Source organism: Pinus tabuliformis, chromosome 2_2, assembly GCF_031772625.1.
Source record: "Pinus tabuliformis cultivar Carrire ecotype Pingquan chromosome 2_2, CPIR1, whole genome shotgun sequence".
Lineage (NCBI taxonomy): Eukaryota > Viridiplantae > Streptophyta > Pinopsida > Pinales > Pinaceae > Pinus > Pinus tabuliformis.
The window spans coordinates 1,171,388,884-1,171,460,972 of record NC_142300.1 but is presented as its reverse complement, the minus strand read 5'-3'; the positions used below and the strand labels follow the sequence as shown (position 1 = coordinate 1,171,460,972).

The window sequence follows — 72,089 nt, the reverse complement described above, 5'->3', positions numbered from 1 at the left end:
AAGTTCAGAGTGTGAGTTGTATAATTCCTTAAACTTATTTAGGGCTTTAAAGGCATTTGAAATGGGAAAATATGATGAACCGTTGTTGGGAATGAGTTCCTTGGGGTAAATTCTTGGGTTAAAAGCCTAAGTTTTGCGACTAAAGATCCAACTTTCGTGTAAATAATGTGAAGTTTCCGCATTTTGTGGCTGCAAAGCGCGAAGATGTAAACAGTTACTAAGGATTTTACGCCCTTCTTTTGTATAAGTCATGCCAGCTTTATCGATCTACCCATGGTCCGCGGACAAAGGGATTGTATAAAAAGGGAGTCTTAGAAGAGTCTAAGGCAGTTTTTTTAGTGGAGTAGTTTTGGTGCTATGTTTTATGTATGGGTCTGTAATAGGTAAGAGTGAAGAGTCTTAGCATAGGAAGAGGTTCTGCAGCTGAGTGCGCAAAGACCTAGGGTAGAATTTTGTAGCTAAGTGCGTAGACCCCTGTAGTTGTGTGCACAGGGTAGTCTGATTCTGTACTGGAAATCTGGATTATTAATAAAGAGGAATATTCTTCAATTATTCGTGTATGCATTATTTTAATTCTCTTATGAATGTTGCGATTATGTTATGTTGAATACTAGAGTATGAGGTAATGTTATATTGATGCGTGAATCTATGTATTTTACTTTGTCATATGAACGCAAGTAGGAATATTTTGTTTACGTGAAGATAATGGTAATGCATGTTAAAGTAACCAATACTTAAGTGAATCTGGGTAGACACACAAGTAAGAGCAATTACAGGGGCACGTAAGTGACTAATCTATCTTTTTAAGGCCTGCGAAGGACGACCAAAGACTTCCGTGGAGGTCTCAAGGACAAATAAGAGAAGCAATTTGATAATCCCTAAAGGGCTTATCAATCTACACGAAGGAAGGTTAGGGAAAATAACCAACATCACAACCATCGCAAGGTGTAGAAACTTGGTTCCTGCATCCCCCCATACTGCTTCGGGTGAGACTTCAGTTCATGCTCCATGGGTTGATGCCAAAAGGGCCAGTAGTGTAGGGATTTGTTGGCTTGATGGGCCCTGACCCAGGTTCAACATTAAGCAGCCAAGGATATTTTATGGCGTTCAGTTTTGAGGATGGATTTGAATCTATCGACAAAGCGTTGGAGGTGGTTAAGACGACAATTTTCAAGATACTACAGGATCATCTAGATTTGATTAAACTTGATTGGACCACCGAGATGAGCCACGCACTCGAGTGCTACAATGTCACATCAGAAGAAGAAGATGAAGACCCAAGGAAGATTAATATTCCATAGACTGAAGGACACCTCGAATTCGAAGAACCACAACTAGAGAACCCAAACATAATTGAGCCGCTCAAAACCAGGCAAGTGAACATTGGAACGAAGGCAGAGCGGAAGCTTGCAAAGATTGGGGACTATTGGGATGACATTACAGTAGATAAGGTCATCGAACTACTCCGCGAATATCAGGATCTGTTTTCCACAAAGTTTTCAGATCTGAAAGGGAAAATAGCGGATCTGGGTGTCATGAAGATCACCCTAAATCCGGATGTGAAACTTGTGAAACAAAGACCTTATTGCCTCAATCTTAAGTATAAAGAAAGGGTCTGCTTAGAGTTAGACAAAATTCTCACGACAGATATTATTGAACCGGTGGAAGAATCTAATTGCGTAAGCCCAATAGTGGTTCAGGAAAAGAAGCAGAAGGACGAAATAAGGATATGCATAGATCTTAGGAAGTTGAATGATGCCTGCATGCAGGATACCTTACCAACTGCCTTCACTGATGAGGTCTTGGATAATGTTGTTGGCCAGGAAGCATATTCGTTCATGGATTAGTTCTCTGGGTACCATCAAATCAAGATCTTGTCAAAGGATAGAAGTAAGATGACCTTCGCGACAGAATGGGGATGCTCCTAGTATATGGTGATGCCTTTTCGGTTGAAGAACGCACCAAAGATATTTTCACGCGTAGTCATATGAGTGTTCAAGGATTTCATTGATAAATTTCTGGAAGTATACTTTGACGATTGGATAGTGTTTGGACTGGTGAAGCACCATGTGGCAAGTCTACGCTTGATGCTAGATACATGCCGGAGGTACTAGATCATGTACAATCTGAAGAAATATTTGTTTTGTGTCCCTTTTGGGATCTTGCTGGGCCATGTGGTATGCAAACAAGCCTTGATAGTAGACCTTGTGAAGATCATTGTCATAATCAATTTGGATCCACCAAGGAGTGTGAAACAGTTGCGTGCAAGGTCAGGGCATACGTGATACTATAGGAAATTAATCAAGAGATTTTCCTAGATCACCGTGCCGATGGAAAAATTGTTAAAGAAGAATGTTATGTTTTGTTAAAATGAGGAATTCCAGAAGAGCTTGGATGTGCTAAAGGAGAAAATGGTCACTGCGCCAATCCTAGTCTTTCTAGATTGAAAGAATAAATTTCATGTGCATGTGGATGCATCATGTATTGCATTGGGAGCAATACCGAAACAAGCCAGTGAAGGGGACTTGGATCACCCTATAGAATTCGTAAGTAGGAATCTTTCCAAAGCTGAGAAACATTATTCCATGACAGAGCATGAAGGACTAGCTATGGTGTACGCACTCCAGAAGTTCATGAATTATTTGTTGGGAAGACATTTTAAGATGTATACAGACCATTCGGCACTAAAATACCTGGTCAACAAGCCTGTGTTGGGGGGGAAGATATGCAGGTGGTTGTTGTTGTTCAAGGAGTATGATTTTGAAGTTATTTTGAAACTAGAATGCTTGAATGTTGGACCGAATCATTTGTCGCGCATTGAAACAAGAGAGGAACCTACGAATTTGGAGGAAGGACTACCCGACGCGCAACTATTTCTAGTACGGGTCACAGACAACCACTTTGAAGATATTATACACTTCCTGACAATAGGTACGACTCCAGAAGGATATAAAATCCAACAGAAGGAGGAATTGGTGGTGCACATGGCAAACTTTTCTGTCATTGTAGGGCAATTGTACAAAATGGGATCAGATGAAATATTGCGACATTATGTGCTAGAGTTTGAATGGAAGGACATCCTCGTTGAGGCTCATGACAGAGCCACAGGAGCTCATTATGCAGGAAGACAAACAGGGCAGAGGATTCTACGCGTTGGGTTATGGTGGCCGACCTTGCATAATGATTCAAAAGTGTATTGTAGGGATTGTGATGCATGCCAAAGGACAAGAAGACCCTCACACAGGGGTGAGATGCCGCTAAATCCGCAGATATCACTGAAACCCTTTGAGAAGTGGGCGATTGACTTTGTAGGACCAATTCAGCCTCCAGGGAAGAAGAGAGGTGTGCGGTACATTATCACTGCGACTGAGTACTTAACCAGATGGGCAGGGGCACAACCTGTAAAAGATTGTACAAGCATGACAATATTCAAATTCATCTTTGAGTACATGCTAACAAGGTTTGGTTGTCCAAAATTTTTAATGAGCAACTGCAGTACACACTTTCTTAATGAGACGATTAGCGCGATGACAGAGGAATTTCAGGTCTACCATAAGAAGAGCACACCATATCACCGTCAGGCTAATGGGATGGTGGAAGCGTTTAATAAAATATTGGAGAGCACGCTTACAAAGGTTTGTAATGCTCAAAGAAATGATTGGGATGTTTGCGTGCCCATGGTGCTATGGGCTTACATAACGACTTGCAAAAAGTTGACTTGATAAACATCATTCAGGTTGGTTTATGGCATGGAAGCTGTGATGTCGATGGAGTATGTTGTACTTAATCTTTGCATAGAAGCATTCACACGAATGGTAGATCGAAAAGCCCTGGAGGAGAGGCTCGTGCAGCTAACAGAGCTTGAGGAAGATAGATTTCTAGCTGGATTCCATCAACAAATTCAAAAGGAGCGTGAAAAGGCATAGCACAATCAACACATCAAATTGTGCACCTTCAAGGCAAGTGATTTAGTTTATTATATGACAGCAGGTTTGATAAATTTCTAGGAAAATTTTGGATGCATTGGTTGGGGCCATATGCCATTAAGGAGATTACTTATGGTGGAGTAGTTTAGTTGGTAAAGTTGAATGGAGAACCATTCCCGGGGGGAGTGAATGGTAGCCAATTACAGCCATACACTAGCGATTCGGCTAGATGACTACATGGTGGAAGCATAGTCTTAGCACTCCAAGCAACTGAAAGGAGGCACGGGACTATAAACCACATTTCCCAGGTTGGGGAGTTGCATGATTGCGGAATTGTGCGGAATGGAGGAGTGTCACAGTGTCAGAAGAAACACGCGGGAAGCTGCGCTATTCAAGAATGGACCACGCATAGCAGCCGGAAAGTGACTGTTATAGTCACTGTTCATGACTTGATAGTGGGAAAACGAATAAATGGAGTGGGGGCGCGGAATTTAAGTCAGAATTTAAGGGCAAGATTTGTGAAAATATGCTGCCAATCAAGAATTTATGAACAAATTTTGTGGGGAACGATCGTATTTGAATTTGAAAATGCCTATAAATTACAGGTGACTGCCCAGTGAAAAAAATTGGCATTTTGAGAATTGAGATGTTGAGCTCTCAGGCGTGTATGAACCGTGATTACTTTGAAGCTTTGATAGCGAGTTCAGCATTTGAGAAGTTACCAAATGAGATGTAGGAGTTGTTGTCTAGTATCATGTCGACGCCCATAGAAACTGTGATCATTGGAGAAGCAATGGAAGCTCGGGGAACTGCCCTAGAAGTAGCAGTGGCAGTTGAGGGAGCTTCCCCAGAGGTTGCAAGCGTCGAAGTACCGACATAAGTTCCTAAATCACTAAGGTCGCCTAGGCCGAGGCCTATGCCGACCAAAGAGGGTCCAAAAACAAATAAGGACAAGCAGAAAGCACCACATCCGATGCGTGCATCACCTAGAAAACACCCACATAAGGAAAAAACCAACGTGCAGGAGAAGGGCAAACTAATTGACCTGGAGCCTAAATAGGATGTTGAAGAAATCCCTATGGATGAGGAAGACATTGACATTGGGGTAGAGGATGTTGAAATTGAGGGGCCCGACCCTATCTCTAAACTGCCCGAGTACATTCCTCCGCATAGAGGTAAGACAAAGGTTCCGAAGGACATCGATGAAAGAAAGGTCATGTAGCATAAACCCTTGCTTCCAGACAAAATCACCTTTGAGGGACCGTGCCTGGGGGTGCGTCCCCCATTTAAAAAGGAGGATTGGGATTTCGCTGATATGGGGGGAATTCCTCACTTAGCAACAGATCAAATCATGAACTGTGTATACTATAAAGACTCTGGTGTGACCATGTTGGAGCCAATAAAGTGGGAAAAAGGGGTGGATAAGGCTAGTCAGTTAAACATGCTGTGGGTACCACATTACAACTGCATGCCCATAACCATGATAGTAATCAAGCAGCTACTATGCTTGGTGCACGATGGGTGCCTGTGGCTATAGGAGCCAATACCGATCATTGACATGCTGATCCATAGGATCACTTGGAAGCCACACGAAGAAGAAAATTTGGCCATGGCATTTGGCAAAAAGACAAGTGAGTGCGACCTCGCTGAAGTAATGAAGGATAAATTTAAGCTTGCTAAGAAGCCGCGCGACTACTCCATCACTAGCATAACCAACCCCGTGGTCAAAGGTAGCCACCCAAATCCTGGCAGGAAAGATTATGAGGAAGTGTCACATAGATGAAGCGATAACACCAGTAGTGTCACTAGCGACCTAGTGCATGGAGGGCATACAACTCAACTGGGCATGCTACCTCTGTAGTGAGTTCCTCGCAAACTACAAAGAGCCGTAGGATCAAAGTAAAATGTTTCACTATGCATGGTTTCTGCTGTCCATAATGTTGGTCACGTGGCAGTTACCAGAGGATAGTTAGTTTCCTCCGATCACGCAGGACCTACTAGAAGAAGTGAACTTCACTTAGCTTTGGGCTATGAAGGACCCCTAAAGGGTCAAGGACAACAAGGTATTTTGGATCTTAATGGAGATGAGTATTCACATGGCCATCAACCACAGGCCGTGATTGTCACTGACAGTTTATAATCAACTGACAGGGTATGTGGAGTTCAAGGTGGACTTCCACCATGTCTCCATGCGCCCACGGAAGGATCCCGAACAAAAGTGGTATGACCTTCCATACCTGGCCACAGACGACACGATCGCAATGGTCCTCGACTCCTGGGAAACATATTGGCGCATCGCATCGGACTTGAAAGATGGGTCTAGCAAGTCTGCAGCGCAGTGAAAAAAGGAAGTGGCCAAGCTGAAGATGGAACAATTGGCCGAGAAAAGGAAGAAGGAGGCTGAGGATAAAACCAAGGTGGAGCGCGATGTTGTGAAGAAAACAGGAGGACAAGAAGAAAAGGAGGAGGACAGCTCTGACAGGAGCTAGACGTCGCCTTCCCTGGACATAGAGGAGGATGAACAACAATCAAAGCAAGGAGGGGTGGACCTGAGACTACTCCATTCTGGGTTAAGTGCACCACGACCACAGATGAATTCCAAGGCCAACAAAACTTCTCTCAACCGAAGGTGATTTGAACAATATTAGTGATGCAGTGAGGGATGCGACTACGAAACTGCTACAATAGTTCTAGCAACAGTAGAATCAGGCCTTGGGTGCCATTTAGACAAGTTTACATGAGCTGTAGATCCAGGCGTCGCAGTAACAGAACAGTGTGGGATGGAGCAGTGCGGTGTGAACTAGTTTGGTGCCTAGCACCTTAGAAGCAGCAGGGATGGTGTGCACACTAGATACCTGGGAAATAACGTTGCCAAATGGAGCGTTGACTATGGAAGTCGAAGTTGACAAGGCCACTGTTAGTGTGCTCAAGGGGGTTGGACTTAATTTGGTCACACTTCCAAGTGAAGCCCTTCACACTTTGCACGATGGTGTGATTGTGGAACTTTAGGCCCGTGAACAGCATGCACTACACGTTATCAGTGAGCAGAGGGTGAATAACGCTTAGATCGATGCACAGAAGAACTCAAATATTGATATCTTTAAGGCCATCACGGATAAGAATGAACGCATGGCCAAGGTAGTGGCTGAGGCATGCAAGTCTGTCCCGAAGCTGGACATTCCTGAAGATGAGCCAGCGGATGTGCGAATTTGGAAGCTCATTGTCGGAGTAAGCGAAGCGAGGACACAACTGGAAAGGGTTTAGTTTGAAATGAACCTTAAGATTGTTGAACATGCATTAAAGGCCCAGCCTTCAACTCTGCATAAGGTCAGGGAGAAGCACAAGGCAGCTGTTAGGGACGTCATTGCAGCAATATATAGTGTAGTAAAGGATTCCGCTATGCTCTTTGAGAAATCATTCAAAGTAGTCACCAGCTTATAGGATGATCCCAATATGTAGAGACTGGAAATACAGGTGCGAGAGTTGTAGCGAAAGATATGATGAGGTTAAAGTGACGGCATGCACCATCACTGTTAGGCCCCTATACTACTAGTGTAACCCCTTATTGTTATTAGTACAACCCCCTTATTATATTGTTGTACCCATGTAGTCCTCATATTGTTACTATTGTGCCCCATAGAAGCCCACTATTGTTATTATTGTGCCCTTACATATTATGACCCCTTAGACTCCTATATATAGAGAGGAGGTCTTTTAATTTGTATCATCGAAGAATTGTTCATTTGTGTAATTTAAAGGAGGTTGCCCCCTCGAAGAGGCTGAATTCTAAGGTGTTGATCTATCTTTTCTATCTTTTTGTGATTTGATTTCATAACATTTGGTATTAGAGGTTTGGATTCTAGGGTTTTTCTACTCCAAACATGTCATCATGGCATTTGTGCTATAACTATTTTTCTATGATGTTTCAGACACTAAAAAAAAAAGACCCATTTGGACCGAAATCGTGATGAACCTCAGGTCTGAATTTCAAAGCTTTTCATGCTATATTTGCGGAGACATGATCTGAGGAAGTTCACCTTTTTGCAAACTCCCGAATTTCATTCCAAACAGGTGACCTGGTGAAAATCATCATAACTGTTTGTTTGAGCATCAGATTGAAATTTTGTAGGAGGTTACAAAAAGAGGACAGACTGTAGTTTCCTGTGTATATTTTTTAGATCCGAAGGTAAAAATAGTGACATGTGGCACTTGAGACAATTCGACCTTCTGGAATGGTCTATAATTAGGTCATCTTGGGAGATTGTGCATAACTCTTTCTTGAGAATCTAAATTCGATCAAATTGGTGGCATTGGAAAGAGGACATAGAGGGCTACTGCAGGTTGCAATTTCAGAACTTAAAGATCTGAAAGTACAGAGTTACGATCATTTCAAGATCAAGCTCCTAAAATCAAATGAAACAACAGGTAGATCAGCATCGTAGTGAAAAATGTTTTGATGTAGGTGATTGGGTATTTTTACTGCTACATCTCAAGAAAATTATTTATGAGAAGGAAATGATGGCAATACTACATGCACTTAAGAAATGGCAACCTTACCGAATGGGAATACACTTCAAGGTAAAAATGGATCATGATAGTCTTAAATACCTTTTAGAACAATTATTATCTTTAGAAGAACAGAAAAAATGGGTCACAAATATGTTGGGTTATGACTTTGACATCATCTATAGAAAAAGGGAAGCAAAATTTTGTTGCAGATGCACTCTCAAGAAAGGATGAGGATTTGGAAGCATTGTTTTGTGTTATTACTATTATCTAACCAGATTGGATAAATGAAGCAAGGGATGAATGGAACAATGATGAAGAAGTATGGCCACTCATTCAAAAGTTGCACAAGGTCCCAATTCAAACAATATTGCTAGAACTTGAAGAGGAAGGAAAAATCATATTCGAACCTGGAGTAGTCACAGAAACAAGAACCCAACAGCTACGAAATCGATCAATTTTAGAGTATCTCATCAAGTGGAAGAATTACTCGCTGAAGATTCCACATGGGAGGACAAGAATTTTATACAGAAGGATAAATAACTACTCAAGTGTTGAGGACAACACTTTTTGAACGAGAAGGGCATGTTAGGCCCCTATACTACTAGTGTAACCCCTTATTGTTATTAGTACAACCCCCCTATTATATTGTGGTACCCAGTAGTCCCCATATTGTTACTATTGTGCCCCATAGAAGGCCACTATTGTTATTATTGTGCCCTTACATTATTATTGTTATGTCGGCTTTGATTATATTGTGACCCCTTAGACCCCTATATATAGAAGGGAGCTATTTTCATTTGTATCATTGAAGAATTGTTCATTTGTGTAATGTAAAGGAGGTTTCCCCCTCGAAGAGGCTGAATTCTAAGGCATTGATTTATCTTTTCTATCATTTTGTGAGTTGGTTTCATAACAATCGCCATAACCGAAAGTCTAGCAAAGACGCAGGAAGAAAAGGCACTGAAAGAGTAGGTGGACGCAGTACAGCACAGGGAAGCATTATTGAAGGCTCAATTGAAGCCTTGGCTAGACAAAGCATTGTGCTCATGGCCACCATTGAAGGAAAATTGGCTAGTCTACACGAAACGTAGAAAAAGGTATAGGTAGATGGCGTAGGGTCCGCGACGGAGCAACTGGTCGAGCAGATGAAGTAGGCGACAACACAGTGCACCACTGAAGTCGCAGTGGTACAAGTGGCGTTCAGAGGTCTTCACGACAGGATATTCATGCCAACAAAGTGACTTGAGGGAGAGTCACCAGTTTTTTGTTGGGGGCCTGTTGGGAACGGGTCCCCTGCGGTCAATTTTGGGGTTAAAAGCCCAAGTTTTGGGGCTAAAGGCCCAAGTTTTGTGTAAATAATTTGAAGTCTCCACATTTTTTGGTCGCAGAGCATGAAGATGTAAAGACTTACTACGGGTTTTCTGCCCTTATTTTGTATAAGTCATGTCATCTTTAGAGACCTACCCATGGTTCATGCACCATGGGATTGTATTAAAAGGGAGTCTTAGAAGAGTCTGAGGCAGTTTTTTAGTGGAGTAGTTTTGGTGCTATGTTTTATGTATTGGTCTGTGAGAGCTAAGGTCAAAGATTTTTAGTGTAGGAAGAGGCTCTACAGCTGAGTTCACAGAGGCCTAGGGTAGAAGTCCACAACTCAGTGCTTGGACCCCTGCAACTGTGTGCACGGGGCAGTCAGAGTCTGTATTGGAAATGTGGATTATTAATAAAGAGGAATATTCTACGATTATCTATGTATGTGTTATTTTACTTCTATTATGAATGTTGCGATTATGTTATGTTGAATACCAGAGTATGAAGTAATGATATATTGATATGCGAATCTATGTATTTTACTTTGTCATATGAATGTAAGTAGGAATATCTGTTTACACGAAGATAACCATAATGCATGTTAAAGTAACCAATATTTAAGTGAATCTGGCTAGATATAGAATTAAGAGTAATTACAAGGGCACGCAAGTGACTAATCTATCTATTTAGGGCTCATGAAGGACAATAGGATACTTCTGCGAAGGCTTCAAGGACGAATATGAGAAGTACTTCGATAAGCCCTAAAGGGCTTATCGATCTGTGCAAAGTAAGGTTAGGGAAAATAACCAACATCACAACCATCTCAGGGTGCGAAACTTGGTTCCTGCATCCCCCCATACTACCTCGGGTGAGACTTCAGTCCGCGCTCTGTGGATTGATGTTGAAAGGGACAAGAGTGTAGGGATTTGCCTGGCTACTTAACGCTGAACCTGGGTCAGGGCCCATCAAGCCAACAACCGACTTTTCATTTACTAACGCTGCAATCAATGCATAGGAATTACTACTCTTGCTTTCCTAGGTGGCAAGCTCCTTGTCTGAAGTGGGTTTTTCAGATGCATTGTCTCATTCTCCATAAAAATCTCCTTTCCAAATTTCATTGAAAATAAGGTTGTGTTTTATATTTCGAGACCACTCATGATAGTTCTCTTTGCTAGTGAGAACTACTCTCACTATGAAGATAAGGGAATGAATAATAAAAATTGATCTAGGCCCAAAATAATCACAATAATTGCAACAAAAATTGATTTTCTTCCAACAAAGCTAATTATTTATGTCTTCAAAAACAAAATTCAATTAAGAATGTAGGCTCTCGTATTGACCACTTTATATGAACCATATCTATGAATCAACACGTATTAAATCTTAAATCATGTATGACTCAATTCATATATGCCTTCAAAATAATACCATATATCATGCTTTATTTCATATCATATAACATATGGTCTTCAAAAATACCAATGTACTCTCTTTACTTCATACCATATATGTATCATTTATATATTATATAGCATACACTTTAATGCCTTCATAAAAATTTAACACACAAATGGAAACTTTAATGCATATGGTTATGGGTCCACTAATATTTATCCACAACTATCACCCAATGATTTCTTTAATGCAACAAATTTTTTTCAATGTTCAACACTTTTTTTGTTTAATTTTTTTAACACTTCATACCATTAACCAATGATAATATTTCAACAACCGGTGAATGAGCCAACTTTCTAAGTCAATTTCGCAACTAAAACACTAAGTTTCCTTAATGATTAAGCGACATATATTAGTGTTTGCAATGGCTATTTAGTGCAAGCGAGACAGAGAACCTCTGGTTGCAAGAGGGAACATCCAGTTGAAAATATCGAACCCCAAATTGTTCTTTATACTTCTCCTTTAATGTGACTCGACGTTCTTAATGGAACTCAGGACATTAATGTCTGCATGAACTCTTGACATTGATTATTAATGGCGCCCATTCTAGGACCTGATGCATGTGTAAATTCCTCCATTACATTTCCATCTAGCTCCAGAGCATGAACTATCCTCTTCTTGACGCGATAGAGGCACTGCAATGATGCAGACTTCACAACTACAAAAGTGTTGATGAGATTTCAGGTCGCTCCTTAAATCTCAAGCTACACAAATGGACAAACTCTTGAAAGGCCTACAATAATAGTATCACCATGATGCCAATGTGTTTCCTTGATATTTGAATCCCAATAATATTCTGTTTGATTTTGATTTCCAAACTCAATACACCATGAATAGAAAAAAAACTGGATACTCAGGTCGACCCTTCAAATTGGAGAAAGGGACATAGGATAATGGCAGGAAAAAATGAGGATAATGGAAGGAATTACAACGAGAAAGCTAATTTTGGGATCTGACTCTGATACCATGTTAGACTAGGAGTAACTCCATGAATGAATTCTTATTTTGGATTAAGATAGGACATGGATATATACACGGAGAGGGAGACTATTAGGTTTCATCTCCCAATGTCTCTTCGTCTTCCAATTCCCTTTATTTTTCTATTTAAAATATTTACATGGATTTACTTAATCCAAATATTAGGTGTCAAGAAAATCAAACATGACATCCAAAGAAAGGGAACAATTAATAAAAAAGGTCTCCCAGATAAAAGAAAAAGTTGATGGAAACAATAATATTATGTGTAAACAAGTGGATTATTCGCATTCTTAAGTTATTCACAGTCTAGAGAAATTAGTAAAAATGAAATGGAAAATAAAATGGATGAAAAGGAAAAGGAGATGAATGAAATGGAAAAGAAGATGAATAAGGAGACAAACGAAATTAAGGAAAAAATTAAAAAATCCATGAATTCCTAGAAAAACTTCTATAAGTGGCTCCCTAAAACAAATATATAAATCAAGGGAAGTATTATAAGAAGAAAAACGGCGTTGGCAGTCAATCACATATAGGGAGCTTTAATCACAATTGAATATCACAAATATTGAATCATATGTTAATTTTTGAAACTATGGTATAATTCCACCTCGGACATCTCAAACGACAGCGATAATTGCATTATATTACTCTTTCTGAGAGGACCAAAATCGACCTAAATATCACCCAATTTGTTTAAGCGGAAGTTGAATTATGAATTGTTTTATTCATACATGTATTATGGAATGGGTCAGCTCTAACCACATGAGTAACTGCTTGGGTCAGTGTTAACCCTAAGCGAATCCTCAGGAAAACCTATAAATAGAAGAGACCTCAAGATCATTTGGACACATATTCTCTTCTCTTCTGTCTTGGTTCACACACCTGCAACAGAGGGATTTCACTCAAGGGTCCGAAATCATAGGGGAAAGGTTCGCTCTAGGTTAGAGTCTTCTGGATCGCGGTCATTGACATAGGAACTGGGCATTCTGGTCCCTGGACATTCACACATAAACCTGTCAGAGTGAATATAGATTCTTGGACACTAGCATAGAGGCTTATGGGAGCGACTATGGCTTCAGAGGAAGATCTGAAGATTCAGGTCCCAAGTCACTCGCACAATGTTTTCCTTAGGGTGACTAGAACATCTCAGTTGCTCGCACAACAAATGTAATAGAGGAACTCTAGGATTTAGGTGTATTACGCCACAGTCGCACGCATAAAGACTTTGTCAGAGTGATCGTGAAGTCACAGTTTCCCACATACAATGGTTGAGAGAGAAACTAGAGGATTTCAGTCACACATAGATAGTTGTGATAAGAGCGACTCGAGTTAAGATCTATGGTTTGACATCTTGAATTTAGTTGATTTTAGTGATCTGGTAGGTCTAGCTTTCTCTCTACATATATATATCTATAGATCTGATTTGTTAGTATGTGTTGCAAACATATGTATTGGGTTCATTGATAGTGACAACAATACTCAATAGTGTTGGGCACAATGACAACAATATATAACAGTTGACATCCATTTGTGATAGCACATTATAACCATCAGTATGAGGATTCTAATTCCTAGTGTTATCAGCAAAAAAATGATCATTTAGCCTAATTTAATAGATGGACCGAAGTACACCATGTAAGGCGAATTTTGCCATAGTAAAATTTCTTTCACTATGACAAATTACTTAATAAACCAAATTTCTTAAGTAATTTATAATTACACCCTTGAAGAATAATTAAATAAATCACTACTTATTTAATTTTATTCTAGGAATAATTAATTAAACCATTGATTAATTAATAGTACTTGTCATATTTGACCCAGTTATGAAAAATAAACAAATAAATTATTAATTATCTTATTTAATCTAGGAATAATTAAATAAATCATTATTTTCTTATTATTCCTTAACCATATTTCTTGAGATGATAAATAAATCATTTATTTATTTATTTATTATTTCTAAATAAAATTTTAAATACTTTTTCCCTCCTAATCAAAATATAATAAAATATTCCAAGTGGATATTCCTAGAATGGGGTTAATAATATTTTATTATTGCTCATTATTTGAGGATAACTCAATATTTTGTTATAAATAGAAGGCTTTTTCCATTCATTATTCATTTTTGATTATTTTCATTGTTACACTCACTACTATAACTCTGATCATTATCATTGTCACATGCCATTTTTCTTTCTATTTGAGTTCCCATTGAGCTCAAACATTTTATTTGTTGGGTTTACACATTATAGAGGAGAAAGAATCTACAAAATTTGAAGACGTTTGAGGATAGCCAAGAACCCATCCCATAAAGAGGGATTGGTAACATTTATTTGTTCCCTTCACAGGGTTTATTTAATAAAACATATTCTTTGTATTTCTGGCTTCCATTGGATTATTGGAGCTACCCACATTTAGTACTATTTCCTTTTGTTGTTTAACTATGATTGTGCCATAGATCAGGACTTTTGCAAGTTTTGTTTCTATCATTTGTTGCAGATATACAATGTTTAGCAGCCATCTATATTGTTGAGACTATTTTTCATCCACAGTCTTAGGTGATTTCTTTCCGTACACCTTTAAGAAGAAAACAATATAACACTTACCATGATTAGATATGTTTCATGAATATCATTATTGTTTTGTTGCATAGATAAAGTTATAGATCATTGTACTCTCTTTTTTCTATATCATTTGATGACGATATAAGAAGAAGAATATTTGCAAGGGTTTTCCCCACAGTGGGTTTTTCCGTAGTCTCAGACCAATTGTGGTGTCTCTATATGTTTACATGCTTTCTTATATTGTTCCCTTTATGTTCCGTTGCATTGATGATGATGGTGATGTTGTTTATTTCTATCTTTCTGCACGTGTTGATGTATAATGGTGTAGATCTGAATAATGTAATGATGATATGGGGTGAAATTAATGTATTAACACTAGTAGAAAATGGCTAATTAGTTACTAAAAGAGGGACTAAAATTCGTATATAAACGACTATTTTTCAGTCGTTGACCAATAGTAGCTAACTTACAATATCTTATAACGCGACCAATGTTTAGTCATTTTTAGCTTAGTCATTAATTGGTTGTCTGCCAGGGGAATCTGGTGATCTATCTCAACCCTCATCTAATGTGAGAAAATCTAGAGTTTTTGAGAGGAAATGGAATCCCAACAGATGGAACTGGAGTTAGTATGGACAAACAAAGGAGAGAACTATGCCTTCTATTATCCAGTTCTTGTCCCATATTTTTGACAGATAAGTGATTAAAGATGTATAAAGGAGAGAACTACACCTGTTTATATTCACTTCTTGTTCCATGTTCCTAACTCATTCCTTCTTGACCAAGACATTTATTTTGTCTCATGACTACCCTAATAATCGTGACTGCGATATTGCATTAGTGCCACCATACCCAAGCCTTATTGTTGTTTTTTGTTATAAGTTATGATCTGGTTTTAGTTGATGGGGCTCCCATCTCATGGGTTGTTGAAACTAACTTTGCATTCATTGTCCAGTCCTTTTCTATAAGATCCATCAGAATTGACAAGCTATCCACTTTGTCCTCCATGCCATCTTTACCTCTACTACCCACATCTCCCATTAGGCATCAATGCCCAAGCTACTAGGTGGCATTTTCCAACTAGTGTTTAGATATGAATTTGCATTAAATCCTCATGTTCAATACATGTTGAGGGTAGCCTACATCTAGGTACATACAATTGGATCAGTAGTCACTTGGAAAGTCCACTTTAAAGTATAAACATTGCGATTCATAACTTGGAGTGTAAACACATCGTCTCATCTATATCAAACTGTAATCAAGATAACTATTATTTGTGTTTACATGGACTTTGTCATTTGATTCCAATGAACTATAGGATCACCTCGTATTTTCCTTCTGCATGGATAGCACAATATGAATTTGTATAGTCATACAGACAGTACTGTTCAGGTCCATACAATTATATAGATAGTCCATACATGTGTCCATACAGTTTGTATGGGTGGGCCAAACATCTATATAGAAGTAGTTTTTCTCAGTCCAATCTATGTTTTGTATCCATACATGTGTCTGTACAGTTTGTATGGGTAGGACAAATCTGGTCAAAGTTTGATTAGATTTTTAACTTAATATGACCTAAGGAACTAGCGACAACCAACAATTGTAGCCAAACAAAAGATAGGAGGACAAAAGAAAATCCCCTTTAAAATGAAATGAACAATGAGTACAAGAGCAACATGAAATGAGATAAACATAGATGTACAAGAGTGTTGTCCCGAGGAGGAAAACTCTAGAAAGTGAAGAAGGGGCAGTAAAAGAAGCGTTGCGTGAACTAAGATGCCACTACCACTAGAGGAGGTAGACAGACCTCATCATCCAACTTAATGATATCGACATCAACACCATCTGTCTGCTGAATAATTTCCTATAGAAAGATGCCTCGACTAAGAGGGTTGTGGTGAGTAATCCTGGCTGACATCAAACTCCTCTTGATTACTGGTTGAAGTGGAGGTGGAAGAAGAATTAGAACCACTCCTCACATAGAGGGTTGAATAACTCCTACTAGATGGGGAGAAGCTCGTAATGCTTCTATGAGTAAGCATTCTGCAGTGGTGATGCTTCTGAGTAGCTTTGTTTCCCATAGGTGCCCTCAATGTGGCATAGTCTGGAGCCTTGGTGGTCCAGGCCAAGGAGCAATGTTGGATGGTTCTTGCATTGTACAAATGAGTGTATTGAATAATTTCAATCCCCAATTGTCTTGGATCTTATGAAAAGAGGGGGCGTTGTGGGTAGGTGCTCTAGAACTTATTTGAATGGGCACAATCTGAGAGAAAATGTATCTCTAATTTGCAAGGCAAGGCATTGTTGATTGAAGTGTTTGAAGAATGTTGATAAAATTCTGCCCAAGTCCCTATAGATGCAATAAAACCTGCCTCTTATCTCATTTAAACAGGAGATTTAAACATAAAGTGCTCCTTAGTCTCTACCTCAGGCAAAGAGAAAAGTCTGCAAATCATTTCTGCTAGGGGAAGATGGTGATCTATCTCAAACATCAACTAATGTGAGCAAATTTGAAGTTGCCAAGAGGAAATGGAAGCCCAACAGATGGAACTGGAGAAAGTATGGCCAAACAAAGGAGATAATTGCACCTTTTGTTGTTCAGTTCTTGTCACATATCTCTGACAAATAAGTGATTAAAGATGCATAAAGGAGAGAAATACACCTATTTATATTCACTTCTTGTTCCATATTCCCAACTCATTCTTGCTCGAGCAAGACATTTATTTTGTCTCATGATTACCCTGATAATCGTGACTGTGATACTGCATTAGTGCCACTATACCCAAGCCTTCAGGTTGTTGTCTATTATAACTTATGATCTCGTTTAAGTTGATGGGGCTCCCATCTCATGGGTTTTTGAAACTGACTTTGCATTCATTGTGCAATCCTTTTCTATAAGATCAATTAGAATTGACAGGCTATCCACTTTTTCCTCCATGCCAACTTTACCTCTACTTCCCACATCTCCCATTGGGCATCAATGCCCAAGCTAGTAGGTGGAATTTTCCAACTAGTTTCTGGATATGAATTTGCATGAAGTTTTCATGACCAATCCATGTTGAGGGTAACCTACATCTAGGTACATGCAACCGGATTAGTAGTCACTTGGAAAGTCCAGTTTAAAGTTTAAACCATGCGATTGATAACTTGGAATGTAAACACATTATCTCATCTATATCAAAATGCAATCACGATAGCTATTCTTTGTGTTTACATGGACTTTGTCATTTGATCCCAATGAACTATAGGAACCCATGGTATTTTCCTTCTGCAATTTTTAAACAACATAGTTGTTGGGCACAAAGAAAATGGCATAAAATGTGCACAAAACATAGGAATGCAACAGGTGACTAGAATGTACAAGGATAGAATAGCTAATATATCATCTTTGAGCACAAGACCAAAATGAAGCCTTATCAATCCAAGATAACGTACAGGAAGACATAGAACAACAACCCAAAGCATTATGGGTAGAGGAGACTAAGGAGAGTGGGAATTTCAAGCACAAAATTATACTTTCAATGGCAGAATTTATGTGATCCCATTCCCAGGAATATCTTTATAACAAATTTGCATGCTATTGTTTATATACTCTGAATACATGTTATAATAAACATCAAAAACAATAAATAGAAAAAAGGAAATGAAAAGAAAAATTAGATGTCCTTTAAAATTTCTTAATTGTTCATCCTCTTCAGAATCTACAAAAGAAGCTCCCATGGATTCTGACATGTACTTAGCATGGATGATAGGGCCCAACTTAGACCCTTATATGCCTTCATTGCTCCCACTAGGAGCCTACATATACACTTCTCCTTTATACATCCATCCATTTGTTTCATTGCTATAGAAATAATCAAAGAGTTCTCCACATAAAACACAGACACTATGCTTGTTATTAGTAGGCACTGCCACTTCCTCACTCTTTTTTATCCAAAGTTGTTTCCACGGGGAAAAAAGTAGAAACAACCTCAGATGTTGACACCTCTTTTGCACTAAACCATTCCTCGACACTCACAAACAATTTTCAAGACACTAATTATGGCACTTTTTCTTACAAATCTTAGATACAGTTCGATTTTGAGACACATGCAAATCCATGTGATTGTTGTGCTCTTCTTGAAACTTGAAGCACAAACCACATGTTGTGCATTGTCTTGGAAAATCCTCATACAATGCACTAAGAAGAGCATTGTTCTTTCCTTCAACTTGCATTCTATCCTTGCTGATATACAACTAGACTTGATCACCAACTTGGAAGCTATGCTCCATCTGATGCTTAGCATGCCTTGCCTTGTAATTGGCTTGGCTCTTTTCCAACTGTTCTTGCACTGCTTGGTGAATTTCTTGGATCTGTTCAATGAACTTGGTTGATTTTTCCACATCACCGTGTCCATCAACTGCTATGTCTTTGTTAAAGACAAAATCCAAGGGAGACCTTGGTGTAAAACCAAAACAATTCTCAAAAGGATATCTTTGTGTAGAAGAATGCTTGGCACCATTGTAAGCATGTTGCACATAACATAAATGTTCATCCCAGAGCTTGGGATGCTTGATGCGATAACCTCTAAGCAACTAGATCACTGTCCTATTGACTACCTCTGTTTGACCATGTGTTTGTGGATGAAAGGTTGTACTTTTCTTCAGTCTGGTGTCCATTAACTCCCATAGACTTGACCAAAACTTCCCAACAAATCGGGAATCTTGATCAGATACAATGGAAGTGGGTAACCCAAAAGCACCTAGACATGCTGAAATAACAACTTCATTGTTTGTTTAGCTGTAATCTACTGGTTAAAAGTTATTAAAATACACATTTTGCTGAAACTATCCACAATAACATATAAATAATCATGACCTTTTCTAGACTTTGGCAGTCCCCCAACAAAGGCCATAGAAACAGTTTCCCAAGGATGAGAAGGAATTAGTAGTGGAGTTTACAAGCCTAGTTTTCTATTGTTGGGCTTGCTTTTAGCACACATGGTAAACCCTTTAATATATCTAAAAAATATTTCATGCATTCTTGGCCAATAACAATATCTTTGCAGCTGTGAAAGTGTTTTACTTACACCAAAATGACCCGATATCAGAGAAGTATGTGCTTCCCGAATTATGTTAACTCTTTCAGTTTGTGGAATGCATAGCTTTCCCAAATGATACAAGAGTTGGTCCTTAACATGATAATCCAATTCTTCTACTTGTTTTCCATGACTTAAACTTGCATATACATCTTTAAAATCTATATCTTGAGCATATTGTTCAATGTAGCTTTCATGCAATACTAAGTTATGCTTAAGTATAGTAGATGCATTTATAATTGGTTTGGATAACATATCTGCAACTTTATTGTGTATGCCTTTCTTATACCTGATGACTAGATGAAACTGTTATAGAAACCCATCCACCTATAGTGTCTTGATTACTGCAATTTAGTTTGTGAGTGCAAATATTGATCATTATTTTATTTAGTTCTTTGTAATCAATGCACATCCTCCACGAACCATCTTTCTTTCTCACAAACACAATTGGAGATATACATGGTGATGTGCTTGGCCTTATGAATCCTTTGTCGAGCAACTCCTGTACCTTCTTCTTGATATCTGCATTCTTTAAAGCGGATAACATGTACATTCCGATGTTAGGCAATGGAGCATCTTGCTACAAATTAATATCATGTACAATTTCCCTTTTGGGTGGCAGACCTTTAGGTTCTTGAAATAGGATATCATATTCTGAAACAACTTTTTCTAAATGAGCTTACTGTTTAGCATCACAGCCTTCAAATACATTGGTTTTATCAGGTTTCTTTTCCTTTACAACCATTAGTAAAAATTTCTTGCACGAATTTACAATTCTTTTCATTTGCGCTGAGTTAATGAGAGTGTAGTTATTTTTGAGCTGATGAGCTCTTACAATATATTCTATTCCATATTTTGTGAGTTGATACTTATTTTCAGCTCTATAGAAAATGGCTTTTCTATCATACAAGTAAGGAATTCCTAAAACAATACCACATATATCCAAGGGAACTATGTCTAACGCAACCTCATCTACAAATGCTGACCCAAAAGAAAACCTAAGTTTACATTGTCTAGTCACTTGTAGCTTTGCTTTATCACATACCCAACCTAATGGATATGGATTCTTGTGAGGTCTGGTTAGTAGTCCCAATTTCTTTACAATTGCTTCAGAAATCAAGTTTACTTGTGAGCCACTATCAAATAAAGTATCAGTATTTTGATTCTTGGAAATAACTCTAATATTAAAAAGCTCATGTCTTTTCCTATCTTTTTCTTCATTATCATTATACTGTGCAAAATTACGAGTAGATGCTTCAGAATTTTTACCTTTTATACCTGTAGCTGCGACTGTTGTTTCATCACCTGAGTCTGACCCCGAATGTTTCTAAATAGTAGTAGCAGTCTTCTTCTTCTTGCAATCGAACTTCTTGGGTTTCAGCTCCAGATGCAAAGAACAACAATGTTCATCATCATGTCCATCCTTCTTGCAGTGAGTGCATGAAGGTTTGTCTTTCTGTACAGCGTTTGTCTTCCTCTCTTTCCACTTCAGCTTCCTCTTTTCCTTGTTCTTATTTGCAGTGGGTTTTGATGATCCCCCAATATATGGGTTCACATTCTTTCCTCTAGCCTCTAGATGTGTAGCCTGAACAGATACCTCATCTATGCTAGTAGGGTTAAACATGAGAATTGTGTGCCTTAAATAGCTGTGTATACCACCTATATACTTCAGTAAAGTTTCAGGTGAGTCTAGAGAAATGCCTAGAATTAAAGCTCTTTTTCTAAATTCCTGGGTATGGCTTTGTACACTTTTCCCTTTTAATTGGTGAAGAGTTTGCCAACTCATCATAGCTTGCTGCATATAAGCTAGTGGATAGAATTGTTTTTTAATGGCAGAAACAAATTCACTCAAGGTAGAAAGAATTTTACCATGCTTCTTCAAATTAGCTTGGGTCCTACCTTCCCACCACACTAGGGAAGTTCCTCCAAGGCGAAGACTGGCTAGATGAATCTTTCTCCTTTCTGAATCGATGTTCTGCACCCTACAATATACATCAATCTGTCTAATCCAATTATCTAGCTTTTTTGCATTTAATTTTCCATCATATATTGGCAAATCAATTTTTACATCTAATTTAATCAAAGGGCTAGAAGGAGGTGTTGTTAGAGGAGGCTCTTTTCCTTTCCCTTTGCCTTCAGAATGGCCATCTAGAAGAGATTCCTCTATTCCTTTGTCTTGTTTGGAGGTTGAAGAATCTTCACTTCGACCTTTCTTAAATTCTCGACACATCTCTTCTACCATGGCTCTCATGGTCATGAAACTGTCCATGAACTGAGAGTCTGATTCCAAGGGATTTTCTTATGCCATTTCCCTCCTAGGATAGACTCTTCCTATTTCTGGGTTAGCTTCAACTAATTCTCCTTCTCCTAATTTGATCTTTGACCTAGTTATCATTCATCAATCCAGCACAAGCTTGTATAACCTTAGCAACCTAAAGCTCTGATACCACTTGTCATAGATTTGACTTGCAAATATATGAAATGATACCAATATACCCAATAACTGTATATAACACTAGAAATAACAAGATCTGAATATAGATAAATGCTTCTTTATTAATATCAAACCCTTAAGGTAGGGCAACACCATACAATCACTCCTTAAGGAAGGAGAACACTACACAAGCCATACGCCTGTTCATACGTTATTCCTTGACATCTCTCAATGGGGAGTCTCTAGCCTCTATATAGGCCTCATACATACAATACCATGGGTCATTACCATGGTTCCCTCAATACCATCTATCTAATACCATAGACCCATTACATTATTAATAACTACTTGTGGACCCTTACATGATACAGGTTAACCACCTTATTTACTACTATGGCCTATCCCATTATTACATTATTCCCTTGGGTACCTCCCTTTGTACCTCATATTATCCCCCCTAGGTATACTACATTCCACCCCCCTTAACATGCTTCATCCCCGAAACATGGGAAGAACACAAATAATAAGATCTACTCAAAAGAGTAGTCCACTGGTACCATGCATGTGCATGTAGCCATCCAAGACAAAGGTGAACCCTCGATCTCGCTGGTGCCTCGCTCGCTTGAGATGGAAGTTGACCTTGGTAACTCTTTTGTTTTGATGTGTAGTAGGTGGATCTTCGCTCCTGTCTATCTGTCATGCGGGGGTTGTTGTCCTTGTGGCTAATTCGTTGCCATCTTGTTGGTTTTTTTCTTGCGGGGTGATGTGGGTGGTGATATGCTGAAGTGTTAACCAATGATGTATCTTTCTTTAGCTCATCACCTAATGGAGCCTGATGGGTATCTGGTACTTGTTGTGGTGCCTATTTTTGTTTCTTATCTTTCAATATTACTTCAACCACCAAGTCCCCCTCTGATGTAACATTTTCTGCTTCAGCCTCTACCTGTTTTTTTGGTACTTGGTCTGATGTCTATGTTTGATTGTCAACCGTCAATGGCTCATCATATGATATGTTAGTCTATTGAACATCTTCTGCTTCAACCTCTGTGGACTCTACCTATTAATTGATGGAAATATCTTGTAATGTAATTTTCTTCTTTTTATACCAGAGCTTCAGGAATTTCTTCTGCACGTTAATATTGATAGTACCCACTGATTCCATCCAAGGGTATCCCAAAACAATATCCACATTATCCATATCTGAAACATACAAATCAGAATGCAATACATACGTATCCATAGAAATCTTCAAATCTTTATAAACTTGCACCTCCTCATTATTAACCTGTGTGTGCTCCCTTTGTTTTACTGGCACTTGTAATTTTTTTGCCAAATTGACATTTATGAGATTTTGCTTGGAACTCGGATTTATGGACACAACTATCTTCTCCTTCTGAATGAATCCATGAACTTGCAATAAGGATATACCAGTGGAAAATAACCCCTTACATGTCTCATTCGCCTATTTTCTAGCATGAGACCATTTGTCTAAAAGGACTCTTTCCAATTCTTCATCTGACAGTTTGGTTCTGACACTTTGGTCAAGTAAGAACCACCATTTGTCAGCCTCATCTTTCATACTAAGCCCCACTGAAACCTTCCAAAGTGTCCCATATGTGAACTTTTGTCTCTGTATGGGGTTATCATCTTTCCCTATAAAATTAAGATCCTCCATGAAGAGTGTTTTGAAAAAAATTCACTTACTTGGCGAAAATTTGAAATGGCCACAATTCCGTCAATATTTCTCAAAATCCCTATTATGACATGTTTTTGGAAATGGAACAACCATTCTGCATCTTCTCATGTGGTAGAAATCTCGATCTAGGCATTGGAATTTCTTATTTGCGCTACAACTGTCCCGCTGTCACAAAAAATTGCTTAAAAAAAAGCTGATTTTAAATCAGGGATATATTCCTCATATAGACACCGGTTTGACTGATTTCTTTTTTTGAAATTGGGTATTTTTTCACAAATAATCCAGATCTGCAATTAGATTCTATATATTTTTCACCAAAACATACATATCTGCACCGCAAACTCGCTGCCCCAACAAAATGTCTGCGAGAGCACTGATTTTTAAATCAGTGAGATCTCCTTCATCCGGACTTCGATTCGACTTATTATTTTTTTTCAAATGGAGTATTTTTTCATCAAAAATCTAGATCTTTAGTTAGATTTTGTATATTTTTCCCCAAATCATACAGATCTGATCTACAAATTTGTCACCCCGAAAAATGTCTGCAACACCATGATTTTTAGATCAACGATATCTCCTTCCTCCGGACTCCGATTTGGCCAATTTCCTTTTTTGAACTTGGTTACTTTTTCACAAAGAATCTAGATCTGCAATCAGATTTTGCATATTTTTCCCCAAAATGTATAGATCTGATCTAAAAACTCACCACCCCAGAAAGTTCCCACAAAAAAAAAATAAAAAAATCAATCTCCACTTTTTCCCAAGAAAGTGCTCTGATACCACTTGTTATAGATCTAACCTGAAAATATATGATATGATACCAATATACCCAATAGTTGTAGATAACACCAGAAATAACAAGATTTGAATATATATAAATGCTTCATTATTAATATCAAACCCTTAAGGTAGGGCAACACCATACAATCACTCCTTAAGGAAGGAGAACACTCCACAAGCCATATGCCTATTCATACAATATTCCTTGACATCTCTCAATGTGGAGTCTCTAGCTGCTATATAGGCCTCATACATATAATACCATGGGTCATTACCATGGTTCCCTCAATACCATCTATCTAATACCATGGGCCCATTACATTATTACTAACTACTTGTGGTCCCTTACATGATACGGGTTAACCACCTTATTTATTACTATGGCCCATCCCATTATTACATTATTCCCTTGGGTACCTCCCTTTGTACCCCATATTATCCCCCCTAGGTATACTACACCACTTGATTTGATGATGAGATCTAAGACAATTAATAAGGTATTACAGACTCATGTGCAGGGATTTTCCTATGTTACTTTATGCAATGGATTGATAAGATTGTGAAATACATAGACAATGAAGCAGTAAAAGAAGCATAATAGACAACACACATAAACATAGAAAATTTAATAAGGAGTTCACCCAACACTTATGGGATACTTCTCCTGATCCAGCCTTTAGTGGTGACCTCTCTATTATGTCTGCAAAACAGAGTTTTACAACAGTGAGCTCAAATTTAGCCTCACAAAATAGATACAAACAATAAGGCTTTACTTGGATCCCCCAAGTCTCTTTTGAGTACACAGACTCTCCTCACTGACTCTCTATCTCTGTTGCTTTGTCTCAGCATTGCCTTCAATACTTCCTGCCTTTGTCTTCTGTTTTCTATGGCTTTAAAGCCAATCTGCACTGCTTGTTCATTTCCTCTTCTCGACTTTCTATCTCCTGGCCTCTGTCCGCTCGAATCCCACTTCTGAGCATTAATAGTCACTACATAACGTCTCTAGGGGATGTGGCCCCCTGTTCTGCAACGGATGAGTGCATCGAGCCTTTGAAATTCCTGAAACAGCCACTTTCTGTTCACACAGAGAAATGCATTCAAAACTATGAAAATCTGCCAAAAACACTGTTTATCGGACTTCAAAAGTCCTCAAATCTACTCTATTCTCCTATCGGGTCCTCCTTTTGTAGTGGTATCGCATCTCCACCGTTGATCTGGGAGATCTAGATCCAACGATTGTAGTTCATTTTCGGCGGCTCTGTCATATGGAGGTTAACCACCTGATAAGGGTGGTTTCCTCTCTCCTCGGCCTGGACATGTGGCAGCCAATGTATGGGATTGGCCAGAGGCCGGCCCAGACCACTTACCACCCTTGGCCCGCTCGAAATCCCGCACATACCGTGACTTCCCTTTGTATTGAAAATACATTAAAAATATTGAAAATCCCACTTATCGAACTTGAATCATATTTAACATTATTAAAAACCCCTTTCGGGTTTGGTTCATCGCATCAGCACCTAATTCTTTATATTTTGTTTATTTAATGAAAATAAAAAATACAAAGGAAAATGACGTCTCCCGAATTTCAAAATATATCAAACTTCGTTTATAATTTTTATCCAGTCCGTCCATCACATCGCATATATGTGTATGTATATAACCCTACTCCATTGTATTTAGTGATAGCGATATTGCGATGCAACATGGGCCATCGATCTACGTGCGTGATCAACAGTCCTCGTAGACTTCGTCGATCGACATTGCAAGTTCCATATGGTCTCTACCAATAACCTCCGATAACCTTTTCCAATTGTGATTTGACAATCAAATCTGGACCGTTGATCGGCCAGATCTGGCGGCTACTATGCATTCACTGTCCAAGCCGCCGATAGCTCTATTTTCACTGTTTTCTTGGTGTTCTTACCTCTTGATAGTGTAATCCGACTTTTCCATAGGTTTTCCTTATGCGCTTGTTTTGATCTTTTGAATGATTTTTAAGACTTAGAGAGTTCTTGGATCCATTTTGGATCAAGCACCCAAGAATTGTGGTATACATGCTACTGCATCTGTAGAAGGGAGGACACCAACGATGATGGCATCAAAAAAAGCAACGGGAAAACCAGCAACATTTAGAACATAATAACAAGTTGGATATTTGTGAATAAGATCACTCATGATTGTAGCTGCAAGTGAAAATACACCACCACCAAAGTCCTTTGATCTTTTGAATATAGTTCACAAGAAAAATGGTAAAGAACTCTCTTCAGATCCATATAGCCATACAATATTCCAGGAGCATATGTGCCAAGAGATATAGCCCGAAGCAAAGCCTTCATAAGAAGTCTTCTATGATAAAGAACCAATGTGTCAGGTTGATCTATTTGCATTTCCTCTGACCCAACAACATTTTTCTGAGGAGACTTTCCCTTGGAACCTGATTGTGATTCTCCACTCTGCTTCCTTACTCTCTCCTCAAAATGGTAGACTTCAAGCTTCAAGCGTGCTATGGTGTTATCCAAGCCTCCTAAATCCCTAAAAAAGGTTGCAGCAGGATTACTATAGTCCATAAAAGCCTCAAGAACATGCACAACAGCTGTTACCAAGTGTATGTGTTGTGGATCCAAATATTTGAGAAGAGGGATCAAAGTTGGCATTAAACCCACATCCCTTAAAGCGATGTAGTGAGAAGAAGAAGAAACTATAATTGTTACAAGAGAAATCTACAAGTTGGGAAGAGAGAGAGAGAGAACTTTGGGTACTAAAAACTTGAAAGTAATGGAAAAAATCATACCTACTTGATCAATCGTAGGTGTTAAAAAGAGAAAGGCATCAAAGAGAGAGAGAAAAGGGCCTACATGGTAGAGAAATTTTATTAGGAGCTTGAAGTACAATATCATGCAGCATCACGATCCAATTTTATATGGAATCACTAATAGCCTGAAATTTTATAGACCAATAAATTTCTAATAAAAATAATAACTGTTAAAAATAACAAGCACTCCCCTCAATAACTTACAAGGTTTGAATTGACCAACAATGTGGAATCAGAGACAAAATGAGGCATATACTTTATAAATTTTGGAGGGTTTGGAAACATGTAGTCATTTGTTTAGATGTGCGGGTATATGTAATGAATCAGTGAAGGCTCCAAAGGTTAATATAATGATTGCGTGAATTTGAGGATATGAAGTTACTTGTCAGAGAATTGTTTGATAATGATATATATGGTATTGTTCCTTATATATCAATGGGTCCTTCCAAATATGGCATCCAAGAATGCAAGAATGCAATCAAGCATTGAAGCATGATTAACCTATTAAAAATACAAAAAAAGACTGACTAAATGTGATGTGTAGAATCTAGATATACTACAAGTAAGATCACATATCCTAATTATTTAAAATTTACATGGAAGGAATAAAATAGATTATTTATGCAAATATCATGTAATCACACCACAAATTACAATTTTAACATTCCATCAAATAATATTGACCCATAAGATTTAAATTAAAATCCCATGAGACAAAATATTAAAAATTATAAATAAAGGCTTACTCTGTTATGCAATTCATCTGCTAGCTCTCGTCGAAGGCTCTCATTTGGAGCTAGTTTTCCACTTCTCAAGCAAGCACCATGAGAAAAAACCTAGCATAAGCATCTTCCGTTTGCTGGTATGGCTACGCAAGTAAATTCAAATAAGATTAGAAAATTAAAAGGGAGGGAGTTTCAAAATACTTTTCAGATTAGTAAATTAAAAAGGAGGTATTTTCAAAATTATTTTCTCTCAAAATAGTTTGTTGCCTTAAATAATTTAACCAAGAGCAAGAGCATCTATCAAACTAAACTCACTGGATTATAGAATTCCATAAAGCTTTAAAGGTTTTCTTTGAAAAAACTTGTTTTTCAATAAATAAGCACAAGTTCCCACTACCCTATCATATTGGCTTGTGAAGGCATTTGAATCAACTAACCAAAAATCAAACCTAGTAAACAAAAAAAAAAAGATATAATATGTTGCATTGACTATTAAACATTCCAAATACTTCACACAGTTGGAGCCAATTAAAGGTTCAAACTCATTCACAACATTAATCTTCAGGCTATGGCGCCAACTATTAGTAAAATTCAAACCTAGGAAAGTTATAAACCTTTAAGAATCTAGAGAGTAAGGGTTTTTATGATAATGTCTAATATGAACTACAAACAAGGTATCCACAATTCATCCAAAAAAATTAAACTCTACTACATCGTGATGCTCAAAGAAGAGATTGGATTGTGCCAAACTACTATACAATAGCCACATCACTCTTTCACAAAATTTTAGCATATCTTATGACTATAAAATAAAATGCATTTCACTTCCATAAAGTTGATCCATATTTGTGCTTATGCAATCTTTACCTAGCTGAGACATTTATCAAAATAGGATTTTACCCTCCACTCAAACCCACAGTGCCATGAGTATTGAGGTAACAACTAGTATACAAATATATTATTATACTCAAGTTATATTTAGGAGTTGTGCTTCACATTCAGTGCTTTTCTGGCTATTAGATAATCTAGTGCATAACAAAATCCCTAAGATCCAAAATATAATTTAGTATTTAATAAAAATGAAAAATTAGCAAAAAGGAAAACTACTACAAAAACTGATTGAATGAATGACTAAATCCCTGAGATCCACTAGCACCAATACTTATATGAGATGTCAAATGTTCCAAAGCTTTCTAATTCAGTCTAGCAGTGCACACTGGTACATGCCACAAGTTGTTGAATCGAAAGATCAGAGAAACTTCTATCATTAAGTAACATAATTAATAAAATGGGTTAGATTATATTTCACATTGGATGTTTTTAAAATAAATTGAGACATTAATCCTGTGTTGAATATTTGAATGAAATGTTATGTCTTCCTCATAACATTCTGAAGTATTACAATTAGATTGAACTTGGTCAATTAATGTGCTCATCATTCCCTTCAATCTGTTCTCAGGTTGGTTATGGTAACTCAGACCATTACAAACCCCATCATTACTTGAGGATATCACCCATTGTCACCTTGGTGATCATCCTTCTCACTTAAGGCCATATCTCCTCCAACAAAAGGGAGGAATTGATGAGAAGCCTACAAAACTGTCCTTTAAATTCTAAAAAATAGATTCAGATAATGATATTGCTTTTGTATTTTAAGATTTAAAATCGAAAGCTAAGCAAGACCTAGTGCCTAGTCCCTGGACTACAAACTCTAGGCAACAAACAGAACTTGAAAACTGATGAATAAGATGTGAGTCATGAGAAAACAACCAAACAACAAGTGTTATCAATCAATAAGAGATCAAATAAATATGTAACATCGTTATCTCCTAATAGATGGAATAGTTGAAGGAAATTTTCCCCTCCAACTTGATCTCTTCTAAGTGACATAGCTGAAAATTCCTTTTGAAGTGTGTGATGTGGTGAGCTATCTCAAACGAAGGCTAGTGGGAGCCCACTCTGAAATAACCAAGGGGAATCCTAAGGTTGTGCATCCAATGTCTATTACTATAGATAGGCCTAACAATAAGAGTCAATTAGCTACATACAACACTCAAAATAATAAAATGGCATATTTAAGCTAATACCTTTGAGGAGGGAATTCCAAGTGATTTGGATGTAGCTTGTAGATATCCTCTCTAATCCCCTAGGTTAAGTATTATTTAGATAGTAGGAGCTCACCTAGAGTGTCTAAAGATTACCTAAAGAGAGCAAGTTGATTGATAGAAATGGCCACTAACTATAGCGATTAAGATGAACCTACAACAATTACACCAGGGGGGGATCTATTGAAGCAATACCTTGAACTCCACCTAGATGATAGACTAGGGAATTGCATGTTAGTAGATTAAGCATTGCAATATAAGGTTTTAAAATCTCACTATCCTAGCCCAATTAACCCAAAGCAAGCCAGGTCCCCACGCCTTGAAGCCATAAAGGGTTATGGCTCTCATGATCATGTCCAAAGTGGTGTATCTTGAACGAGATGTCCTACAACACTATCTCTTGATCCAAGCAAGACATATTCCTTATTAAGTTGGGGATAGAAAGCATGCATCAATCTAAACTAGACTCCTAATACCTAAACCCAAATTACGTGTAGGCTGTAGGAATCTCAATCCTATCCCCTCCAAAGTAAAAATGGTAGTCAAAGAAAGCATGTTGAGACATGCTGATGTTCATAACCTTAGTCTTGAATATGAATCTATATTGACTTGATGGTTTTCTTGCAATCCTCAATTTGGTACTTTCTATTTCTATTTAGAAACTTCAAATAACTAGAAGAATAATTATGTTTCCCTCCTCTTATTGGAATGACACTACTCTTTCAAAGGAAAACTGTCCAACATACAGTTGGGTTCTGAATGTCTTCCAATTATCACCTAGATTTAGAGAAAGAGAGAATACAATGTAAATACATACACAGTCAGAAAACATGGGCTATTGGAATTATGATTTATGCCACTACTTTTATTTTTGAATATGCTTATTGAATAATGTAACTTATGTAATAAGGCATAGGTCATTCCACAAAAAAAAAACATAGGTGGAAAATAGGTTGTTCCACCATCACAACAATGCAAAATGTAGGGAGAATAAAAAGTCCCTGCTCTCTAGATTCTCACTGAAATATATAATCAAGGTCAACCTCCTCATGTGTTCAAGGAGTTTAGGGTTTTCAAAATAAGCCTAAAGAGAATTACAATGTGACAATATTGTAAATGCTTTAGCTACTTGTAATAGATTAGAATGTAGTATTTCTATTTCTGTTGGAGCCTAAGTTCATGCAATGTTTAGATTGCATCTTGGCCTACAACACTTATCAAAACAATAGGTTCCATTCCCATTGTAGTTTTTCATGCTTACTGCATCCATTCTAGGATTTATGGTCAACATGTTTCATACAAAACAAGAATTAAGGAGATCGTAGGCATTGCACAAATTTTCCTACCACTTACCACCCTTGGCCCGCTCGAAATCCCGCACATACCGTGACTTCCCTTTGTATTGAAAATACATTAAAAATATTGAAAATCCCGCTTATCGAACTTGAATCATATTTAACATTATTAAAAACCCCTTTCGGGTTTGGTTCATCACATCAGCACCTAATTCTTTACATTTTGTTTATTTAATGAAAATAAAAAATACAAAGGAAAATGACATCTCCCGAATTTCAAAATATATCAAACTTCGTTTATAATTTTTATCCAGTCCATCCATCACATCACATATATGTGTATGTATATAACCCTACTCCATTGTATTTAGCGATAGCGATATTGCGATGCAACATGGGCCGTCGATCTACGTGCTTGATCAACAGTCCTCGTAGACTTCGTCGATCGACATTGCAAGTTCCATATGGTCTCTACCAATAACCTCCGATAACCTTTTCCAATTGTGATTTGACAATCAGATCTGGACCGTTGATCGACCAGATCTGACGGCTACTATGCATTCACTGTCCAAGCCGCCGATAGCTCTATTTTCACTGTTTTCTTGGTGTTCTTACCTCTTGATAGTGTAATCCGACTTTTCCATAGGTTTTCCTTATGCGCTTGTTTTGATCTTTTGAATGATTTTTAAGACTTAGAGAGTCCTTGGATCCATTTTGGATCAAGCACCCAAGAATTGTGGTATACATGCTACTGCATCTGTAGAAGGGAGGACACCAACGATGATGGCATCAAAAAAAGCAACGGGAAAACCAACAACATTTACAACATAATAACAAGTTGGATATTTGTGAATAAGATCACTCATGATTGTAGCTGCAAGTGAAAATACACCACCACCAATGTCCTTTGATATTTTGAATATAGTTCACAAGAAAAATGGAAAATAACTCTCTTCAAATCCATAGAGCCATACAGTATTCCACGAGCATATGTGCCAAGAGATATAGCCTGAAGCAAAGCCTTCATAAGAAGTCTTCTATCATAAAGAACCAATGTGTCAGGTTGAGATATCTGCATTGCCTCTGAACCTGCAACATCATTTTTTTGAGGAGACTTTCCCTTCGAACCTGATTTTGATTCTCCACTCTGCTTCCTTACTCTCTCCTCAAAATGGTAGACTTCAATCTTCAAGCATGTTGGGGTGTTATCCAAGTGTCCTAAATCCCTAAATAAGGTTGTAGCATGATTACTATAGTCCATAAAAGCCTCAAGAACATGCACAACAACTGCTACCAAGTGTATGTGTTGTGGATCCAGATCTTTGAGAAGAGGGATCAAAGTTGGCATTAAACCCAAATCCCTTAAAGCGATGTAGTGAGAAGAAGAAGAAACTATAATTGTTACAAGAGAAATCTACAACTTGGGAAGAGAGAGAGAGAGAACTTTACGTACTAAAAACTTGAAAGTAATGGAAAAAATCATACCTACTTGATCAATCGTAGGTGTTAAAAAGAGAAAGGCATCAAAGAGAGAGAAAAAAGGGCCTACATGGTAGAGAAATTTTATTAGGAGCTTGAAGTACAATATCATGCAGCATCACGATCCAATTTTCTATGGAATCACTAATAGCCTGAAATTTTATAGACCAATAAATTTCTAATAAAAATAATAACTTTTAAAATAACAAGCACTCCCCTCAATAACTTACAAGGTTTGAATTGACCAACAATGTGGAATCAGAGACAAAATGAGGCATATACTTTATAAATTTTGGAGGGTTTGGAAACATGTAGTCATTTGTTTAGATGTGCGGGTATATGTAATGAATCAGTGAAGGCTCCAAAGGTTAATATAATGATTGCGTGAATTTGAGGATATGAAGTTACTTGTCAGAGAATTGTTTGATAATGATATATATGGTATTGTTCCTTATATATCAATGGGTCCTTCCAAATATGGCATCCAAGCAATCAAGCATTGAAGCATGATTAACCTATTTAAAATACAAAAAAAAACTGACTAAATGTGATGTGTAGAATCTAGATATACTACAAGTAAGATCACATATCCTAATTATTTAAAATTTACATGGAAGGAATAAAGTAGATTATTTCTGCAAATATCATGTAATCACACCACAACTTACAATTTTAACATTCCATCAAATAATATTGACCCATAAGATTTAAATTAAAAGCCCATGAGACAAAATATTAAACTTTATAAATAAAGGCTTACTCTGTTATGCAATTCATCTGCTAGCTCTCGTTGAAGGCTCTCATTTGGAGCTAGTTTTCCACTTCTCAAGCAAGCACCATGAGAAAAAACCTAACACAAGCATCTTCCGTCTGCTGGTATGGCTACACAAGTAAATTCAAATAAGATTAGAAAATTAAAAGGGAGGGATTTTCAAAATACTTTTCAGATTAGTAAATTAAAAAGGAGGTATTTTCAAAATTATTTTCTCTCAAAACAGTTTGTTGCCTTAAATAATGCAACCAAGAGCAAGGGCATCTATCACACTAAACTCACTAGATTATAGAATTCCATAAAGCTTTAAAGGTTTTCTTTGAAAAAACTTGTTTTTGAATAAATAAGCACAAGTTCCCACTACCCTATCATGTTGCCTTGTGAAGGCATTTGAATCAACTAACCAAACAATCAAACCTAGTAAATAAAAAAAAAAAGATATAATATGTTGCATTGACTATTAAACATTCCAAATACTTCACACAGTTGGAGCCAATTAAAGGTTCAAACTCATTCACAACATTAATCTTCAGGCTATGGCGCCAACTATTAGTAAAATTCAAACCTAGGAAAGTTATAAACCTTTAAGAATCTGGAGAGTAAGGGTTTTTATGATAATGTCTAATATGAACTACAAACATGGTATCCACAATTCATCCAAAAAAATTAAACTCTACTACATCGTGATGCTCAAAGAAGAGATTGGATTGTGCCAAACTACTATACAATAGCCACATCACTCTTTCACAAAATTTTAGCATATCTTATGACTATAAAATAAAATGCATTTCACTTCCATAAAGTTGATCCATATTTGTGCTTATGCAATCTTTACCTAGCTGAGATATTTATCAAAATAGGATTTTACCCTCCACTCAAACCCACAGTGCCATGAGTATTGAGGTAACAACTAGTATACAAATATATTATTATACTCAAGTTATATTTAGGAGTTGTGCTTCACATTCAGTGCTTTTCTTGCTATTAGATAATCTAGTGCATAACAAAATCCCTAAGATCCAAAATATAATTTAGTATTTAATAAAAATGAAAATTAGCAAAAAGGAAGACTACTACAATAACTGATTGAATGAATGACTAAATCCCTGAGATCCACTAGAACCAATACTTATATGAGATGTCAAATGTTCCAAAGCTTTCTAATTCAGTCTAGCAGCGCACACTGGTCTATGCCACAAGTTGTTGAATCGAAAGATCAGAGAAAATTTTATCATTAAGTAACATAATTAAAAAAATGGGTTAGATTATATTTCACATTGGATGTTTTTAAAATAAATTGACACATTAATCCTGTGTTGAATATATGAATGAAATGTTATGTCTTCCTTATAACATTCTGAAGTATTACAATTAGATTGAACTTGGTCAATTAATGTGCTCATCATTCCCTTCAATCTGTTCTCAGGTTGTTTATGGTAACTCAGACCATTACAAACCCCATCATTACTTGAGGATATCACCCATTGTCACCTTGGTGATCATCCTTCTCACTTAAGGTCATATCTCCTCCAACAAAAGGGAGGAATTGATGAGAAGCCTACAAAACTGTCCTTTAAATTCTAAAAAATAGATTCAGATAATGATATTGCTTTTGTATTTTAAGATTTAAAATCGAAAGCTAAGCAAGACCTAGTGCCTAGTCCCTGGGCTATAAACTCTAGGCAACAAACAGAACTTGAAAACTGATGAATAAGATGTCAGTCATGAGAAAACAACCAAACAACAAGTGTTATCAATCAATAAGAGATCAAATAAATATGTAACATCGTTATCTCCTAATAGATGGAATAGTTGAAGGAAATTTTCCCCTCCAACTTGATCTCTTCTAACTGACATATCTGAAAATTCCTTTTGAGGTGTGTGATGTGGTGAGCTATCTAAAACGAAGGCTAGTGGGAGCCCACTCTGAAATAACCAAGGGGAATCCTAAGGTTGTGCATCCAATGTCTATTACTATAGATAGGCCTAACAATAAGAGTCAATTAGCTACATACAACACTCAAAATAATAAAATGGCATATTTAAGCTAATACCTTTGAGGAGGGAATTCCAAGTGATTTGGATGTAGCTTGTAGATATCCTCTCTAATCCCCTAGGTTAAGTATTATTTAGATAGTAGGAGCTCACCTAGAGTGTCTAAAGATTACCTAAAGAGAGCAAGTTGATTGATAGAAATGGCCACTAACTATAGCGATTAAGATGAACCTACAACAATTACACCAGGGGGGGATCTATTGAAGCAATACCTTGAACTCCACCTAGATGATAGACTGAGGAATTGCATGTTAGTAGATTAAGCATTGCAATATAAGGTTTTAAAATCTCACTATCCTAGCCCAGTTAACCCAAAGCAAGCCAGGTCCCCACGCCTTGAAGCCATAAAGGGTTATGGCTCTCATGATCATGTCCAAAGTGGTGTATCTTGAACGAGATGTCCTACAACACTATCTCTTGAGCCAAGCAAGACATATTCCTTATTAAGTTGGGGATAGAAAGCATGCATCAATCTAAACTAGACTCCTAATACCTAAACCCGAATTACGTGTAGGCTGTAGGAATCTCAATCCTATCCCCTCCAAAGTAAAAATGGTAGTCAAAGAAAGCATGTTGAGACATGCTGATGATCATAACCTTAGTCTTGAATATGAATCTATATTGACTTGATGGTTTTCTTGCAAGCCTCAATTTGGTACTTTCTATTTCTATTTAGAAACTTCAAATAACTAGAAGAATAATTATGTTTCCCTCCTCTTATTGGAATGACACTACTCTTTCAAAGGAAAACTGTCCAACATACAGTTGGGTTCTGGTTGTCTTCCAATTATCACCTAGATCTAGAGAAAGAGAGAATACAATGTAAATACATACACAATCCTATTGGAATTATGATTTATGCCACTACTTTTATTTTTGAATATGCTTATTGAATAATGTAACTTATGTAATAAGGCATGGGTCATGCCACAAAAAAAACATGGGTGGAAAATAGGTTGTGCCACAATCACAACAATGCAAAATCTGGGGAGAATAAAAAGTCCCTGCTCTCTAGATTCTCACTGAAAAATATAATCAAGGTCAACCTCCTCATGTGTTCAAGGAGTTTAGGGTTTTCAAAATAAGCCTAAAGAGAGTTACAATGTGACAATATTGTAAATGCTTTAGCTACTTGTAATAGATTAGAATGTAGGGTTTCTATTTCTGTTGGAGCCTAAATTCATGCAATGTTCAGATTGCAGCTTGGCCTACAACACTTATCAAAACAATAGGTTCCATTCCCATTGTAGTTTTTGATGCTTACTGCATCCATTCTAGGATTGATGGTCAACATGCTTCATACAAAACAAGAACCAAGGAGATCGTAGGCATTGCACAAATTTTCCCATATGTCCCTTATAACACTTTCTTCATCATAAGCGGCTAAGCTTGGTGAAGTCAATTGCACTTCCCCAAAACATCTCTATGGGAATCTTCCAAGCATTGTGGAGGAGGCATTTGAATGCAGTCCATATATAGAAGCATGCTTCAATTAACTTTAATGCAGTGACAAATGAACCAGCTTCAGCCCAACGAATTTTATATTGTATTTATTAAAGGATGGGTAATATTGATAGGGCCTAATGACGTTGGCATTCACCAGAACCATTTCTTGAAGACAATATGTTTCTTATGATGCAACTATCTATATAAATCTATCTATCTATCTGTCTATTCCATTTACAGATTGACTAAGAGGCTACTGAAAAAGTAAAGGTCTTCATTCGTGCAGTAAGAGGGTATTTCAAGCCCTGTACTTAATTTCTCTAGCCTCCTGTGTAATTAATTATATAATATCTATAGATCTTAAGTTACTTGATGAGGGGTTGGTTATCAATGGATAGGGGCCATATCCCTATATCTATAAAAACATGTTTGAAGTGACAGTTTGATTTCTACATATTGGATCAAAAATGTAGTTGGGAGCAAACTATATATCAAGTGTCAGTATCTTCTTTACTAACTCTATTGGTACTTCCATGAAGTCAGTTAAAGGTATCAATCAATAGTAAATAGGCAGAAACTCTTACAAGCCAATATTCCTGGTAATCTACTCTATCTCCAACAAGAACATAACTTTCACATAAAACCAAAATACATTAAGTTTTGAAACAACCATTCACATAGTTCTGCACATGTTTCGCTTTCAAGATAGCTCATTGTCTGCATTTTGTTCTATGTGGAGGGATGAGGTAACCCTCAGCTCTTGCTCAAGGACACTTCAAGATGTCCAATCTTTAGATCCCATAGCTTATTTAGGATCTATCTAAGTTTTAGGAACTTGTGGGAGGAAGTTATGTTGTCCATTCTACATGCCTTTTCACTTTCTTTCTTTTTATTCTCTATTGTTTGTAAATATTTTCCTATAAATATAAAACATATTTTATTCAAAAGAAAGAAGAAGAATAGATAAAAATCTATCATTGAATTCATTAGAACAAAGTTTGGCTTTGATTGTCTATATACAAGGTCACTGTAAACCACAAGGAGAAAGCTCAGAGGGGCAAGACGCTAAAGAAAATGTGTTCAATGTAGAGGTATGAATATATAGGCAAAGGAAATCTCTCTGGAGTCTGTTAGCAGAAAGACATTGTCCAAGGAGTCAAGTTGATCTGTAAATGTAATATGCCTATGGCCTCTCCATTTCACCAACACGGATCCTTTGTGGAATTAATAAATTCAACTGGTGTCTCTGCAATTCCTTGAATGACAAATTACAACAATGCATATAAATTCCTTAACACTAACCTCTGTCTCTGTGTTATGCTTTCAATTATTTATTTTATGTGTGGCATATCCAAAGAACCCAGTTTCTATGACATTCATTTCTAACTATTAAATAAGGTTATTTCATTTCAAAACATTCACAACACTTCTATGTTCATCAATGAAACAAAAGAAAAGCTATATCTATTGTTCGATCAGACACAAACATCACAATGAGAATTATCCTTCAAGGCAACACTGAATTTATGGTTCTTAATTTGAAGAGAAGGCAATGGTGATTTAAATATGCACTTGGTTTGAAATATGTTATCCAACTAACAACACTGCATTAAATAAGAACATAATCACTCCAGCATTAAATAAGAATAGTAGCACTTTCCTCAAGTTTCAACATCAACATCACCAAGCATTGACACATTTATATATTCAGATGAGGGCCAACAATTTAAATGGGAGTATCTACAGACCATCTCATTTTCTGCCCTCCATCTCAGCAATTAACAAAGTAATGAGCAAGTATTTGTTTACAAAGGAAAAGATATGAAGTGACATACATATACCGATTTTTCATGTATACTTGTTTTGCAATTTACCATACTATGCATTCTCCAAAGACTGCCTGGTCCTGCATATGTTCAATTTCAGAATAGGGGTCCAAAAAAATAATAATTTTCAGTGCAGAAATGATATATGGAGAATTACATAGCTTGAAAGACATCCATAATACATATACATTGAACAAATGGGTATATCGCTCACATGGTTAGTCACAGAATTAAGAATACCAGACCAGTTTTTTCAAAATCAAACCTAGAAAATATTGGCTTCGTTATATTTCTCTTTTGTTAACCATGTGGTCACACATATCATGATGATGCTACCTTGTTTTCTCCAAAGTAAGTGTGCCATATTTCAACATTACTTTTCAAATCTCACTGAAAAACCACCTCTCTGTTGTGACATAAATGCTTCCTACTGACTGTGAATTAAGTAAAAGGAATTGGTTATGTGATGCTTGAATGTTTTTTATAAGCTCTAGACAATATGCTCATTTTGAGAATGTAATAGAGTCACCATGTATGTTCTTTAATTTGGATTGATCTAAGCATATACAACATCACTTATGGAGATAATGTTTCACAAGCTATCCAGATATTTCAAAAAACATTGTGGTTGTTTGATTTGGAAGATTTGAATTCATAGAAAGACCAAGCCCTACACGACACCAAAATATGGGTTATGGTAACCATTTAGTTGCACCCATGAGAATTATAGGATAAATATGTCATCTCACTGAATCAATAAAAGGACCAAGTTTTCCATGAAACTTAAAAATGGGTTATGCTTCCCATATAGTTGCACTGATGGGCATTATATGATAAATGTTAAGAATGTGGATAACAGTTTCCTCAAACTTTCATCTTTATGCCAACTGGAATTTATTTGAAAGAATGTCAGACAAGAAAATTTATGAATCATGCTAAGAAAAACATTGGCCAACTACACATCAGAGGCAAAGTAAATATTGTCTAGAGCTCCAACAATATTTGCATTCACCTTGCATAGAAAGAGACAGAAATGGTGGCAACACTGCTTGATGTGCCTTCTTTCTCCCACTGTGATGGATGAGAAGAAACCCTAGCCCCGGTTCTCATCAAAAACTCAATGCAAAGAGGTGGATCTTCTACTTTAGTATGTCCTTCCAGCATCATGATCACTTTATTCATTGAAGGCATTACTTTTGCATCCTCCTAAATACAGAAAAATAAAATTATGATAAATCTTTCTATCTGTTTCCACTCATAGTCTACCAGATATCCCAGTTTCAGATCAACGACATTCCTGATCTTTCCTTCTTGAATCATACTAATTGCCCATGAAGGAAAAAACTCCATCTCCTCCTGTTGGGACAGGTCTAAATTCTTCCTCCCACTGATTATTTCTAACAAAACCATGCCAAAACTGTAAACATCACTCTTGTCTGTGGCACAAGAATGTAGAATCCATTCAGGAGCTAAGTACCCAGGAGTCCCCTGACACGAGTAAATGAGTGGCTCTGAGCCCTGTCCATTAACTTGGCCAACCCAAAATCTACAAGTTTGGCTCCAAAATTCTCATCTAGCAGAATATTTTGAGGCTTCACATCCAAATGAAGAATCCTATCCTTGGATTTGTCATGCAAGAAAGCCAATCCCCAAGCCATATCATGGATGATCTTGTATGTCTTTCTCCAATCAAGATATGGTGAAGGATTATTGTCATAAGGGCACCAAAACAACCAGTGATCAAGAGATCCATTGCTCATGTACTCATACACCAACAATCTATAGGTGCCATCAGTGCAAAACCCAAATAGTCTCACCAAATTTACATGGCTAATTCTTCCCAAGCTTGCCACCTCTACACGGAAATACAAATGCCCTATATCAGTGTTACCTAGTTTCTTCACAACAACGTTTGTTCCAGTGGCAAGTTTCCCTTCAATCACAACTAAAAACCCACCAACCCCAAGTTGCATACTAAATCCTCATGTGGCCTCCTCCAACTCCATGTATGTATATCTATGGGGCAAGCCTAGCAAATTATCTAGAAATTAATCTTCTTTAGACTTGTGCTTCACCATTTTCTTCTTCGCCTTATATCTCCATGCAATAAATCCTAGTGAAAAAACCATGACAACAATACAAACCCATGATAGATGCCCTAGTGCTCTGATCTGATATTTGTTTCAGGGATTTGATCTACTAATAATGGTAACACCCTCGAGAGTTATTCCAGAAGAAAGACGTAGCACAAGAATAGTTCAACATGAATGAGTTCTTCCATTTCTCAAGGTTGATGGAGCTCGGATTCTTGTACACATTTGCAAAATAATCCACCCCATCAAGCTTCGGAAATTGGTTTGAAGCTCTGCATACAAGATTCTTCCTTGAATTCCATCTGATATTGGGTTGGAATTCATTAAATATAGCATCACCTTAGTAGTTGAAAGTCCCTCCTCACCTACAAATACTGAGTGAACCACAGATATCAGGAAGCTTCTAGAAATCAATAAAGTAGATAGAAAACATGTATAAATCAAATACCAACATGGTCTTTGATTGAATGTATGTTCTTAAATTCCCATCTCTATCCAATCTTGGGAACCAAAATAAATCATTCTTAAGCTAATCTCCCACAATAATTTGTCTCGGGTTGAGCACTCGTGATGTAGCGACAGGAGTTGTAGAGACTATTGTGGGATAAGAATAAGCAAGAGAGCAAGAGAAATTGTTTCTTAGGGGGCAAAGACACTATGGTTACGATGATTATGTAGGTTGAGAAATCAGAGACCACGATGAAAAAAGTTGCAGTTTTCTTTTAACATAAAAATATGTGGAGGCCATCGGCATAAAAGTTCATGGATGAGTACACATGTAATTGTCAGACCATGGGACGCATGTTAGCCCAAAGTCAAAATGGTAGACAAAGGTTGACCTAACCATTTTCAAGAAGAGATGCCTATCAGTGTAAATATGAGCTCAACATATCACTTATTGGAGTTTAACCTGGGTGGGGAGGATAACAATCATTCCTCCTCGTTGCCCAAGATAAACACAATTAACCACAACCAGTAGTGAATGTGTGTTTAGATTAAATTAGATTTCCTTTGTAACAGTTGGTGTTTTACATTCCTTCTTGAATCCATTTAACAATGCCTTTATTTGTTCTCGTAGAATAATATTTAGTACAACTTCTGTTCCATTCAATCATTTCACAATTACTCAATTTCTCTTTGCATAACTGTTCTTAAATTTTTAAAATGTTTTATTTGATAGGAAACCCATGAATCCTCTTGCATTCTAGAGAATTTTCCCATTGACCTATTGGGGTTTTTGCAATTCTATATAACATCAAACATTTAGAAGTTAAAGTTATTCTCAATGTTTCATAAATCTAACTTTAAAATAAATATGTACTTTGAATTGCCATAATAAAACTAGACCATGGATACCAATTCATTTTATTTAGATTGTTGAAGCTTCATATCTTAGGGATGAAGGGCCACTTGCTTGCAAATAATCCAAGTGCTTAAAATAAGTTGGGCTCTTCTAATTTCTAACCCCTAATTCACTCCTAGGATAACTATGCCCTTCAGGACTATATATGTTAGGTAACCAAATTCCCATGATCCTTAAAGGTTCACATGGTATACACTATTTAGGGATTACATACCAAAGAAAAAATGCAATAGTTAAGAAATCACTACTTTTTCTAAAAAGGAAAAAATGTTGGTTTTTATTAATAATACCAGTACATCAAGTCACCATAATTTCCATATACATTTTGTGACAAAGTGGCAATATTGTGCCAGAAAGCACAGTCCAATGAGGAATGAGTCCCAATTCCCATAGACATGAACATAGTAATACCTCCATCTAACAACAATAGATAAACTAATCATATTTCATATGTACAACAACATGAGAAATAGTATATTCGAGGTATGCAAATCAAAAAATAGGAAAGGGTGTCAGCGTGTATCAATGTGCTCTCTGAACCATCGTACCTTACAGATTCAGCCAAAAGTTAAAGATGAAAAAAAAAATGGATTATCAACTCAGGGCAATGATTTCATCGTCAGCGATGATGTTGTTATCGATAAGCAGAGTGAAATTTATCCATTCCACCGCAAAAGAAATACCAATCTTCGACATAGCATCTGCTATGGAGTTATGCTCCCAGTGGATGTGCTGAAAGGAAATGTGATGAAAAAACATCTTAAGATATTCAATGTGACGGATCCATCCCTATAGATGTGGATGAGAGATAATAGAAATACCCTTCATGTTGTTGATAAGAGCTTGTGAGTCCCCAAAGATCTGGATGCTTTGAATGTCCAGAAACCTAGCAAACCATAATAAACCCCATAGTGTGATGATCTCAGCCCGCGTGTTTGTGCAATTTCCCCCTAGCCAGAATATTTTATACTATTATTTTGAATTCACGCGAAGCCATGCTCGACATCCACATGAGCCACCTTGTGTAGCTCCATCAAAATATCTTGCAGGGTAGTTGATGTGTGGAGTAGATTTTCTGGAACCTATTGCTTTATCCTCTGTCTACTTCTGCTTCGAGGATGTCATCCAAAATGCAATTTTGTTGACAATATTATTTATATTGAGAGGAATATCATCAAATATGATGGAATTTTTGGCCTTCCAGATTTCCCAAAAAATTACAAGGGGAATGGCATGTTAATCCCTAGTTCTCCTTCCACCATAGAAAACAATAATCTATAGAGTCATGAACCAATAGAGGGAAAGTAAATATGTTTGAGATCCTAAACCATACCTGAGCAGCAATCGGGAAATTGAATAGGATATGATAATTTGTTTCTGCTGCCTTCCTGCAAAGTACACATCGACCAGGTTTGTATATACCTCTTTTCTTTAGGTTCTCCCAAGTTAGTGTCTTATCCTTCCAAGCAAGCCATGTATATAATATAATCTTGTACGGGACCTGTGTTTTCCAAAATTTCCTGAACCAGCATATGTGTTGTAGATTGTATGAGATACCAATAATGAAGAGGTATGTGTCAGCAACAGATATGGACCCCCGATGCAGTAGGCCATCCCACGTGATTTGGTCTCCTTCATCATTTTTTCATATGCGTGATCTGCACAAAACTTTAGTATAGCTATCCCAAGCCACTGTTATGACACCTATCAATCCAAATTCCTCCACTTTCTTCCAGACTGGAAAGCTACCGTTCCATGTTTTTATCACCTGAGCAAGGTAAAATATCCCTCTGGAATTTAATCTGGCAATTAAATCACTTGTACAATATGGATCCTATTCCACTCCCAGAATCCAATATCTACCTATGATAATGTTGTTCCCCAAGCCAAATGACCAACAAGTGTGATTTAGGAGCCATATTTTGATTTTTTTGAAACTTGTCCAAATGGAAGATCCAGTCGATTTCCCGATCATGCCATCTTACATCCACACTTTCACCTTAATGCGTCCCATATATTTATCTTGAATGATGTCTCCCCATAGAAATTTTCCAAATACATCATGCCATAGAGATTTAGTTAATAGAGCTCATCGAAATACTTTTAAGTTTAAGATCCCCCATCTCACAAATTTCTTTGGAATCGTGAGTTTATCCAATCTGATTAGATGATATTTGAAATATTTTCTAGAGCCAAACCAGATGAAGTTTGCCATAATCTGACATATTTTGTTGATGAAAGTGGCAGGGAGACAATAAAGCTATGCCCAGTAAACTGCAAGATGATGCAAAATTGATTGCGTGAGCATGACTCTTCCCCCAAGAGTCAAGAAACGATGCTCTCATCCAAAGTTTTTCCTATGAAACTTATATGCAATCCATAACCAAACATTTACTCTATAATTGTTTGGTTTGATGTTAAAACCCAGATATTCCAGATAGAAAACAGTAGATTGTGTGGCCATGCCAAAAATGTTGGCAATGTGATATACCTCCTCCTGTTGACCTTCAACATATAATAACATTGATTTTCCTTTGTTTATTATAAGCCCTGAAGCATTACCGAACCTGCAAAAGATATAGTGTAGTGTGGTCCATTTCAACCTGGAAAGCATTTCGAATATCATAATGGCATCAACAGAAATATTGTGTAACCTTTATGCCATGACCCAAGGTGAGTCTAGTAAATTGATTCTCCATTCTAGCAGCTTTGATTTTGTGGCTGAGGCCATCCATGACTAGAATAAAAAGTAGGGGTGATAATGAGCAGCCCTGACGTAGTCCCCTTCCTGCACCAAAAAAATTAGTGGGATAGCCATTTATGATTACAACATATTGAACAATGGATACACAAGCCATAATCCACTCTATATTTTTCATATCCAAGCCAAGCCTTAAGAGAATGATGTGTAGGAAAGCCCAATATACATAGTCGAACGCTTTCTGTAAATCCACCTTCATGACCAATGCTTCCATTTTCTTCGTGTGGATGGAATGAAGGCATTCCTGGGTTGTGGAAACATCATCATGTATCAATCTGTCATGCAAAAACCCATACTATTCCTGAGAGATATAAGTAGAGAGAGTCAACTTTAGTCGAACTGCTATGATCTTGGATATAAGCTTATAAATCATATTACACATGGATATGGGCCTATAGTCCTTAAAGGATTCCAACTCCTTCTGCTTCGGAATGAGTGAAATGAATGTGGAGTTGATGGCCCCTAGAATGTTTCCCCAAATCCTAGACTCTTCAACCATTTGCAATAAATTCAGCCCCACCAGATCAAAAAAATGTGTGAAGAATTCAACCGTCTAATCATCTAGCCTGGGGCATTTATATTTTACAAAAGGTTTTTGTACATTATGTATTTCCTCTAGATCAATGGGAATATATAATTCCAAATTTTTATCTGGATCAAACATGGTGCGATAGGAGTCTGAACCCAAAATTTTGTCCTCTATCTGAGTTCCCCCTCACGCCTTGCAGAAAGATTAGAAGAAAGTAACAACTTCTTTCTCGACATCTGAAGTGGAATGTGTCATGTTGCCATTAGAGTCTTTGACTTGCCAAATTGAATTGATGTGCCTCCTATAGTTTGCATAAGTGTGAAAATTTTTAGTGTTCATGTCCCCCTCTTTAAGACACAGTGCTCTACCTTTCAAGTGCCAGGTGACCTCCTGTATATGCAATATTTTCCTCCTTTTATCTTCCAACTCCTTTATATTGTTCATGAGATCTAGGGATGGGTTTCCCTTATCCAGGATCTGATTGAGTCTCTCCAATTCCTCCTTGATATTAAGTAAATCCTTTATCATGGTTCTTTTCTTTATTCGTTCCGAGTTCCAGACCTCCTATTTTAAGGCCCTAAGTTTCCCATGTATTGCATGCATGGGTGAAATATTTGATGCCATGTGCGACATTGTCTAGAAGGATTTAATCAATGTGTTAAATTTTTCATCCTCAAGCCAGATTTTGTTAAATTTGGAGGGCATACCCGAGCGCATTTCCTCTTACTTCTGAAATAACAATATGGGCATATGATTAGAGACATATATCTTAAGGAAATCAAAATGGAGGAATCCAAATCTCTCTACAAGGTTTTCATGGACCAAAAACTGATCAAGTCACCTGCCAATATGTTGGGGACCATCCCAGCCATTATGCCATATGGGTACAATGGGAAGGGATTGAATTTCCATTAGGTTGTTGTCAATGAAAATCATTTGGAGCCTATTCCCAAGGGGATCTTTTCTGCAATGTGAGCCCCAACGTTCCTCCAATGATACAATGGCATTGAAATATCCAACAACAATAAGAGAGCTTATCTTGAGTAGGTATGAAGCATCCAAATTGTCCCAAAGTGTAGTATGATCCCAGTAAGGGGCATATAAAGTCAAAATATGTAAACAACCAATAAGTCCCTCGAGACATCCTAAGAGGAAAATACCTGTAAAACAATTATATTCCTGGAAAGATGTCCAACGCAAATCCCATAAAGCTGCCAATCCACCAGATAGGCCCATAGAGTCGACTGTCACCATATGTCAATTAGGGAGAATTTTCCAGAAGTATACAAGAACCCAATGAGCATTCGTCATAGTTTCTTGTAATAGAATGATGTAGGGAAAATCGGAGGAGAAGAGATCTCTGAGGGAAATGAATTTGTTCAAGTCCCCTAGACCCCACAGATTTAGGGATAACACAAAGTCATGATCCATGTTGGCCGAGCGCAGTTGCGCTAAGGGCCCGAGGATCAAAGGATGTGCAAATGGGAATATAAATGAGGTCAGAGGATCCAAGGAATTGGACGGGTTTGATTTTTGGGCGTCCACGAAAGTGTCGACTACCCCGCACCCCACTATGATGGATAGTGATATTAAGGGCCAAGGTGGGACTAATGGAAGGGGATTGCTTTGTTTGTCCCTGATGGATGGACAAGGTATGTAGGTTGAGTGCAGGGTTTACGAGGAGAAATTCAATGTCGCTGCCCACTGAATTTCGGGGAGAGGAGTCAGGTGAAGGAGGTATAAGGGGAGAACAATCATAGCACAATCTGCGAGTATGGGGAGATTTCTCTAAGTTACGCAGAATTGTAAGATGATTAGAAAGGACCAGAGACTTAGGGGGCATCAATGATACGGGTAGCGAGGATGATATGGAGTGAGGAAAAATGGGAGGAGAGGAGCGATGGGGAAAGAGGGAAGGTTCCAGAGGCGGGGAAGATACTGCAGTCTTAGGTAGACACGGGTCTGTCGTACCAATTGGTGAGGATCGAGGGGAGGAGGGTAAGGTGATGGGAGAGGAGGACATTGGGTGCCCATTCATATGTTGATCAGGGATGAGAGATTAGCGCTAGGAGAGGTACCTGAAAGAGTATACCGATGTATATGAAAATTTTGACTAGCTCCACCATTTCCATGGGTGTGTCAATCATCAGCCTCTCGACCAGCACCACCCCTTCCACAAGCGTGCCCACCATCAGCCTCCCTTCTACTGAGTCACCGAGGACAATGGGCCATGAGATGTTTAGTCTGGTGGCAAATAAGACAATGAAATGGAATGCTCTAGTAATCCAATCTCTGATGGGTGTGGATCTACTCCCAGGCCAAATCTATGTGCACAGAGAAGCCCAATTCTACCAAGATCCAAGTGACTCTTTTGTCTCGAGCCCCTAAACACTTTGGATCAATGTATATGAACCTTCCAATAGAATTTCCAATGTCCGTCAAAACCCTTCTGGTCCAGAATTCAATGGGAAGCCCAAGCAACTTCACCCAGATCATTTTGTTTCTAGGAGTGTCCCTAAGAGGATTGAAACCAATATACCATGGGTGGAGAGAAAGGAAATTATGTCCCTGAACCCATGGTATTTTGTGAATTTTCTCCAAATCCTCATAATGTAGGAAGTGGAAACTATACCATGAGTTCATAAGTCGACTGACCATAGGAGTGTAGCCAAGAAGCATTTCCCACTATGAAGATACCCATTCTGGAATCTTCACTTCCTAAAGGTATGGGAAATACCAGTGTCCCACCAATGCATGTTTTTGCATACTAATCATTCAATCCAAAAGGACATCATAACCAAAACCTAGAAGCTTTGTCTGAGGAGAAGTCCCAATCGCTCTGCTTCGATGTTTTTCCTTAGCTGCCAAAGGAGGAGCGTGATGCAATATAGGGTGTGGATGAGTTGTATGTTGTACAAGTGGACAGTCTACATCAGGAGAATGAAAATGAGTGTTATTCTCATCGGGATGGAGAGGAGCTGCATGCGTCGAAAATGACAAATGGGTATCGGGAGGGGGAATGTGGAGTGGATCATTATGTGCCACGTGGGTCATCTATATGGAGCCATGTTTGTCAATTCAGCAGCAAGGGTTGCATGTATAGATGCCTCATGCTCCAATGTGTCAGATTTATGTTGGTCTGAGAGATCCATACGCCTAGGGGTAGTGGGGCATGAAAAGTGAAAGGACAGGTCTAGCTCAAAGTGGCGTGCTAGGTAAGCAAAAGATCGAATGTCAAGGCGAAGTAGGATAATGAAAAAGAGAAAATCATAAGCAAGGCCTCGCAAAGCAGACCGTAGTACCCTAAGTCTCGTTGAATGACAAATTTATAGAGAGAGATACCCATTGTAGGTAGATCCCAGAAGCCACCCTGCCGTCGTTCCAAATCTCGAATTGGAAATTTAATGAAAGAAAATGGAATGTCTAGTATTCCAACAAAGCTACCTATAGAACTGCCTCAAAAAACAAAAACCAGTCGCTAAGATCTTGTGGAGAATCTCAATACTAGTACAAGCCCAATAAATTGTGCCTGGTAGAACAACCACCAACCTCACATAATCAATATCTAACAAATTTGAAAATTGTCGGGAATGGAAATAGGTGGATTCTTCTGGCAAGGGACACCGAAAAACATGCACCACCCGAACAACCCAAAGAATTGAAAACCAAAAATGTGTATCAAAAACCGCTAGTGCATGAATGTGGATGTAGCCAAACTATCATCCATTGCATCAACAACCCATACATGTCCACCATCTATTGCAACATCTAATCCCAAAATTTTTACAAGGATGGGATATGGTGAAAAAGCCAATCCACTTCCTCCAAAGTATAAGATAATTAGTCATTTCTAGGCAGGTCCCAGGGTCAAGAGCCAAATCGATACAAGATACATTAAGAATGTTTGAAAAAGTAAAAAAAGTCTCAGCTTGTCGCAAATGATACAATAGAGAATGTATATAGCCAGTAGGAAAATGATAGCGATATGGAATATTTTGGAAGAGAGGACAGAAAACATGACCGAGGATGATGCTTCAAAACCAATCTAAAGCAAGTTCAGAAGGAGACAAGGAGAAAAGGACGTATATGCTGCTGACAGTCTAAGATAATGGGCCAATAGCGAGGATGTAAGGGAAAGGTTCTGGCTTCCAAAAATGAAACAGTTAAAATAGAAATAGTAAGCCCTTTCCTTTCCAAATTAAACCACCAGTACCTCAGTAAGAGCTGGATGTCGATAATGAATCCTATTTAGAAGGCCTTCAGCACCAGCCTCTTCCTGATCTCTAGTGAGCTCCCTTTTGCAATTGCCTTTTCAGATTCATCGACCCCTGCAATTCCAGCGGCATTGTGCCCCACAAGAGGAGTCCTTGCACGGAAGGAGCTCACCAAATAAAAGACACTTGTTCTCATTATCAATTTTACAAATTTGATCACAATTCCTATTCATTGGTCCATGCAATTTATTTTAATTGTAAATTTGCATAAAGAAATTTTAGAACACATATGGATTGTCTTTTGCATCGAAGGATTGTCTTTTGCATCGAAGTTTCAACGAGGATCAATGATGGTGAAAATTTTGATATGAAAAACCTGTGTGCATGGAGAAAAAGATAAGCTAATAGGGTAATTCTTACAAAGTCACGCGCTTGGAACTCCAGTCGATTACGCATGTGCCTAAATATCTTCCAAAGTAAAATTCTTTGTAATGACAGAAGAGAGCATGGATTTCTGGTTTTCGATCAAGAAGATATTCCTCCTTCAATTTTCCCGCCTCTGTCTCTATTCTTCCTCTTCCTCCATTTTTTATTTTTTCATTCATTCCATGCAATGTGATGTGTTTTGTATGCAATGTGATTTTTTTGTATGAAGTTTTATTTTCCCTCATTGTTCCTCATTTATCGTGTTCTAATTTTCAATATGGATGCATCTCCTCACCCCAAGTGGTATTAGGTTGTGCATATATCCTAATCCTAGGTCCATTCACACTAGGAAATATACAATAATACAAAATAGAAAGAGGGTTTCTTTAATCTTTGGGATTCACAAAAGAGTAGTAAAAGCCGATAATATATGATAATGTAAAATAGAAAGATAATATATGATAATGCAAAATAGAAAGAGGGTTTGTGAGAAAAATGGGAAAATGGTTTTTTTAATTTTTGGGATCAAGAAGATGGGAGTAATGTAATGTTATAGAATATATATTTTAAATAGAATTTTAAATTTTGGAGATTTGGTTTAATGATAAATGTCAATAAGATTCATATGTATTTTTTCTTAATATTTGAATAATGAGATAGTAAGGTAAGAGATTTCATATAGTATTAGAGTTGGATGTGGGGTACATAATATTTCTTTTTAATTAACCAAGTATTTTAATAAAAAGAACAATATGTCAAGAGGAGGGGCAAGTTTAACTAGTTGTATTGATTTCGTTGGGCATTTGGCTAGATATGTGCTAGAAAGTGCTTAGTTTAAATCCCACTATGTTTGATGTATTATTTTATGTCAATGAGTTTATTGGGGATGTCATCCATGAATGTGGGAAAGCATCCTTTAGGTTTCCTACCTGGTTTTTCCTTGAAAAAAGAAAAGGACAACATGTCCTTAGTATTAATAATAAACCAAGATCTTAACATGTGAGGATCTCTAAATAAGAAATAATATCTACCACAAATCTCATAATAGGTCGAACAAGAGACAATAAAATGTCAAACAATTTCAAGGTTCCTATTCAATAACTTTCATATACATTAGTCATAATTTATTGATGATCAATCTCCATTCTTAATTTGCAACAACAAACCCTAGATTGCACACAATGAAACTGAATGTTGTGAAAGTTGCTCAAGACCATTCAGGGTTTGTTGTCATCATATTGAACTTGAGGGCACTAAGCTTGCAGCAAAAGAAGACCATTACAATAAATGGCAAGTGAGAGAGGCCCTTGAGAATATTAAACACCCTAATAATATTGATAGAGATAGAGGGTTGTAGATAAGGGTTACTTGGATTCCCTTAATCCACCAACAAAGAGATCAACTTTAGTAAAGCCAACATGAAAAAAGAACTAGGATATCAAGGATTTTGTTCCTAGACTAAATTAGTCATTCACGTTAGTCATTTTCAGTTGTATTACTTATTAGCTAGTCATATATTTTAACCCAAGACTAAATTAGTCATTTATGTTAGTCATTTTAGGTGGGGTCACTTAAGATTTCTCATTTTTGGTAGTATTTCACATAGAAAAGCTATGGTGACTAACGTTTTTAGTCACCTAGTCACTAATTTCCCACTTTCTACTAGTGTAATGATGAAATGCAACTATCATAGAAAATAACAATGTTGCCCTATGAAAAATTAACATGGTATCAGAGCTGGGCTGAAGAAAATTCATGGATATCACCCCAATGATGACACCTTTGATGGAAGCAAGAAAAGGATGGTGGAAATCTAAAAGAATTCTAGTGTTTGAAGATAACCCTAAGTATCTTGATGATTAGGGTTTGATGGACTCTATGACATTAGGTTTGGAGAGAAAACCCTGGTTTACGGTAGATACCTAAGATTTGATGTATGAAACTCTAGCACAGTCTATGTAAAGCACTTGATGAAGATTCAATGAAGCCCTATATGGGATAATCCCTAGAAGATCTGGTTAGATACTTGAAGGAAAAATTTATATATGGACAATGGACATTGATGGCTCTTGAATATTTGTTCAAGAGGGAGAGGATCACCTCCCATTGAAGATAAGTACTTCTTTACTTATGATGCTTCTTACTTGTTAGACTTATAGATATGAGGATTATGTTTATTTATTGTACTTACTACATATGTATTTGAGTATATGGATGTTTCTAACCTCCTTGGTGAGATGTGATGAGTAGATCCTTGTTGAGGATCATTTTGAGATGAAGATCTAGAAAACGATAAAGAGGTACTTGATGAAAAGATGACAAAGTGCTTCAAGATGCCTATGTCTAATGAAAAGGTGCATAGGTAATACCATAAGGTATGCTTGGTATGTTTCAGCTATTGGCACGGTAAGCCCTAAGGAATGATGAGAATATCTCTTTCTTTAAGGGATCATACATGCACATGAAACTGACTTGGATCTATGTTTCCTATCATGAAAAGATGCACCTAGTGTTGAACATTTTTTATCTTCTTGAATTCTATAAGGATATCTAATGTTGATACACTTGATGATCTATATACCGTGATCCTATAAAGAAGGCTAGCACTTCAACTCTAGCAAATGATACTCTTGATACTTGTCATGATGGACTTCATATATAAGGATAACTCATTGACTCTTATACATGAGTCTGTTGGTAATGCTTGTGACAAGCATGATGAAAGCATATGGAAAGAGTGATTGACACTCTTGTTGTTTTTCATAAATCTTTATTGAATGACATAATTTGATCTCATTGGTCATGTAGAGCATGGTAACATTGATGTGAAAGGTATAAGTGTATGATTGATAAGTAGATATCTTATAGTCATGTCTTGATGGCATATGGTTAATATAAATGATGGAGTGACTTGATATAAAGAGCTAGTGTGTTCTTAATCTTTGAGATATGATGTTGCATCTATCTGCTGCTTTGGGTCTAATATTTGATGAAAGATTGATGTCATGAGGCTTATAGCGATGACATATATATATACATATATGATCTAACAAGATATGATGTTTCTTGACTCTAGTAGAGACAAGTTAATGACATGAATGAAGTAGATCCCCAGTGATAGGGAGAACATATTTTCAAACCATTATTTGCACTAGGTACTGTTGACTTATGATTTATGTGCTTCTGAGAGTATTGATCTAAAACAGAGTCTCAGATCTCAAGCCTGTACACAAATTATGGCTTTTTCTCCAGATGCAGTCACATATCTAGGAGATCTTGTCCCTAGATGCACACATCCTAAGGCCTAAACAACGTCCAGATAGCTAAAGATACTCCCATGCTAGCCTGAAGGGTGTGTATAGGGGTTTGACTATAGTTGACCATCATCTGAAGCTTTATGAAGTTGTTTGAATTTTGAAGCGAAGTGTCTCTGACATATTCTTCCATTGTCAACTGATTTATGAAATTGTTGAGTTAAATTTTTTATCATATAATGAAGCATTATGCATGAAATCAGATGGTCACCTGGAAGATGTGAGTACCATATATGTATTCCAGATAAAAACAATATCTATTAGCAAGAAAATCTTGAATGCTTTCCATAACATGAACATGCAGATTGAAGTTGTGTTTGTAGGTGACTGGGACATACATATAGATATGTCACTATGTTTGTGATACGTGAATTTGGCATGATTTGGATTACTAATATATATGTGCAGTGCTTTGTCATGATTCTTCAAATAAATTTGAATTGGTGACTAAGATATGCTTTGATTATAGATCTCTCTATGATAGTGAATTTGGACTTGACTTGATGATTTGATTTGACAATTGTTGATTTTCCCTTATATTGATGCTATGTGGGCCTGATGACCTGTGTGGATATTGGCCTCCTTATTCTTAGAAAAATGGTTGAGATATTGATAGTTGTAATTCAACATGAAAATGGAACTAGCATGAATCATCCTTGATGTGTCCATTTGCACATACTGACAAAAATGACTTGTATTATGATTATGAGAATGACTTGATAAAGTTTGAATTGATAATGTATGGTTGATGAAAACTTGTTGGAATAGTAAGAAATGAAGTCATGACTTGATATGAGCTCCAACTGTCTCCTGGTTGAAAGTATTGATACTATGATATTTATGACTTTGATAATGGTCATGATCTAGGTTCTAAACTCTAATGGGATCACTTTGTCGTTGTGATGATACAACATGGATTTATGTAAGGATGATTACGATGCCTTAGCAAGGCATTATTCTTAGAGAATTGCAATCCAGATATGTTTATATATGAAAGTTATTTGATGAAGTTAGGATGATGAGTTCCAAGGTATGGCTTTGATTATCATTTTGGTTTTTATACCGTGATGATCTACTTGTTACAGGTAAAGAGCCTCTAATGATCTAAATCAGAGGGATATGGCTTCTGAAGCTCGAAATGATGTATCATGGCATGATAAATCAATTTATGGAATTTGGGAAATAAATTCCATATTGCAAAGGTATTGCAATTTTTTTTGTATAATGCAAATTCAAATCCTTGGGTACTTCGATTTGAAGTTCAAAGATGTTGTTGAACTTGACATGGCATCTGACATTTGTTTGAAGCACATTTTGAACATCCATCTATATATATGATGTGCATAGAACTTGAATAAATTATTGATTGAGCTACTTCGCTCACATAGAGTTACAACTGGGCATGCTTTGAAATATCTACATGAGATATTCTATTTTTGAGGTTGAGATACTTCTACTATGATACGTGACTACAAGGATGTATTGCTAATATTTGAGATTATTTTTGATATGAACATTTGGATGTTGCTTTAGTATGAGATATTCCATGATATCTTGGATGCGAGGTCCATAGCATGATCGAGGTTGATCATGATGTTGCTACGATGGCTAACTACGAGGTAGGACGAGGAAGCTCCTTAGAGAGCTATCTAAGCATGATATAGATATGAGATGTTCATATTACGATAACAGAGAATCCCATATACATATACATATATATATATAGTTGGGACTGAGATACTCTCGTATATTGAGACAATGCAGCTATTCGAAACAAGCTCAGGCCGGTGGTTGGTACCTCCTTGAGAGGGAGGATGATTATGGTATCATTTTGTGATTTATATGATTATATATGATCTGACATGATATTTGATTTGATGTTTTGTATGAACATGAAACAAGTGCTATTGAGACAATAAGATACTAGATTTGAGTGTTATGAGAGAAACGTTGATCGAGGATATTGGTCCAAACCTTCCCCACTGTTTGAGCTACCAGGGTGAGGAATTGAGGGATAAGGGCTCTTGGGGTTGTGGGAACTGTAGACAATAGTGCATTACCCCTATATGTTATACATAAGGTTGAGGGTTTTACTCCCCTGTCTAGTCTTTGCAGAGTATATCCCATTTGGAATCATACCCACAAGAAAGGATTTTTGGGAATATTACTCATCATTCGGTCAACGTGTTGAGTGTGTGGTTGGGGTGTACAATCTAAGGAGATTATGATGCCGGTGTTCTACCACATGTCTATTATGGGTCATCGATGGGAAGATCAGTAGGAAATATGATGGGTTAAGGTTAAGCTCCGTGCTAAAATTATAGGGTCGAGGGTGTACTCCCCTTTATGATCGAGGGTCAAGGGTGTACTCCCTTGCATGATGAGTTATCCTATTGCTCGGTATGGGTGGAAGATATTACTCCCTAATGTGATTCCAGGTTGAGGTGTGCCCCATGATGGTATGCTCTCCAATGATGATTGATGGTGATTTGGGTAGTAGCCCATCGACAGAGATTCCAGATAGCAACCTGATGGATAAAGGGTGGTAGCTTGAGCTCCCCTTCGGTAACAGATTCTTCTTCTTCTAGATTTGAGAATGTTCAACATACGAGTAGGAAAAATAAAGAGATAAAAAATAATAAGAAAAGGATAGATCGATGTGTACAATGATGATTTGTGATATACATGGTCTGGTGACTACATGAAAAATATGATATGTGATGATATATTGTTCGATGGACAGATATTGGTAGGTGGAATTCTCCCTAGTTGAAAGGGAGCATTAATTTTTGCAACTGCAGTAAAATTTCACCTTGGACAGCTCAAATGACTGCAATAATTATTTCATTAGATTCCTCTTTTTGAGAGGACTAAAATCGACCTAAATATCACCCAATTTGGTAAATAGGAAGTTGAGTTATGAATTATTTTATTCATACGTGTATTATGGAATGGGTCGGCTCTAACCACATGAGTAACTGCGTCGGTACATCTTAACCCCAAGTGAACCATAAGGAAAGTCTATAAATATAATAGACCTCAAGGTCATTTGGATTCATACTCTCTTCTCTTTTTTCTTGGTTCGCATAGGTTTTAGGGAAGAAGTTCACTCAAGGGTCCAAAATCATAGGCGAAAGGTTTGCTTTGGGTTAGGGTGTTTTGGATCTCAGTCACTGGTACAGAACAAGGAATTCTAGTCCCTCGATGCTAGCACATAAGCCTATGAGAGAAACTACATATTCTTGGATGCTGGAATAGAGGCTTATGGGAGTGACTATGGCTTTAGAGGCAGATCAGAAGGTTTGGGTCCCCAGTGGCCCACACAGGGTTGTCCTGAGAGTGACCAGGACATCTAAGTCACTTGCACAACAACTCTAAAAGAGAGACTCTCAGATTTAGGTGTGTTTCTCCATAGTTTCACACATAAATACTTCCTTAGAGATACCGTGGAGTCACAATCGCCCGCATACAGTGGTCGCGATAGCGACCAGAGTATTTTGTTCGTGCACAAGCAATTTTGATGAGAGCGACTCAAGTTCAGATCTAGGCTTTCACATCTTCACTTCAGTTGATTTCAGTGATATGGTAGATCTAGGTTTCTATCTACAATTATATATATTTGTATATCTATAGATCTGATTTGTTAGTATCTACTGTAATACATATGTATTGTGCTCATTGACATTGACAACAGTGCTCAGCAGTGTGCGGCACAGTGATAACAGTATACAACAATTGACATCAGTTCGTGACAACACATTATAACCATCAGTATGAGGATTATGATTCCTAACATGATTAGATATGCTTCATGAATATCATTATTGTTTTGTTGCATATATAAAGTTAGGGATCATTGTACTCTCTTTTTGCTGCATCATTTGATGACGATCTAAGAAGAAGAATATTTGCAAGGTTTTTTCCCATTGTGGGTTTTTCCCTGGTGTCAGACAAATCCTGGTGTCTCTATATGTGTGTGTTCTTTCTTCTATAGTTCCTTTTATGTTCCACTACATTGTTGATTATGGTGATGTTGTTTCTTTCTATGTTTTTGCACATGTTTATGTATAATGGTGTAGATATGAATAATGTAATGATGATAAGGGGTGAACTTAATGTATTAATGATGAAATGAAACTATCATAGAAAAGAACAATGTCACACTATGAAAAATGAACATCATAGAGTCATGATCATTCATGACTAGGATCGAATGCTCAACTTGGCATAATGAAACTAATTTAGTCAAAAGATACGGGAAAGTTTCATGGTAAAGATCCTATACCATGGATTATATATATGCAACGATACTTTTATTTACACCATGTGTGATCCTTACAAAAGGTAAGTATTACAACCTTGTCTTTTGAAAAATATCAAATTTTATGGTATCAATGGCTTTATGAAATCCAAAAGGATTTTATTGTATCTTGGTCCATTTTCATGGAGAAATTGAAAGGAAATTATGGAGATATTAAGAGAAATTTATTATTTAGTCAATTGGTAAATCTATGTCAAAGAGATTGAATTAAAAAAGTAGATTTAGTGATCACAAGAGTTAAGTATGATGGTAAAAAACATTCCGGAGGATAATTTGTTAGACCTTTTATGGGAACCTTAAAGGGAAAAATACAACAAAAGGTTCATCTGTTTCAACCTAAAATTGTAGAGCATGCTTAAAGTATGGCAAGGAAAGCTGAAAGTAAAAATATGCTGCTAGAAGAGTAGTCAACAACAACTATGGAGAACATAAAAACTAACAAATATAGAGAACATCAAGTTCCCTCTCTAACCTTAGTCAACCAATAAGGATGACACTTCAACAAATGCATTATAAAATACTAAAGAGACTATGTTCCAACTATGATAAAATTCACAGTAAGGGACATAAATACAATGAAAAGAAGTTACTATACATAGAGAGTGAAGAGGAAAAATATCAATAATTATAACTATCACAAAACTAGAGCTAGAAAACACTACAATAATATTTTCTCATGAATTAATCAACATCACTACTCCACAAGCCATCAAGGTAGAAGGATATATCAAAAGAAAAAATGTAACAATGTTGATTGATTTAGGTAGTATACATAAATTCATTAATTACAAATTAGTTGAACTTATCAATTATTTTGTATTTACAAGACTAAAAATTCAAGTAATAATTATAGATGGACATACCTTATATTGTTCAATAAAGTTCCATACTCTTAAATTGAATATGAGAGAGTATTTATTGGATGTTCATTATTAAGATCCAAATCAATAGAGATGATGTTGTATTAGGGGTCCAATTGTTACAATCATTGGTAACAATGGTACTTAATTTTTAATACCTTTTCAAGGAATTTTCCTCATAAGGGAAGGAAATTGAGCTTATAATTATCCAAGGGATACCCTACAAATTATTAATTGTTGGGTGTTGGTACTTAATTATCTTCTTTATTCATAGGTATCACCATGTTGGACCCCAATTCGTAACAAGGTGATGACGCCACCCGTTTGATACTTATTAGGGGGGTCCATGGGGGGCGACAACAATTTTAGGGGGTTCAGGGGTAGCACTCCCAAAGATAAAAATAGATTGAAAATTGCCTTGTGAAATATTGTAATTTCATAGTCATTCTGAGTCATTCACTAGGTGGATGATCTAATGGTAGAAGTTATATTTGGTTTAGGGTTATTTTCCCTCGGAGGCAATCCCTCCTATATATGAGGGAATTGTAATTTGGCTTTGCATATGTATATTCTTAGTGAGAAAGAGAGAGGAGATCGTGTGAGTGAAAAAAGGAAATTATAGAGGATTTCTTGTAGGTTGTGTTAAGTCCCTATAATACTAGTGATTTCCCCATTACTATTGTCGTTGTATCCCTTTTTTTTTCTAAATATGTCTAAATCTATTGATATAACAAAATGGTACAAGGAGGCACTGGCCTCTGTAGTTCAGATCTCAAAATAAGCTCTGTTTAACAACCTATTTCTAAAATTGACTGCCCGCAATGGGGAAACCAGTCCAAAATTGAAATGTTTGCTGCCCACGCAGGGGTTACAGCCTGGAACAGTTTATCAAATTTCACATTGAAATTTAACAACAATTGCATACAGTAATCAACAAAATAGACCGCTGACAACATTTTCACACAGGAAACGACAAAATGGACCACTGACATGGGAATCTGTGAGCTCATGACTTGGCAGGAGGGTAAGCTTGGAACAGCTAAGTGTCATTGGAGTGAGGAGGTTCTTCGACAATCAGAAATTGGTATTCTTCCATCTCATCCTCCGCAACCTGTTGAACTCTCGGTGCTTCCTCCATCGTCTTGGCTCGAGTTGGGGTATTTACTCCATGATCTACACCTTTATGTTCTTGAGTGTCCTCCTGAGTTCTGTGTTTCCCTGAGCTGACATTAGGGGCTTTCCTTTTGCCTGCAACTGTCTTCTTCAGGATATGGCTAGATGGGGCATACGTGCTTTGAGGTATTTCTTTGAATGCTACAAAAATTATGGCAATTATGCATGGCCTGTCTAGACTACATCAAAACTGAAATTGGGTTGAATGGCTGGGAGGTTGAGGATCCTTTGCATCACTCCTCAGACCTACCATCTGTACACGTCCTCATTTGTTGCAGGTGGCAAGATAGCGTCCTATGAAGTGAGTTGCAGAAGAGGGGGAAGAAGTGGCAGAGGGGGTAGATTCCGAGTGGGACTGGGATGGAGGCCAAATTACTCTACCTCTGCTGCCACCCCTCCGGCAGTGCATTCGATGGCGCAACTGAGGCATGCTAAACTGGCTTGAATGGAACCAACTGGGATGTGGAAGGGCGGAGACAGCGGCGGAATTGCCCGGGGGGGGGGCCAAAGGAGCAAATGTATTCAGATCAGTGCGAAAGTGAAGGTCTGAAGTATCAGAGCATAGGCTATGAAGGAGATTGAGTGGATAATGGGCAGTCTCGTCCAAATCAGGCTGGCCTCTTATCCCTAAAATCGTGCACAGGTTTGGCTCTGTGGCATCAGGGAGAGAGATAAGATTCAGAGGAGAATGAGTATGGGGGAAGCACTTCGAGAGAATCATCTTAACGGCCAGAGCAAGACTACATCGTCTTGCGCACTACATTAAATCTTCATAAATTCCTATGGTAGAGTTCTGCAGGGAAGCGTGGCCGAACAATTGTCTTCGCCACTTGCCATCCCTTTTTTGTTACACTATGACAATGCATTTATTCACCTACATCTGGGAGTTCTACCTCATGCCGCAATAGGTCAATGCATTCCTGTAGATGAGATCTATCATTTATAATATCAAACAAGTCGACATTTAAGCCTCGATCACTATCCACTCCCAGATTTTTTAGGAGATCTACTACTTTCTTGGTTTCCCTTTTGACATGATGGAAGGTGATAGCTCTGTTAATTAGGAGCCAGTGTTCGATGATCTCCAATCTAGCTGCTAATCTCCAGATGTCAGCTACTTTGTAAGCAGGAGTGCCTTGGAGGATTTGATTGGCCATGTTGATAAGGATTTGAGAATCTCCTTCTATTACTATAGGAAAAAAACCATGCTGTTGAGCTAAAAAAAGTCCTTGCCATAATCCTTCTAGTTCAGTTGAATTATTCGTATCCCAGCCTATCAATCCAAAGAAGAGCTTGAGACCTGGGTTTCCTTTGGATGCTCCATCAAAATTTAATTATATCATTCCTTGGGGAGGAGGCTGCCATTTACTTGATGCACTAGGAATATGAGAGAGGTTTTTGAGGAGCTCAAGAGTCTGGTAAGTCGAAGTTGCTAGTTCTCCCAAATATTCCTTTCTTGAGGAAGGGTAGGCACGTCCTCTTCATGCCAAATTTGAAGTGCCATCATTTCCTACAGAGTGTTACATAGATTACTCCATATGATCTCAAGAGGGGTGCTTTGGTTTTTGAAAATGCGTTTGTTTCTTTCCTTCCATAAAGTCCAAACGAGAAGGCCGGGTACAATTTTCCATAGAAAGTTTAGTAATCTACTTTTGTAAGGATCAATTCTCTAGTTCCGGATGGTTTTGGTGATATCCCCTGTTTCTCTGCCACTTCTTTGACATCTAAATTCTTTTTTCTCCTAGATTTTATTAGCTAGGTAGCATGTGTCCATAAGATGTTGTATTGTCTCTTCCTGTTGGTTGCAATTAGGGCATCTTGAGGGTCCGTGGAAGTTTTTTTCTTAGGTTGTCCCAAGTGAGTATCCTTTTTTGACATAACAACCAGAGAAAGGTAGAGATCTTGGGCCAGATACCACGAGACCATATTTTGTCCCAAATGGGATCTTTCAAGTCCTGAGTTCGAGTCATGAGGTTGTATGCCTCCTTAGTAGTGAAAATTCCCCGTGGGGTATATCCCCATCTTAGTATATCCTTCTTGTCTGAGAATCGTATTTTCCTGTTAATGAGTTCTGTGTTAATCTCATTGTGGAGTTTCTCTGTGCCTTGTTTTATAATTTGTTCTACAGTTATCCATTGTCTGTATCCCTGATTAATAACTGGGGTCCAGTGTTGATTTACTTTTTCCTACTGTTGTGTTGCCTAATCAACTGTATGTGGAGGATTTTACATATTGTTGAGACATGATTTTTGTTGCCAGGAGTCAACCCAGAAGTAGGTGTTGCTACCATCTCTGACTTCCCAAAAACTATGCTGTTGTATCAGGGCGCTCTACTGTCTTGCTTCATTCCAGATCAATGAGCCCTTTTCATCGGTTAGAAGTCTAACTAAATATTTTGGCGTTATGTTATTTGCATATTTGGCAGTCCGAAGAGTGGCCCATGGTGTATAAAGAGCTGAGAGCCATTTCCACCATATATTTGCTCCCATAACTGCATTGTTGTGGTGAGGATCTTTGAGTCCCACTCCTCCATCTGTTTTGGGAAGGAAAATTGTGTTCCATTTGACCAATGCCCATTTTCTATTATGGCCGGTGGATCCCCATAGAAATTTTCTCTGTAGATTTTTTATTCTCTTAAGTACCCATTTTGGTGTGGCCAAAACTGAGAAAATATATAGGGGCATCAATTGTAGAACATATTTAACCAGCACCAACCTACTAGCCATATTAAGGGTTCTAAAGGTCCAAGAGGCTAGACAGACTTCAAGTTTTTCAAGGAATAACAGCTAAGAGGTATGTTTGAGCATTGAATCAATTAGAGGGGCTCTGAGATATTTGGAGGGGAGAGAGGCTTTAGAGAATCCTAGAATGTGAATGATGGAGGATTGAGTGGTGGGGTGGGTGTGAAAAAAGAAGATTTGGGATTTTGAAGTATTGATTCTAGCTCCTGAGGCTTCCGAAAAATCATCAAGAATGGCTTTAAACATTAATGCTTCCTGAATAGATGGATGCACAAACAACATGATTTCATCCATAAATTTCTGATGCGTGATGGCTGGGAAATTATGAAGAGAAATTCCTCTGAGCTGCTGAGTTTGAAGGGCAGTCTTTATAGCTCATCCTAATACTTCATCCATTAGCACAAAGAGAAAGGGAGAGAGCGGATCTCCCTAGCGAATACCTCTGGATGGGTGGAATGGCTGAAAGGGGATACTGTTTACAAAAATGGAGAAGAAAGTAGAAGAGACAATATTTATAACCCATCTAACGTAGGTAGACGAAAAACCAAACTCAATAAGTATTTTTTGGATGTAATAGTGGCTTAACTTGTCAAATGCTTTAGAGAGATCAATTTTGAGAAGCATACCTGATTTTTTGTTATGCTTTAAAGAATGAATGATCTCATGGGTCATAATGATGCCGTCTATGATATACTTGCCTTCAACATAACCCGCTAGCGAGATTAGAAATGGAAGAAATGTTTTCAAATGGGAAGCAATGACTTTGGAGATGATTTTATAGATAACATTGCACAACGCTATTGGACTAAACTAATCTGGTGAAGTTGGCTTCTCTTATTTAGGGATGAGAGTAATAAATGCAACATTTAGAGAAGGAAGCAACCAATGGAGAGTTCTTAATTCTTCCACAACCTTCCATATGTCCATTTGAATGAGTTTCCAAAAGTTATGAAAGAAGTTGGATGTAAAACCATTTGGGCCTGGAGCTTTCCCCTCTTTGAGATGTTTCATTGCTGATTCAACTTCCTGTAGAGTTACTGGATGAAGCAGTGGCTGATTGTGTTCATTTGTTATGATTTTTGCGATATGCTGGAGAATCTACTCTATAGGTGGTTTTCGATTGATATGCGGTTCCAGATGAACTTGTTTGAAATGCTTGAGGAGCTCTCTTTCGATATCCTTGTGCGCTTTCAATTTTTCTCCCTGTGGATTCTATATTTGAGTGATGTTGTTGTGCCTTATTCTCTGTATGGTGGTGCAGTGAAAGAATTTCATATTCCATTCTCCCTCTTTTAGCCATCTTATTTTGGACTTCTGCCTTCAAAGAATCTCCTCTTTCTTTGTTCTTTCATCCAGTTGTTTCTGAAGTCTTTGTTCCTTCTCTACCAGTGCTTCTGTCCTTCCTTCATTGATTATTTTTTGCTTAAGTTCCATCATTTCATGGGCCAGAGCTTTTTTGGCTTGAAATATATTCCCAAATGTCATTTGATTCCATTTCTTGATATGAATTTTGAGAATTTTGAGCCGTTGCTGAAGTTGATACATTTGTGATACATTTGAGTTGACCAGATTGTTAAATTCTGGGAGGGTGTGCCAAAAAGTTTCATACTAGAAGGGTCTTCTTGTGGAGTTGCCAAGACTTTACCATTGTAGAGATATTGGCTAGTGATCAGACCCGGAAAGAGGTAGGATAGAGGCAGAGAAGTCTCCTCCTAAATCGATGGCATTGTCAGATAGCAAAAATCTATCCAATAATTAGGCGATTTGTTGTGAGCCTAATATTTTATTGTTCCAGGTGTACATGCCATTATTAAAGGGCATATCAATGAGCCAATTGTTTTGTATGTACTCTTTAAAGTGATTACTTTCCATGTCTAATTTGACTCGACCGCCATTCTTCTCCTCAAGCTTAGTAATCATATTAAAATCACCACCTGTAATCCAAAGAGGATGGATTCTGGTGGAATTGAGAGCAACTAATGTGTTCAGTAATGCCAATTTATTCATGGCTTCCTGAGGAAAATATACATTTGAGAGATGGCCATGCACATTGGTCCCTATGATATGAAAAGTGGCTTGAATAAGATTATGATTGGCATGGAAATCAGTGAGCAAAATAGCCTGTGTGTTCCATGCTATTGCCAATCCTCCTGAAGCTCTCGAGGCATCAACTACTACTGAATGGCTCCCTGGCTAGGCTTTTGAGAGAATGTTAGCAAGTGTACTACTGCTACATTTTGTTTCTTCCATGAAGAAAATTTGTGGTCTCTCCTGCTGTATCATGTTTTTGATCATTTTGTACTTCACAAGGCTGTTTAACCCTCTTAAATTCTATGAAATAAGCTTCATGATTCAATATTGGGTTTTAGCCAGTAGTACTTTGTTAACTTGAAATATCTTCCTGATTCCACCAACATTTCCCCTATGATGATGGTTCTTTGTAGATCTGTCTTTCTTCCTCGTTTCTTAGTATCTTTTAGAAGGTTTTTCCCCTCCTATTGACTCTCCGGTTGTATCCCTAATGTTCGTTGCTGATGTTCTCTTGAAATAATTACCTCCAAATTCTCTAACTGTCTATCCAGTATTTTTTCAAATTCTTTCTTTCTACATGCTTGCTCAAGGCTAAATATATCTAGATCCCTAATGTAAATACTCTCTAGTTCCTCTTCCATATGTTTGGGTTCACTATTTTCCACTGCTAAGTCATTTGTGTGGATTGATTCTTGGATTAGGTTTTCAATTTCCATTCCATTCAGTCACCATTTGGTTTCCTTGTTGGGACTGGAAATTGGGCTTGCCATATCTACGGGTGACTTCATGCTTTTCCTCATGTCTGAGGTGTGGATTATCAAAGGAGACTTGGGTATATCTTTAGCTTAGATAGGGGATTCACAGTCGTCCAAGGTTGTATGGGCGAGGATATAAAAGTTGTTGCTAGTTGATGGATTAAATGTGTTGGTTGTAGGAATTTTGAGGCTTGACATGGGTTTTTCGTGGTGCTCTTTTTGGGAATCTACTTTGGTGAACCCTTCCGAGTCCGGTTTTTCTGAGGAGTTGTTGGCTTTGGTGGTAGCATTGAGGGGGAAATCGCGGAAAAGATGTCCATGGGCATGACATTTCCTGCATCTGAATGGAACATGTTCATAATCTATGGGCTGAATCCATTCAAAATCATCATGGTAGAGACTTACAAAATCTGGAAGTGCATTATTTAGATGCATGTAGACACAAATGTGAGCATAGGAGGTATACCTTCAGAGTTTCATTTCTTTTGCTACCTTTATGAAATTGCCAAGTCCATTTCCAATGTCTTTCATTGATTCTTCATCCTAGTACTCCAAAGGTAGGGAATACAGTCGAATCCAGACCAGCGCCCAACTGAAATCTTCTTTATCTAGATTGAATCTTTCGATCCAGTCTCTTAGATACAGGCCCGCTGAGTTGAAGAAATAGGGGCCACCATCTAGAATTCTATTACGATCTTCTAAGCAGTTGAAAATAGCTGTAAAGAAACCTTTGGGACCAAGCTGCAAGGTGACATGTCCTTTAGGTTTCCATTTGGCCGCAATCCATCTTTGCAGGGCTTTCTCCGTTGGCCAGAAGCCAATGAATTTCCCTATAAGCACGTGGTCCTTCATAAATTGGATCTTTGTATTGATCCGATGCCCTGGTAGTTCTATCTTGGGTCATTCTGCTGCAATAGGTTTGCATGTAGCAGAAGTCACTTTGGGGGTTTCGCTATTCAAAGTAGGTTCCCCTTGCTGCTGATTCTGAGGCATTGCCTCCGTAACTGGTGAAGCTTTGTTTTCCTTTTGCACTGCTGGGTCATTCTGTGCTTCAGTACTGTCAGTCTGCATCTTTTCTGAAGCCCTATCATCTTCATTGGGAGTGCGAATCTCATTTCTTCCAATAGGGGGAGGTGCAGAGTCCCCCCCCAGAAGGGGATCCATTCCAATGTTCCTTATTGATGAGGTTCACTGTCGCCAGAGAGGCTGATTCGTTTCAGTATGGTGATGTACAGAGAAATTCAGAGGTGGCAGGGTTTGCCAGAAACCTTAGGTGGCCATCGCCCACTCCTAATCATGTGAACCTTCTTATCATTCATTGTCATTGTATCCCTTATTGTTATTGTTCTGACCCTATTATCCCCATATTGTTATTATTATGCCCCATAAAATCCCACTATTGTTTTTTTTGTGCCTTTATATTATTATTGTTAGGTTAGCTTGGTTATATTGTGACACCTTAGACTCCTATATATAGAAACGAGGTTTTGTCATTTGAATCATCCAAGAATTTTTTATTTGTGTAATGTAAAGGAGATTTCCCCCTTGAAGAGGCTGAATTATAAGGTGTTGATCTATCTTTTCTATCCTTTTTTGAGTTGGTTTCATAACATTTGGTATCAGAGCTGTGGATTCTAGGGTTTCGCTATCCCAACTAGGCCATCGTGGCATTTTCGATATAAATTTTTCGCTATGAATTTTTGGAAGCTAAAAAAAACAACCCATTTGAGAAGAAATTGGCGTGAACCTTGCGTCCAAATTTTAGATCTTTTCGCTCTACATTTTCGGAGATATGATCTGAGGAAGTTATGGTTTTTGCAAGCTCCAGAATTTTATCTAAAACATGTCATCGTGGGATTTTCACTATACCTATTCCACTACAAAGTTTTAGAAGATAAAAGAAAATTCAATTTGAGACGAACTTGGTCTAAAACTTCTCTCCAAATTTCAGATCCTATCTCGCTATATTTTCGAAGATACAATCTGAGAAAGTTAGGGTTTTTGCAGACCCCTGAATTACATTCCAAACAGGTCACCTTGGGAAAATCATCTTAGCTTTCGCTCTGAGAATAAGATTGAATTTTCGTAAGAAGTTGTAGAAATTGGATAGACTGTAGTTGTTTGGGTATCCTTTTCAAAACCTAAGGTTGAAAAAATGACCTGTGGCACGTCGTACAAGTTCTCTCTACTGAACTAGTCTATTCTCAGGTCATCATGCGAGATTTGGCATAACCCTTCATTGGAGAATCCAATCTTGATCAGACTTGCAGGGTTAGAAATACCACTCAGAGGGCTACCGCAGGAAGACATTTCAGACCTTGGAGATCCAAAATTACAGAGATACATCAGATTCAATATCGAGCTCCTACAAAGTAGAAACAAGATGGTCTGTAGTTTTTTTTTAATTTTGCATAAGCTTTGTTTGGAAAATTAGTCTGAAGGAAAGAGTTTTATCATGGTGGTAATTGATAGAATTACTAAGTATACACACTTTTGTGCATTATCTCATCCATTTAAAGCGAGTACAATTTCTACTGCATTTATGGAAACAATTGAAAATATACATGGAAACCCAAAGATTATTGTAAGCGACAGAGACCCCATTTTCACTGGAAATTTTTGGACAGAATTATTTTCTTGTCTTGGTACTCAGTTAGCTCATAGCTCATGTTATCATCCTCAATTTGATGGGCAAACTGAGATAGTAAACAAATGTTTGGAAGGATATCTTCGTTGCTTTGTATCTAATAAACAGACACAATGGGTCAAATGGTTGCCTTTGGCTGAATGGTGGTATAACACTTCCTTCCATACTGCAACAAAAATGACCCCATTTATGGAACTTTATGGATATCATCCACCATCCATCACATCATATTTATGAGAAATTTCTAAGGTTCAAACAGTGGAAGATCACATCAAGCATCAGCAACAAGTTCTCCAACTCTTAAAGGATAACCTCACCTTGGTGCAAAATTGAATGAAACAGCAGGCATATCAATATCGCAGCGAAAGAAGTTTTGATGTAGGTGATTGGGTATTCCTACGGCTAAAACCATATAAACAAATGTCCCTCAAGCAAGCTAAGAAGGATAATAAATTATCACCAAAGTATTATGGTCCGAACTTGGTGTTGCAAAAGATAGGTACCATGGCATAAAAATTGGAGCTTCCTACAGCTTCCCAAGTGCACCTAGTTTTCCATGTTCCATGCTTAAAGGAGGTTATAGGTGACAAGCTTCCAGTTCAAACTATATTTCCAGAACTTAATGAGGAAGGAAAAATCATATTGGAACTTGAAGCAGTCAAAGAAACAAGAACTCGACAGCTATGAAATTGATCAATTTTAGAGTATCTCATCAAGTGGAAGAACCTACCCATTGAAGATTCCATGTGGGAGGATGAGAATTTTATACAGAACCATTCAGAACTACTGAAGAGTTGAGGACAACACATTTTTGGAGGAGAGGGGCATGTTAGGTCCTTATAATACTAGTGATTCCCCCATTACTATTGTCATTGTATCCCTTATTGTTATTATTGTGCCCCTATTATCCCCATATTGTTATTATTGTGCCCTATAAAATCCCACTATTGTTGTTTTTGTGCCTTTATATTATTATTGTTAGGTCAGCTTGGTTATATTGTGATCCCTTAGACTCCTATATATAGAAATGAGGTTTTGTCATTTGAATCATCCAAGAATTGTTTATTTGTGTAATGTAAAGGAGGTTTCCCCCTCAAAGAGGTTGAATTCTAAGGCATTGATCTATCTTTTATATATTTTTGTGAGTTGTTTCATAACAGGTTGCATCTCTTCATTTTGTTGGATAATATAAAGTAAGGACTCATTGTTTCTCCATGGACGTAGCCCAAATTGGGTGAACCATGTATATCTGTCTCTCTCTTGTTTTATGCATATACTGCGTTTGTGTTTATGCAATATTTTATGTGTTCCATTGCTTTGTAATATATGATTTTCTAACATTAATCTCTAAAAACATGACAAAATTACTCAAAAATGGACACTGTGGTGTAATTTCACAATTGATTTCATTTATCGAAAGTTCAAACATATATATCGTCTACTCTAGTGGATATCCATAAACTTATAAGTAATATCTCTAAGGAATTTTGGATAAATTCCTAAGGGTCTTCCACATACTCAATATTATGACTATGCTATTCATTTGCAACCTAGAAGTGTACCACCTAACATTAGGTCTTATAGGTTTCTATATGCATAAAATAGTGAGATTGAGCATCTTATTTAAGAAACATTATAGGAAGACGTTATTCATCCTACCCAAAGTGATTTCTCTTCGCTAATCGTGAGGGTTACAAAAATATGGTTCATGGAATATGTGTCCCCATTATAGACAACATAATATAATTTATCGTTACTTTCATTGAGGAATTATTAGATGAATTGCATGCAGTATATCTCTTTACTAAGTCGAATCTCCATTTGGGATATTATCAATCAGAATGAGGTAAGACGAAACTATCATAACATATTTTAGAATACATTAATATCATTACGAGATTTTGTTTATGCCTTTTGTACTTACTAATGCACTTTCAATGTTTCAAATCTTGATGAATTCTATTTTCAAACCAATTCTTAGAAAAATTCTATTAGTATTTCTTGATGACATATTAATCTATAGAAAATCTTAGAAATAAAATTTAAAACATGTTGAAAAGCTCTTAGAATTATTGAAGGAGAAGCAAATGTATGCAAATCCTACTAAGTGATCCTTTAGGTTTCAAAATAAGTGGAATACTTGGGTCATATTGTATCTCAGGAAGTGTAAATATGGACCCTAATGAAATTAAAGCCATGGAAGAATTCCCAATCCCAAAAACATTGCAAAAACCTGGAGATTTCTTAGGTTTGATAAGTTATTATTGCAAGTTTTTCATCAATTATCGCCCATAGAAGCATCTCTAAGAAAATTATTAAAAAGAGAAAACCTTTTCTTCGACTCAACAAGAAAAAAAAACATTTGAAAACCATAAGGATACTATGTGTACAAACACCTAACCTATAAAAATCATTGTTATGGAGTTGGATGCCTCAAGCCATGGAAGTGGTGTAGTTTTAATGCAAGAATAAAAGCTCAAACCTTCTTGTGAGAAAGAAATGTTGGGAATATTACATGTTGTTGACAAATAACACAATTATCTAATAACAAGGCTCTTCAAAGTAAAACCATATCAAAATAGTGTGAAGTACTTCTTGAAGCAATGATTATCTTCATAAGAGAAGCAAAAATAAGTCACGAAGATGCTAGGTTATAATTTTGAAATTATCTACAAAAAGATAAACTAATATTTTGGTACACAAACTTTTAAGGAAAGAATATGATCCAAGCGGATATTGGTGGTCATCCGCCAAGTCCACTTGGACCCCCACCATTGTTTCTTTCAGCTTTTTCAGTTTCCTTAATTGTAGCACAATTTACTATTTTTAGCAGTTTTCCAAGTCCTGAACTTCGGAGCCATTTTTAGGCCCTAAACGACATTTTTTTGGAAAACTGGGAGCAATATGGGCCCATGGACCAATTTTGGTCTTCCCAAAGTTGTATTTCTCAGATAGATCTTTCTAACGAGATATTGTGCAAGTCAAATGGAGATCGTCTGCCAAAGTTATGACCCTGGGAAGTTGATGTACCAATTTACCCAAACGGGGCCCACAGTTTGGCGTTTCATCTTCTAGGGTTAGGTTTTTGGATGTTTAGGGTTTTCCATTGTTTCTCAACAATAAATAGGCCTTCGAGCCTCATTGTAACATAGTCCAGAGGCATGTAGCCACGACATATCTTCTCAAAGATAAGCTACCATCGCCCTAGCTGGTTTATTTCCATTTCTATTTGCAAGAACATTTTAGTATTTTACATTAATGAAATAAAATATTATTTACGTTGCATCTCTGTGTTGATGGTTATCTCTAAAATGTGTTGCGTTCCCATTTAAATCTGGATCAGTGGTATCAGAGAGGTCTACTTTTTCTCTGGTTTTCTTTACATGTCCCCAACCAGGTCGGGATTTAATGAGTTAAGGCTTGAACTGGTCGAACCTTTGCGAGACGATCCTCACAAATCCCAATGGCCTCCCATGGTGGATGAAAAGAAAGATGAGGGCGCAGGAGATCCTATCAAAATCTTCCTTGAAGTAGCCCTCAATCGACAAAAGAACATGATTATGGATAGCTTTGCCAAGATCCTTCAGCGACTACCCAAGGGCGACACATCGG

At 37.4% G+C, this 72,089-nt stretch overlaps 1 pseudogene; it reads right to left on the bottom strand.

The window, feature by feature from the left end:
• Positions 1-40,257: 40,257 nt before the first annotated feature.
• Positions 40,258-66,682, bottom strand: LOC149197625 (putative receptor-like protein kinase At5g20050; annotated as a pseudogene).
• Positions 66,683-72,089: the final 5,407 nt, after the last annotated feature.